The sequence below is a fragment of the Hyperolius riggenbachi genome, chromosome 1, assembly GCF_040937935.1.
Source record: "Hyperolius riggenbachi isolate aHypRig1 chromosome 1, aHypRig1.pri, whole genome shotgun sequence".
NCBI classification, from domain to species: domain Eukaryota; kingdom Metazoa; phylum Chordata; class Amphibia; order Anura; family Hyperoliidae; genus Hyperolius; species Hyperolius riggenbachi.
The window spans coordinates 16,116,466-16,188,554 of record NC_090646.1 but is presented as its reverse complement, the minus strand read 5'-3'; the positions used below and the strand labels follow the sequence as shown (position 1 = coordinate 16,188,554).

The following is a 72,089-nucleotide window of genomic DNA, read 5'->3' as shown; positions in this document are numbered from 1 at the left end:
GCATGGAGCAGCAGCGTGTGTACAGAGCATGGGGCAGCAACGTGTGTACAGAGCATGGAGCAGCGGCGTGTGTACAGAGCATGGAGCAGCGGCGTGTGTACAGAGCATGGAGCAGCGGTGTGTGTACAGAGCATGGAGCAGCGGCGTGTGTACAGAGCATGGAGCAGCGGCGTGTGTACAGAGCATGGAGCAGCAGTGTGTGTACAGAGCATGGAGCAGCAGCGTGTGTACAGAGCATGGAGCAGCAGCGTGTGTACAGAGCATGGAGCAGCAGCGTGTGTACAGAGCATGGAGCAGCAGCGTGTGTACAGAGCATGGAGCAGCAGTGTGTGCAGAGCATGGAGCAGCAGCGTGTGTACAGAGCATGGAGCAGCAGTGTGTAAACAGAGCATAGAGCAGCAGCGTGTGTACAGAGCATGGAGCAGCAGTGTGTGTACAGAGCATGGAGCAGCAGCGTGTGTAGAGAGCGTGGAGCAGCAGCGTGTGTACAGAGCGTGGAGCAGCAGCGTGTGTACAGAGCGTGGAGCAGCAGCGTGTGTACAGAGCATGGAGCAGCAGCGTGTGTACAGAGCATGGAGCAGCAGCGTGTGTACAGAGCATGGAGCAGCAGCGTGTGTACAGAGCATGGAGCAGCAGCGTGTGTACCGAGCATGGAGCAGCAGCGTGTGTACAGAGCATGGAGCAGCAGCGTGTGTACAGAGCATGGAGCAGCAGCATGTGTACAGAGCATGGAGCAGCAGCGTGTGTACAGAGCATGGAGCAGCAGCGTGTGTACAGAGCATGGAGCAGCAGCGTGTGTACAGAGCATGGAGCAGCAGCGTGTGTACAGAGCATGGAGCAGCAGCTGGTGTACAAAGCATGGAGCAGCAGCGTGTGTACAGAGCATGACACAGCAGCGTGTGTACAGAGCATGGCGCACCAGCGTGTGTACAGAGCATGGAGCCGCAGCGTGTGTAAAGAGCATGGTGCAGCAGCGTGTGTACAGAGCATGCAGCAGAAGCGTGTGTACAGAGCATGGCACAGCAGCATGTGTACAGAGCATGGAGTAGCAGCGTGTGTACAGAGCATGGAGCAGCAGCGTGTGTACAGAGCATGGAGCAGCAGCGTGTGTACAGAGCATGGAGCAGCAGTGTGTGTACAGAGTATGGAGCAGCAGCGTGTGTACAGAGCATGGAGCAGCAGCGTGTGTACGGAGCATGGAGCAGCAGCGTGTGTACGGAGCATGGAGCAGCAGCATGTGTACGGAGCATGGAGCAGCAGCGTGTATACGGAGCATGGAGCAGCAGCGTGTGTACGGAGCATGGAGCAGCAGCGTGTGTACGGAGCATGGAGCAGCAGTGTGTGTACGGAGCATGGAGCAGCGGCGTGCTTACAGAACATGGAGAAGCAGCGTGTGTACGGAGCATGGAGCAGCAGCGTGTGTACCGAGCATGGAGCAGCAGCGTGTGTACAGAGCATGGAGCAGCAGCGTGTGTACAGAGCATGGAGCAGCAGCGTGTGTACAGAGCATGGAGCAGCAGCGTGTGTACAGAGCATGAAGCAGCAGTGTGTGTACAGAGCATGGAGCAGCAGCGTGTGTACAGAGCATGGAGCAGCAGCATGTGTACAGAGCATGGAGCAACAGCGTGTGTACAGAGCATGGAGCAGCAGAGTGTGTACAGAGCATGGAGCAACAGCGTGTGTACAGAGCATGGAGCAGCAGCTGGTGTACAAAGCATGGAGCAGCAGTGTGTGTACAGAGCATGGAGCAGCGGCGTGCATACAGAACATGGAGAAGCAGCATGTGTACGGAGCATGGAGCAGCAGTGTGTGTACAGAGCATGGAGCAGCAGTGTGTGTACAGAGCATGGAGCAGTAGCGTGTGCAGTGGCGTACCTAGGGCATTTGGCACCCGGTGCTGGGTATTAAAAGACACCCCCCCCCCCTAAAAATGGGCGTGGCCACAACCTGCGGCGTGCTTCGCAGCAAAACAATGGGCGTGGTCATGATCATATGAGGGCGGTGCTAACTGTATTTTAAAGTATTAGCTAGTATAGTTGCCCCCAGTATAGCTGCCCCCAGTGGAGCTAGTATAGTTGCCCCCAGTATAGCTAGTTTAGTTGCCCCCAGTATAGCTAGTATGTTTGCCCCCAGTGTAGCTAGTATATTTGCCCCCAGTGTAGCTAGTATAGCTGCCCCCAGTATAGCTAGTATAGCTGCCCCCAGTATAGCTAGTATAGCTGCCCCCAGTATAGCTAGTATAGCTGCCCCCAGTATAGCTAGTATAGCTGCCCCCAGTATAGCTAGTATAGCTGCCCCCAGTATAGCTAGTATAGTTGCCCCCAGTATAGCTAGTATAGCTGCCCCAAGTATAGCTAGTTTAGTTGCCCCCAGTATAGCTAGTATAGCTGCCCCAAGTATAGGTAGTTTAGTTGCCCCCAGTATAGCTAGTTTAGCTGCCCCCAGTATAGCTAGTATAGCTGCCCCCAGTATAGCTAGTTTAGTTGCCCCCAGTATAGCTAGTATAGCTGCCCCCAGTATAGCTAGTATAGCTGCCCCCAGTATAGCTAGTATAGCTGCCCCCAGTATAGCTAGTATAGCTGCCCCCAGTATAGCTAGTATAGCTGCCCCCAGTATAGCTAGTATAGCTGCCCCCAGTATAGCTAGTTTAGTTGCCCCCAGTATAGCTAGTATAGCTGCCCCCAGTATAGCTGCCCCCAGTATAGCTAGTATAGCTGCCCCCAGTATAGCTAGTATAGCTGCCCCCAGTATAGCTGCCCCCAGTATAGCTAGTATAGCTGCCCCCAGTATAGCTGCCCCCAGTATAACTAGTATAGCTGCCCCCAGTATAGCTGCCCCCAGTATAGCTAGTTTAGTTGCCCCCAGTATATCTAGCTTAGTTGCCCCCAGTATAGCTGCCCCCCAGTATAGCTAGTATAGCTGCCCCCAGTATAGCTAGTATAGCTGCCCCCAGTATAGCTGGTATAGCTGCCCCCAGTATAGCTGGTATAGTTGCCTCCAGTATAGCTGGTATAGTTGCCCCCAGTATAGCTGGTATAGCTGCCCCCAGTATAGCTGGTATAGCTGCCCCCAGTATAGCTAGTATAGCTGCCCCCAGTATAGCTAGTATAGTTGCCCCCAATATAGCTAGTATAGCTGCCCCCAGTATAGCTAGTATAGCTGCCCCCAGTATAGCTGCCCCCAGTATAGCTAGTATAGTTGCCCCCAGTATAGCTAGTATAGTTGCCCCCAGTATAGCTAGTATAGCTGCCCCAAGTATAGCTAGTTTAGTTGCCCCCAGTATAGCTAGTATAGCTGCCCCCAGTATAGCTAGTATAGCTGCCCCCCAGTATAGCTAGTATAGCTGCCCCCAGTATAGCTAGTATAGCTGCCCCCAGTATAGCTGCCCCCAGTGGAGCTAGTATAGTTGCCCCCAGTATAGCTAGTTTAGTTGCCCCCAGTATAGCTAGTATGTTTGCCCCCAGTGTAGCTAGTTTATTTGCCCCCAGTGTAGCTAGTATAGCTGCCCCCAGTATAGCTAGTATAGCTGCCCCCAGTATAGCTAGTATAGCTGCCCCCAGTATAGCTAGTATAGCTGCCCCCAGTATAGCTAGTATAGCTGCCCCCAGTATAGCTAGTATAGTTGCCCCCAGTATAGCTGCCCCCAGTATAGCTAGTGTAGCTGCCCCAAGTATAGCTAGTTTAGTTGCCCCCAGTATAGCTAGTATAGCTGCCCCAAGTATAGCTAGTTTAGTTGCCCCCAGTATAGCTAGTTTAGCTGCCCCCAGTATAGCTAGTATAGCTGCCCCCAGTATAGCTGCCCCCAGTATAGCTGCCCCCAGTATAGCTAGTTTAGTTGCCCCCAGTATAGCTGCCCCCAGTATAGCTGCCCCCAGTATAGCTAGTATAGCTGCCCCCAGTATAGCTAGTTTAGTTGCCCCCAGTATAGCTAGTATAGCTGCCCCCAGTATAGCTGCCCCCAGTATAGCTAGTATAGCTGCCCCCAGTATAGCTAGTATAGCTGCCCCCAGTATAGCTAGTATAGCTGCCCCCAATATAGCTAGTATAGTATAGCTAGTTTAGTTGCCCCCAGTATAGCTGCCCCCAGTATAGCTGCCCCCAGTATAGCTAGTATAGCTGCCCCCAGTATAGCTAGTTTAGTTGCCCCCAGTATAGCTAGTATAGCTGCCCCCAGTATAGCTGCCCCCAGTATAGCTAGTTTAGTTGCCCCCAGTATAGCTAGTATAGCTGCCCCCAGTATAGCTGCCCCCAGTATAGCTAGTATAGCTGCCCCCAGTATAGCTAGTATAGCTGCCCCCAGTATAGCTAGTATAGCTGCCCCCAATATAGCTAGTATAGCTGCCCCCAGTATAGCTAGTATAGCTGCCCCCAGTATAGCTGCCCCCAGTATAGCTAGTATAGTTGCCCCCAGTATAGCTAGTATAGTTGCCCCCAGTATAGCTAGTATAGCTGCCCCAAGTATAGCTAGTTTAGTTGCCCCCAGTATAGCTAGTATAGCTGCCCCCAGTATAGCTAGTATAGCTGCCCCCAGTATAGCTGCCCCCCAGTATAGCTAGTATAGCTGCCCCCAGTATAGCTAGTATAGCTGCCCCCAGTATAGCTAGTATAGCTGCCCCCAGTATAGCTGCCCCCCAGTATAGCTAGTATAGCTGCCCCCAGTATAGCTAGTATAGCTGCCCCCAGTATAGCTAGTATAGCTGCCCCCAGTATAGCTGCCCCTAGTATAGCTGCCCCCAGTATAGCTGCCCCCAGTATAGCTAGTATAGCTGCCCCCAGTATAGCTGCCCCCAGTATAGCTAGTATAGCTGCCCCCAGTATAGCTAGTATAGCTGCCCCCAGTATAGCTAGTATAGCTGCCCCCAGTATAGCTGCCCCCCAGTATAGCTAGTATAGCTGCCCCCAGTATAGCTGCCCCCAGTATAGCTAGTATAGCTGTCCCCAGTATAGCTGCCCCCAGTATAGCTGCCCCCCAGTATAGCTAGTATAGCTGCCCCCAGTATAGCTAGTATAGCTGCCCCCAGTATAGCTGCCCCCAGTGGAGCTAGTATAGTTGCCCCCAGTATAGCTAGTTTAGTTGCCCCCAGTATAGCTAGTATGTTTGCCCCCAGTGTAGCTAGTATATTTGCCCCCAGTGTAGCTAGTATAGCTGCCCCCAGTATAGCTAGTATAGCTGCCCCCAGTATAGCTAGTATAGCTGCCCCCAGTATAGCTAGTATAGCTGCCCCCAGTATAGCTAGTATAGCTGCCCCCAGTATAGCTAGTATAGCTGCCCCAAGTATAGCTAGTTTAGTTGCCCCCAGTATAGCTAGTATAGCTGCCCCAAGTATAGCTAGTTTAGTTGCCCCCAGTATAGCTAGTTTAGCTGCCCCCAGTATAGCTAGTATAGCTGCCCCCAGTATAGCTGCCCCCAGTATAGCTGCCCCCAGTATAGCTAGTTTAGTTGCCCCCAGTATAGCTAGTATAGCTGCCCCCAGTATAGCTGCCCCCAGTATAGCTAGTATAGCTGCCCCCAGTATAGCTAGTTTAGTTGCCCCCAGTATAGCTAGTATAGCTGCCCCCAGTATAGCTGCCCCCAGTATAGCTAGTATAGCTGCCCCCAGTATAGCTAGTATAGCTGCCCCCAGTATAGCTGCCCCCAATATAGCTAGTATAGCTGCCCCCAGTATAGCTAGTAAAGCTGCCCCCAGTATAGCTGCCCCCAGTATAGCTAGTATAGTTGCCCCCAGTATAGCTAGTATAGTTGCCCCCAGTATAGCTAGTATAGCTGCCCCAAGTATAGCTAGTTTAGTTGCCCCCAGTATAGCTAGTATAGCTGCCCCCAGTATAGCTAGTATAGCTGCCCCCAGTATAGCTGCCCCCCAGTATAGCTAGTATAGCTGCCCCCAGTATAGCTAGTATAGCTGCCCCCAGTATAGCTAGTATAGCTGCCCCCAGTATAGCTAGTTTAGCTGCCCCCAGTATAGCTGCCCCCAGTATAGCTGCCCCCCAATATAGCTAGTATAGCTGCCCCCAGTATAGTTAGTATAGCTGCCCCCAGTATAGCTGCCCCCAGTATAGCTAGTATAGCTGCCCCCAGTATAGCTGCCCCCAGTATAGCTAGTATAGCTGCCCCCAGTATAGCTGCCCCCAGTATAGCTAGTATAGCTGCCCCCAGTATAGCTAGTATAGCTGCCCCCAGTATAGCTAGTATAGCTGCCCCCAGTATAGCTAGTATAGCTGCCCCCAGTATAGCTGCCCCCCAGTATAGCTAGTATAGCTGCCCCCAGTATAGCTAGTATAGCTGCCCCCAGTATAGCTAGTATAGCTGCTCCCAGTATAGCTAGTATAGCTGCCCCCAGTATAGCTGCCCCCAGTATAGCTGCCCCCCAGTATAGCTAGTATAGCTGCCCCCCAGTATAGCTAGTATAGCTGCCCCCAGTATAGCTAGTATAGCTGCCCCCAGTATAGCTAGTATAGCTGCCCCCAGTATAGCTAGTATAGCTGCTCCCAGTATAGCTAGTATAGCTGCCCCCAGTATAGCTGCCCCCAGTATAGCTGCCCCCCAGTATAGCTAGTATAGCTGCCCCCAGTATAGCTAGTATAGCTGCCCCCAGTATAGCTGCCCCCAGTATAGCTAGTATAGCTGCCCCCAGTATAGCTGCCCCCAGTATAGCTAGTATAGCTGCCCCCAGTATAGCTGCCCCCAGTATAGCTAGTATAGCTGCCCCCAGTATAGCTAGTATAGCTGCCCCCAGTATAGCTAGTATAGCTGCCCCCAGTATAGCTAGTTTAGTTGCCCCCAGTATAGCTGCCCCCCAGTATAGCTAGTATAGCTGCCCCCAGTATAGCTGCCCCCCAGTATAGCTAGTATAGCTGCCCCCAGTATAGCTAGTATAGCTGCCCCCAGTATAGCTAGTATAGCTGCCCCCCAGTATAGCTAGTATAGCTGCCCCCAGTATAGCTAGTATAGCTGCCCCCAGTATAGCTGCCCCCAGTATAGCTAGTATAGCTGCCCCCAGTATAGCTGCCCCCAGTATAGCTTAATAGTCGCTTAATGACCGACTGTAGCAGGTTTGAGGCCTCTGCCATTAACAGTGTAAGAATGGCAGCAGTTTCAATATTCCCAATGAAAATCAATAGGTGCATTTTGATTGGCTGTTGTAGCTCCACCTACTTTTCTGAATATTAATTCCAGTCACCCAGTGACCAACTGTGTCAAGTTTGAAAACCCTGCCATTACCAGTGTAAGAATGGCTGCAATTTATATTTTCTCATTCAAAAAGTTAAGTTGTTTTTGGCTCCACCCACTGTTTCTCCTTGACATACAGTCACTCAAAGACCAGTTTTATGAGCTTTGGGGTCTTTGGCATTAATAAGTTGCATTTTTCCATTGAAATTAAACAAATCTGATTGGCTATTTGCAGCCAGCCCCCGTTTCAAAATTTAAATCCCAGCCACCCAGTGACTGACTGTACCAGATTTGAGGCATTTGCCATTAACAGTGCAAGAATGGTAGCAATGTAAATATTCCCCTTGAAAATCAATAGGTGAATATTGATTGGCTGTTGTAGAATCCACCCACTTTCCTGAATATTAATCCCAGTCATGTCAGTGACCAACTGTGTGAAGTTTGAAAACCCTGCTAATAACAGAATGGCTGAAATCAATCTAACACATCTCATTGGCTGTTTGTGGCTCCGCCCCTTTAGTAAATTTAGACCCCAGTCACCCAATGACTGACTTTGAGGCCTCTGCCATTAACAGTGTAAGAATGGTAGCAATGTAAATATTCCCCTTGAAGAAATCAATAGGTGAATTTTGATTGGCTGTTGTAGGCTCCACCCACTTTCTAAATATTAATTATAGTCACACATTGGCCAACTGTGTCAAGTTTGGGAACCCTGCCATTAACAGTGTAAGAATGGTTGCAGTTTATATTTTTCCATGTAAAAAATGTAGTTGTTGGTGCCGCACACTTTTTCTAACCTTGACATACAGTCACTCAATTATCAAGTTTATAAGCTTTGGGGTCCTTGGTATCAATAATTTGTATATTCCCATTAAAATTACACAAATCTGATTGACTGTTTGTGGCTCTGCCCTCTTTCTGAATTTGAACCCCAGTCACCCAGTGATCAACTGTACCAGGTTTGGGGCATCTGCTATTAACAGTGTAAGAATGGCAGCAATTTAAATATTCCCCATGATAATCAACAGGTGAATTCTGATTGGCTGTTGTAGGCTTCACCCATTTTCCTGAATATTAATCCCATACACCCTTTGACCAACTGTACAAAGTTTGAGAAACCTGCCGTTAACAGGGTAAGAATGGCTGCAGTTTATATTTTCCCTGTGAAATTTGGTTTTGGCTCTGCCCACTTTTTGTAACCTTGACACACAGTCACTCAATGACCAAGTTTGTGAGCTTTCAGGATGCTGGCATCAAAAATGTGTGAATGGAAGCAGTTTATCCAGCAAGGAAATCTGATTGGCTGTTTGTGGCCCCGCCTCTTTAGTGAATTTGGACCCCAGTCACCCAATGACCGACTGTAGCAAGTCTGAAGCCTCTGCCATTAACAGTGTAAGAATGGCAGCAGTTTCAATGTTCCCCGTGAAAATCAAGAGGGGAATTTTGATTGGTTGTTGTAGGCTCCACCCACTTTCCTGAATCTTAAAGCGGTTTAACACCCAGCATTACAACTTTGCTTTAAAAGATTGCTTACAGCTTACAAACTATTATGCCAGATTTTTTTTTAAGCAGAAATTCACTGAATGGGTTAAACATGACATTTTAGTGTTGGATTCAACTAGGAATCCGCATCCGTTCTTATCTTTTAGTTACAAATGTATCTTTATTTGTTATACAAATAGACCTTTGAAAAGCCTGCTGGGGAAGCCCTCTTTGTTCTCTCAAAGCAGTGTTTGTTTGTTACATTGTAGATAGATACATTTGTAACTAAACAAGCAAGCACGGAGGAGAATTTCTAGCTAAATGCAGCACTAAAATGTCATGTTTAATCCATTCAGTGAATTTCTGCTAAAAAAAAAATCTGGCATAATAGTTTATAAGCTGTAAGCAATCTTTTAAAGCAAAGTTGAAATGCTGGGTGTTAGACCACTTTAATCTCATTCACCCAGTGACCAATTGTGCCAAGTTTGAAAATCCTGCGATTACCAGTCCAAGAATGGCTGCAGTTTACATTTTCCCATTAAAACTGAATGGCTGAAATTTCATTGGCTGTTTTATGCTCCGCCCACTTTTCCTGGATTTGTAACCTCGGTCACCAAGTGACCAACTGTGCCAAGTGTGGGGACTCTGGCTTGATTACTGTGAGAATGGCAGCCTTTTCCATTTTTTCCATTGACTTGAATGGGTGAAATCTGATTAGCTGTTCATAGCTCCGCCCACGTGTGCAGGGGGGGGGACCCGAGACCCCCAGAACATATCATCCCAGGTAGTAAGGGATCTGTATACCAAGTTTTGTTCAAATCGGTCAAGGCGTTTTCGAGTGATCGCCACACGCACGCGCACGCACACACACGCGATTTTATATATATAGATATCCTCTGTATTCACTCTTTACAGTCTTACATATTGCAGAATGATATTATGTTCTTTTTTTGTAAATAGTAAACAGTCTTTGTGACAATGTTGTGCATGTTTGTGAGAGTACGCTGGCTGATGCTTTCAGTGTAACCGGTAGTCTGGTCTCAGGACTATCTGGAGAAGTTTCGACTTCCGCTGATATCTCTGACCCCCAAGCCAATGTCAATGTCAATATTGACGTGATTTACACGAAATGTATGCATGTTGGATTATTATGGCTCTGTACAAATTAACAAGCTGACACATCATTGCATTCCAGCGGTTCTGGAGGTGTGTTTAGCTTCTAAGGGTACAATGGTTAATTTGCATATATTCAGCAGTGATGCATTGTGGGAGACCTCTCAGAGCTCACTCCAACCTGAATTATCGCAAATTCTTTCTGTTCTAAGAAAGCAAACTTTTGTTTTCCTTTTTATGTAACAAGATGCTTTTACACTCTATTTCCACTTTCACCAATCCATGTCCTCTGTGTGAGCAGGGCATTCTACTGAGTCTACCAGTGTCCTCTGTGTGAGCAGGGCATCCTACTAAGGCTACCAATGTCCTCTGTGTGAGTAGGACATTCTACTGAGGGTACCAACATCCTCTGTGTGAGAAGGATATCCAACTAAGGCTACCAATGTCTTTTGTGTGAGCAGGATATCCTATTGAGTCTACCAGTGTCCTCTGTGTGAGCAGGGCATCCTACTGAGTCTACCAATGTCCTCTGTGCAAACAAGATATCCTACAGAAGCTACCGAAGTCCTCTCTGTGAGCAGGATATCCTACTGAGGCTGCCAACATCCTCTGCGTGAGCAGGATATCCTACAGAGGCTGCCAATGTCCTCTGTATGAGCAGGATATCCTACCGAGTCTACCAATGTCCTCTGTGTGAGCAGGATATCCTACTGAGACTACCAATGTCCTCTGTGTGAGCAGGGCATCCTACTGAGGCTACCGATGTCATCTGTGTGAGCAGGATATCCTACTGGGGCTGCCAACGTCCTCTGTGTGAGCAAGATATCCTACAGAGGCTGCCAATGTCCTCTGTATGAGCAGGATATGCTACTGAGGCTACTGATGTCCTCTGTATGAGCAGGATATCCTACCGAGTCTACCAATGTCCTCTGTGTGAGCAGGCTATCCTACTGAGTCTACCAGTGTCCTCTGTGTGAGCAGGATATCCTACTGAGTCTACCAGTGTCCTCTGTGTGAGCAGGATATCCTACTGAGACTACAGATGTCCTCTGTGTGAGCAGGGCATCCTACAGAAGCTACCAATGTCCTCTGTGTGAGCAGGATATCCTACAGAAGCTACCAATGTCCTCTGTGTGAGCAGGACATCCTACTGAGGCTACCAATCTCCTCTGTGTGAGCAGGGCATCCTACTTAGGCTACCAATGTCATCTGTGTGAGCAGGATATCCTACTGAGGCTACCAATGTCCTCTGTGTGACTAGGATATCCTACTTAGGCTACCAATGTCATCTGTGTGAGCAGGATATCCTACTGAGGCTACCAATGTCCTCTGTGTGAGCAGGACATCCTACTGAGGCTACCAATGTCCTCTGTGTGAGCAGGATATCCTACTGAGGCTACCAATGTCCTCTGTGTGAGCAGGACATCCTACTGAGGCTGCCACTGTATTTTTAGGTAATAATTCTGATACAGTCCATTGACAACACACATTATCAATTGAAGTATACTTTATTACTTGTATAACAGTACTAAATGTAGGTATACATGGTAATGGATAGAAGAGATACAAAGAAGATAGTATATAATATAATCCACTATTCTCTTGTTAACAGAAGATGCAACATAAAAGTCCAATAAATATAGCTATATAAGTTATATATATGTTTTCACTTTGTAAATAAACAGTATAATATGTTTATACATTTGTACTTAACACAAGCATATCCACACAAATGTCTGTATAGGACTTCACAGGCTGGTCACTGTCGATCCAACCGAAGTCAATGAACAACAGACAGACTTAATCTGGTCTGATGACCACAGAGCACCAGGAACTGACTATCACCAGTGTGTGATCCTTTCACAGTCCAAGCTGGAGTAGACATCAGTCTAATAAACACTGACCATCATAATAATGCCGATTAAACATTGTCTCTTCTCACCCACAGAAGTCCTGTTTCTAAGCACAGAGTCTTCTGGGGCATAACAACATGATATACTAATAGGTCATACAGCTATATAGCCGCTTCCAGCCAGTAATACAGTTTCATTCATACAGTATAGTTCATACAGTATATGCACTTCTATCTTTCTATTAAACATTATTCAGACATGGATAATGCTCAAGATTCTTTGTACATACATCTTCGGAGTATCAAAAGAGAAAGGCTTATCCTGCCTGGCAGATCAGATAGACACCATGCAATCTCTCATTTTCTCACACCCTCCAGATCCTCAGCTAAGGACAATAGGTCCGGTTTTTCACAGGTCCACTCTTCAGACTTTATTGTATAATCCAATGATAGCATAAAACGGAATTCCAATATGCTTATGCAATACGACATACAGACATGAGATCATCAACTAATCTGGGCAGACTGGAAATCGGTCATATAAGGGTCGTCTTAAGGTTGCTACACTCATGCTGCTTTGACAAATTCCATCTTTTTGAGCAATAACCAGGGGAAAAAAACACAGTAGTTCCAATTGGGCTCCTATCTTTAGTCTTAATGAGCAATTGATTTAGTTGTAATGAGTTTAAGGAAACTAGAGAACCTACTAGGTGAAAGTGAGGCAACATCTTCTAGAATACTAATAGGTGTTCAGGTGAAGCTATATTTTTCTTTGTATAGATCATGATCGGGATAAGCGAGGACCTTCTCAAAAACCTTTTGATGAACCTCAGTTTCATTTAAATGGGATGAATGAGGAATAGGACAATACGTTGGTGAGTATAAATGGTATCTCCAGGACTGAGCAGAGCGTTACCATCATCTCTTCAGACAACTTTCATAGACTAATTTCTAGCCACACACGCAAATGCACTGTACAAAAGCTTGGCCTCAATTACAGGATATAAATCTCATCATGTCTGTGACCACCAGCAGTGCAGCATATCCTGTCATTACCATCATCTGACAAATCTTCGACTTTTTCCCATTCACGTCATGAACAGAAAGGAAGAGTGTATGAACCACATGCGGTGTGCAAATCACCCGCCTTATTCTAGTATAAATAAGGCCTCATTTACACTGGAGCGATTTATTAGCGATTTCAGAACCTTTTTCACTCTCTGGCAATCGCTTGGGTTTAAAAAAAACGCTACTGCAGTGTAATGTGTATGGCATAGTTCACACTTAGCGATCACCGGCCATTTGCTGAAATCACAAAAGCGCTGTATGCAACATTTTTCCTGTACAGTGAAACACTTCTGGAAAAATCAATTTGCAGAACCCTAGTGATTTTGCTAGCGTTTTGGGATTCCCAGTGTGAAGGAGGCCTAAGACATTTTTCAAAGTGACACAGGCACAAAAGTAACTGGCAAAATCAAAACTTTTTTTTTTTTAAACCCTCACTGCATTCAATGATGGTAACATATCCTTATTGTGAACCTGGATCCAAGTGCTTATCGAATGAGAATCGTCTAGGAGTCATAAATTGTGCTCACCTCTTCCTGCCTAAGTTCCTCCCATTGGCCAAATGTCACCATGTCTAGTCATGTCACATGATATTGGTGACAGGATCAGTGGGCACAGGTCTAGTAATAGTTGGGGAGAGGGGGGATCAATTAACTTATCTGTATGTTTTTGAGATGTTGGAGGGAATCTGAAGAACCAGATCAAACCTACTTAAAGCGGTATAAAACTCTGACATAATATATAATAAAAACATGTTTTCCTACTTTTTATATCACATACGGTTATCATATTTGCTTTTGTGCATTAGTAGTATTATTCATTTAGAAATTACAAGATCCCAAAGTACATATTTTTTGCTCTGAGAGCTGCAATTGTATTTTCTTCATAACTGGTGTATTTCTATTGTAATGTACCCAGGAATGATTTTGGAGTACAAAAATAGGGTTTACCATCGAGCTTTAGCTCAATTGTGCAATCACCTCTGCTTAGTCTTATAGACCAGTGAGTTGGTGCAACCAGTGTATACTGCAAGATTAGAAAATGACATAAATTGGCCATAAACACCATTTCATCCTAGTTCAGTTTTCATATCTTTATTGCACGATCAATTACACATTTCAGGTATGCTCCTTTAGGGAACCAAACCACAGAATGATTTCTGAGTAGCTGTCTGTGTTCTGGAGTGTCTGCACAGTCAGAGAAGTGTTTACTTTCCTCACTTAATACAATTACCGTATATACTCGCAAGCAAGCCGAATTTTTGACCCCCCAAAAGTGGGCCAAAAGTTGGGGGGTCGGCTTGCTTGCGAGTCATGGGTGGGTGGATAGGTGCTGTCCCTCCCCGCTCCCCCCGCGGCCGCCGCCGCTGCTATTACCTTAGGCGGCGCCGCTTCCACTATCCCCGTCCTCCTCCGGTAACTAATTCACAGCAGCGCGCCCCTCGCTGCTGTGATGACGGAGGAAACCATAGAGAGCGGCCGTTACTATGGGAACCGCTCTCTATGGTTTCCTGCGTCATCACAGCAGCGAGGGGCGCGCTGCTGTGAATTAGTTACCAGAGGAGGACGGGGATAGAGGAAGCGGCGCCGCCTAAGGTAATAGCAGCGGTGGCCGCGGGGGGAACGGGGAGGGACAGCACCCACCCACCCATACTGGGGCACTATGCTAGCTATATTGGGCACTATATAAGCTATACTGGGGCACTATACTGACTATACTGGGGCACTATACAAGCTATACTGGGGCACTATACAAGCTATACTGAGCACTATACTGGCTATACTGAGCACTATACTAGCTAAACTGGGGCACTTCACTAGCTATACTGAGCACTATACTAGCTATACTGAGCACTATACTAGCTATACTGAGCACTATACTGAGCACTATACTAGCTATACTGGGGCATTTTACTAGCTATACTGAGCACTACCTACCTATATTGGGCACTATACTAGCTATACTGGGCACTATACTAGCTATACTGAGGCACTACCTACCCATACTGGGCACTATACTAGCTATACTGGGACATACTGGGGGGATCACGCGGCCAGCGTTTCCTACCCCCGGCTTATATGAGGGTCAATCATTTTTTCCTGTTTTTTGGGGTAAAAGTGGGGGGGTCGGCTTACATGCGGGTCGGCTTGCTTGCGAGTATATACGGTAAGTAAACACAAGATAATGTTAAACACAAGATAATCACTCGTTCGGATGCGGGCTGTCCCTGCAGGGAGTAAGTCCTGTGTTTAACTAGTTGAATGCTGTTCTCAGAAAAAAAAACCATGGTAGTATTTAATACGCTGTAAATAATCTTTTAGAGCAAAGAAGAAATGCTGGGTTTCATTCCGCTTTAAACACTGGGAGAATAAACAAACTGTATGCAGATGGTGTCCTTGCCCAAATTTGAACTGTGGACCCTATTGTTGCAAGCCAAGAGTGCTATCCTGCTAAGCCACTTTACTGCTCTCTCAGGAACCCAAGTTGATCCAGAGAAAGATAATTAGACCCTTTACATAATCAACCAATTTGCCTTTAGAAGAAAATTAAAAATCTGTCTTGACCCCTTTTTTGAGAACTACGTTGACTGTATCCATACATATAGCCTGGTTGATGGGATGCATACACTCATAGCATGACCTTAACCATACACCCTCCCTTTCCTGTTAAAGTAGTCCTGCAAAAGACCCATCTTTTTTTGCAGTATCGAGATAGTAACCGGAGGTTCTGAATTATTCCATATGAATATTTAGACCTGAAAAAAACCTATCCTACTTGTCTGTCACCCGTTCGAGACACTCTCCCTGTGAGGGGCCACTGCATCCTCTTTCACGGGCAGTAAGCATTGTCTTTCTGTGTCTGGGATGACCTCAGGCTCTTTATGGTTTGGGGCCTGAGTGGTGGTCAGAGCACTTGTGCATGATGTATTCTCATTCATGAGAGGCTGAAGTTCCTCATTTTGACCAGTCTGGTTCTTTTCTTGCTCTTCTGGGCTTTGCTCAGTAGAATCTACACAGCTGTCTTCATTTTTTGGCGCCTCTTTACCAACATTTGGAACTTCTGAATGACGTTCCGTCGAGAGAGAATTCATGCTAATTATTGGCTGTTTTACGTCATTATTGTTGACGACACCTGTTTGTCTTGCTTCTCCTCGATTCTTCTCATACAGGTGTATACCTGTAAGAAGATGCAATGGGTTAATACGTGTCACCAGCTTTGCACCCAACCTACAATAGAACTCCAGATGGAAAATGGTCCTGCATGCAAAGAGAATGGTAAGGATAACAACCTCAGTCCAGCTTTAACTGCTGCTGGTGTCACCTTGAGATTTCCTCCATCTCATGTCACCATCATACCGTGAGAATGAGAGGATATCCAGCAATAATTCCCGTAAAATAGCTTCTTATTCCTTCTAACACCAAATTAAAAAAAAGAATAGTATTTCATGGAGAAGGGGTTTAAACAAGGGCTAGTCTCATTGTCCCCATCCTTGCTGAAAAAAAATCTTATACTAAAGCCCTGTACATATGCTAGATGAAACTTGGCCAAGGCAGGCGATAATGACCACCTCTGCTGAGAATCCAGCATGTCTACAGCAGCCCTCAAACCCCCTCAGCTGCTTGGCCTGTGATCCGCCTAGAGAACTGATTTGGCTGAGCACTGGCTGAGGGCATTGTTCTCTCCACCCACCATGCCCACCAAGTGTTGGCACTTCCATGCCACTCCGTCAGCCCTCCTCTCGCCCACCTAACAGAACACATTGCTAGACTGCAGACTAGTGACGTTACTGTACAGCCTCAGCCCTTCAATGTCGCCCGAGGGATCGAGTCCCGATCCCTGCTGGGCGATATGCTTTATTTGTAAATACACCACTGATATAAGTTTGGGAAAATAATGCAACATCTAGTTTTGTATTTGATGGGTGTTTGTTAATGGTTTAAGAATAATAAGACTAAGTTTAAATATCCCACACGAGTAGGAGCGTGGGAGTGGGTCAAGTTGACAGAGTAGAAAAGGGTACACACAGGAAGGACAGGGGCCAGATATATTCCCGTCCCGCTGTGGGTACACGAGTCTTCAGCAGGATGGTCACTCTCTGTAGAAAAAAGTGGGAGACCAGAGGCATCTCGTCCCTCCAAAGGAGGGTAACACTGGTACAACGATTAGGTAGGAGGGCCCAAAAATGGATAAAATGTTTAAAAGCATATAAAAAGAAGGTAAGACATTGCTTACCTATAAATGTATATCTTAACTGATCATCAGGAAAAAAAACTTTATTTCACACACAACGCATTTCGTGGGTTTTCAATAATCACTTCCTCAGGCCAATAACCTGCCTGTAGCGCAGTCTTAAAGCGGTATTGTCACCATAAAAATCAAATTTCAACAGCAACTGGTCTGAGTGTATTAAGTGATAAAGTCAAGATGCTAATCCTGCATTCAAAACTTTTTCTGCTGTTATGGTTTGGAGTTATCACATACTTTAGGAGCACTGGCCCTAGTGCCAAAAAGTTGAATGCTGGGAGTTCTTTTGAATGCTGGGAGTTCTTTGTATCTATAATATATTCCTCCTCTTCCATGACACCAGTAAATAAACTACTTACCTATACAAGGAATGATCCACAGGAGAACGAAGGTCGCCGCCATAGAGAAGAGGACAAGAATGAGATCCACCACACCATCCGCTTCACAGGAAAAGTCATCTGCCAGGTACAGACACAGCATTACATCAATATGTTTCCAATAATACAGACTATTATGTGCAGGACATGCATGAGAATAAGCATTAGTGACAATTAAATCCAAAAAGAAGTTCAAGTGATAACAGCGTGGATATCACAAAATGACGGCTCAACCAATCAAAGCTCGGTTACAAGAATTTATTTTTATTTAGTAGTGTGGACTGGAGCGACTAAACGATTGAGGTTTTTTTTTTTTTTTAAATTTCTACCTGCATCCCCCTCAGGGGTAGATTTAGCTTTACTTCCTGTTCCTGGGACCTCTGCAATGTCGGATAGAGCCTCCACATCATCCAGTCATGTACATTATCATGCGCAGAGTGATCGGTGAGATCACATTTTTGTCAGCTTGTGCGTCTTAGTTCCCTTTCAATGGGAGCATACATTTTGGAATCTTTGGAAATGGGGGAAGGGGGGCATATTTACAGTGTCACTGAAGCCCCCCCCCCCCTCCCCTCCCATGGGCCCGGGAACATGGGGAAGGTAAAGCAAACCTAAACCAAGGCAAAACTTCCTAGGGTAAGCACAGAGGTGTGTTCATGCTGGATCTACATACCTCTGTGGGTTGTCCATTCCTATCCTTGACCCCACCCACCCGTCTTCATTCCCAATAATCACTCCTTGAAAAATGTGACCTTTGTCTGTCAAATTTTCAGACAGGAAGAGGCGGGCTTGCTTTGACATTCCCCCCTATCACCCTCCCATTCACCCCTCTTAGGGGGAGTGAATGGGGTGAGGAAGAGGAGGGAATGGGACAGTGATAGGAGGGAACATTGCAGCAAGCACGCCTCCTTCTGTCCAAAAACCTGAGTAGTTAAAAAAAAAATAACATTTTTCCAGGAGTGATTACTGGAACTAGGAGAAGCGAGGAGAGGGATGGACAACGCACAGAGGTATGTGGATCCAGCATCAACTCACCTCTGTGCTTAGCTTAGGTAGCTTTGCCTTGGGTCAGGGGTGATTTAAGCATTGTGGCAACATTTGGTGCTCCTTTGACTGCCTGGGGCCCCTCCAGGACTCCTAGAATGCCCTCCCCCTACACCGAGCAACCCCACTGCACTAGGTACAGTATGATGAATAATCCTCAGTATAAAATAGCCCATTTCTCACAATTCGACGTCCATGCCCAGATTTTTGGCCACGATTATCTGAGCTGTCCAGGGTTCTGAAGGACAAATTGACAACAATGTCCTCTCTGGTGCAGCTGTTCATCAGCTATTTCGGGATCAGAGTGCCCCTGCAGGTCGAAGCAGGTTACTTTGACGCACGGCACTCAGCGCCGAAGCTGGGCGCCGTCATAGCCGCAATGCCCTGCACAAAAATATTTGGGGATCCAGCGATCCACAGACCTCGAATTACATCTCCCTCCAAGTTGCTATGACTCAGAGGGGGAATAGTATTCAATGCAACCAGAAAGTTTAGCAGCAGTAGGGAGAGCAGTCAATCTTCTCTCTCTGTGCCCAACTCACCGCCGGCCGTACAATACGTACACCTGCAGGTGACCTCATTGACCATTCTGTACATGATAACATGCAGCACAGATAAGGAGGGTCTACACAACTGCACCTCCTCTCCCCTTCATGGAGCTTTGTGGTTTTAGTGTTAACCTGCTAGTCGTGAGAACAGGAAACGAGGAACCACAATACAATTCAGTACAGAGATGGGACACCTTTTCAGGAGACTCAACAATCTTCATATGTCATGTGACCAGACACCATGGCTGCTGTGGTCACAGATAGCTGAGTTATGAGATATTGTGATCATTTTATGTGTTGTGAATTTTGGCACTCATGATAAGCGACCAGACCACCCATAGCGTAGCCAAAGCATTGAGGGTCATCTTCTGATGTCATGTGACCAGATAGCATGGAACACACTGCTGTGCTAATGTCTTCACAAATAGCTGAGTGACTGGGGTAGCCCCATTGTACTTACAGCGTGTCATGTAGACCACGATCACATATATGCAGAATGCAGGAACGCCGGCCATGTTAGAGCAATGCATGGGCACTGTGCAGAATCTTTTCAATGCTTTAGGGATGGTCGCACCTGAAGAGTAAAACAAGAAACAAACACAGAGATTTGTTTAAGCAAAATGAATTGTAATAAAGGGATGAAATTCAGGGTTCAGAATCTACAAAAACGCTGCCACAGCACGGATAACTGCCATATAAAAAATAACTTTTATTGTTCATACATATAAAACACACCTACAAACCCCCATAATAAAATGCCCTCTAATAGGGTACTACCAGTGAGAGTCCCACAGTGCACACTGTAATACTGAAAAAAAGCGAACATAATCGCCTTAAAGGAATACTATCGATTCACATATTTTTTTCAATTGACACAGGAATTGTTTGGGAAGTGCTGCTAAGTACTGGTGTATACATTTTAGTAGCAACTTCTTTGTTTACTGTTAGCAAAATACATTCAAACTTTACTGACGCCAAAACTGACTGACTGAGCCATGAGGAGAGGGGAAATTCCCCTCACACTTGATCAGTTAACTCTATGTGTAGCTCTGTGTGTGACAGAGAAGAGAGCTCCCAACAGCTGCAGCTCCTGTGTCCTGTGTTTCTGACTGAAGTGTCTGAAGGCAGCAGAGGAAATGTAACTAATTGTCACAGCTTTTCATACTGTTTTTGCTTTCAGAGTTTGATATGTTTGATATTTGCTTTCTGTAGTGTGATATGCAACTCTGGCTGTGCATTGAAGCAGACACCCCTTCTGCAATTGATTTGGCCCAATATAGCTAAATCCCACCCTCAATAAATTACAGCTTTTGCCTCTGATATTTAACATGAAAAGTAGGAAAATGTTTACACAGCTACTTAGACATTATTTGTACACTGTCAGTTTAGAACACTTGGGTATCGATAGTATTCCTGGTCGGAGGCCTCTGATGAAAAACATCCATGCAGATATGTCCAGAAGTATATAGATATATATCAGTATGATATTGGTTGAATATCAACAAAAAATGATGATCCAGAACTTGCAAAAGTCCATGTACTATGTGCCTATTCTGCTCTAATGCACAAGTCACCATATAAACGGCCTTAGCTGGTGTAAGATTCATGAATTATTGTCCATATGCTGCCAACTGTGCCTTTTTGTGTAAAGCCATCAGTAGAACAGAGCCAAAAAAAACAATTAGAACGGTCTCACCATATTTACCACCCTTTTGCAGTGGAATTGCTGGATGCTTCCAGTAAATTATAAACAGACCTTGCTTCACCGCTCTGGTGACGTCTCGCCTTGCGGTTATCAGAGCTCCATGTCGTACTCTCGACTGCCAAGGTAGATGGCAGTCCCAGTCGGCGTAAAAATCACCACGGTCCCACTGTTCAGGCACTGTAGCAGCACATCCCAAGCACGTAGTGTGGGGCTGTCACACGTGTCGACCGGTTTCACCGGACACGCTGGTTTTCTCGCCGGTGTTTGACGATTCCCACCACTTATAGCTGATGTATACTTCAGAATTACTTCGCATAGAAAACTGAACAATGCACAATTCTCACTGCCCTTCAGCTGGAAAGCTCCTGATGGCTAGAGACTCAACTAGTCTAACTATGACCAAGATGGGAGTATTTCTATTGATGTTCTTCACCGTGTTCCACTAGACCCCTATGCTGCTCCAATCTATATATATAAAATCGGATGTATGTATGTATGTATGTGTGTATGTGTGTGTGTATGTGCCGCGATCACGCGAAAACGGCTAGGCCGATTTGAACGAAACTTGGTACACAGATCCCTTACTACCTGGGATGATATGTTCTGGGGGTCTCGCGGCCCCCCTGCACACCTGGGCGGAGCTACAAACAGCTAATCAGATTTCACCCATTCATGTCAATGGAAAAAATGTAAAAGGCTGCCATTCTCACAGTGATCAAGCCAGAGTCCCTACACTTGGCACAGTTGGTCACTTGGTGACCGGGGTTACGAATCCAGGAAAAGTGGGAGGAGCATAACACAGCCAATCAAATTTCAGCCGTTCATTTTAAATGGAAAAATGTAAACCGCAGCCATTCTTAGACTGTTAATCGCAGGGTTCTCAAACTTGCCACACTTGGTTACAGGGTGAATGCGATTAAGATTCAAGAAAGTGGGTGGAGCCTACAACAGCCAATCAAAATTCACCTATTGATTTTCAAGGGGAATATGTCATTCTTACACTGTTAGTGGCAGAGGCTTCAAACCTGGTACAGTTGGTCATTGGGTGACTGGGGTCCAAATTCATTAAAGGGGCGGGGCCACAAACAGCCAATCAGATTTCCTTGCTGGATAAACTGCTTCCATTCACACATTTTTGATGCCAGGAACCTGAAAGCTCACAAACTTGGTCATTGAGTGACTGTGTGTCAAGGTTACAAAAAGTGGGCGGAGCCAATAATAAAGTTCACTAGGAAAATATAAACTGCAGCCATTCTTACACTGTTTCTGGCAGGGTTCTCAAACTTTGCACAGTTGGTCACTGGGTGAATGGGATGAATATTCAAGAGAGTGGGTGGAGCCTACAACAGCCAATTAAAATTCACCTGTTGATTTTCAAAGGGAATATTTACATTGCTGCCATTCTTACACTGTTAATAGCAGATGCTTCAAACCTGGTACTGTTAGTCACTGGGTGACTGGGGTTCAAATTCGGAAAGGGGGCGGAGCCACAAACAGCCAATCAGATTTGTTTAATTTCAATGGGAATGTACAAATTATTGATACCAAAAGCCCAAAGCTCATAAACTTGGTCATTGAGTGACTGTATGTTAAGGTTAGAAAAAGTGGGCGGGCCAATAACTACATTTTATTCCAGGGGAAAATATAAACTGCAGTCATTCTTACACTGTTAATGGCGGGGTTCCCAAACTTGACACAGTGGGCCACTGGGTGACTGGGATTAATAATCAGAAATGTGGGTGGAGCCTACAACAGCCAATCAAATGTCACCTATTGATTTTCAAGGGGAATATTTACATTGCTACCATTCTTACACTGTTAATGGCAGAGGCCTCTTAGCTGATAGGTGACTGGGGTCCAAATTCACTAAAGGGGGCGGAGCCACAAACAGCTAATCAGATTTGTTAGATTGATTTCAGCCATTCTGTTATTCGCAGGGTTCTCAAACGTGACACAGCTGGTCAATGTATGAATGGTATTAATATTCAGGAAAGTGGGTGGAACCTACAACAGCTAATCAAAATTCACCTATTGATTTTTAAGGGAAATATTGAAACTGCTGCCACTCTTACACTAATAATGGCAGAAGCCTCAAACCAGCTACAGTCGGTCATGAAGTGGCTGGGGTTCAAATCCAGTAAAGTGGTGGAGCCACAAACAGCCAATCAGATTACTTTACTGGATAAACTGCTTCCATTCACACAATTTTGATGGCAGAAACCCAAAAGCTTAAAACTTGGTCACTGGGATTTTCTGGGATTAATATTCAAATAAGTGGGTGGAGCCTAAAAAGAAAATCAAAATTCACCTGTTGATTTTCAAGGGGAATATTTAAATTGCTGCCATTCTTGCACTGTTAATGGCACAAGCCTCAAACCTGGTACAGTTGGTCATTGGGTCACTGGGGTTCAAATTTAGAAAATGGGTGGAGCTACAAACAGCCAATCAGATTTGTTTCATCTCACTGGTAAATTACAAATTATTGATGCCAAGGACCCCAGAGCTCACAAACTTGGTCATTGAGTGACTGTTTGTCAAGGTTACAAAAATTGGGCGGAGCCAAAAACAAATTTCACTAGGAAAATATAAACTGCAGCCATTCTTACCCTGTTAATGGCAAAGGTTCTCAAACTTTGCCCAGATGGTCACTGGGTGACTGAGATTAATATTATGGGAAGTGGGTGGAGCCTATAATAGCCAATCAAAATTCACCTGTTGATTTTCAAGGGGAATATTTAAATTGCTTCCATTTTTGCTCTATTAATAGCAGATGCCTCAAACCTGCTACAGTTGGTCATTGGGTGACTGGGGTTCAAATCCCAGAGAGATGCAGAGCCACAAACAGTCAATCTGATTTGCTTAATTTCTATGGGAATATACAAATTATTGATGACAAAGACCCCAAAGCTCACAAACTTGGTCATTGACTATTTGTGTGTTAGGGTTAGAAAAAGTGGCCAGAGCTAACACCAGCCAAATACATACCCGGGTAACGCCAATTCATCAGCTATTATTCATAAAAGTGGATGGAGCCTACAAAAGCCAATCAAAATTAATCTATTGATTTTCAAGGGAAGTATTTCATTACTGCCATTCTTGCACTTTTAATGGCACAAGCCCCAAACTGGGTACAGTTATTTATTGGGTGACTGGGGTTCAAATGCAGAAAAGGGTGGAGACACAAACAGCCCATCAGATTTGTTTCATTTCAATGCAAATTATTGATGCCAAAGACTGCAAAGCTCACAAGCTTAAAACCTGGTACAGTTGGTCATTGGGTGACTGGGGTTCAAAATCAGAAAAGAGGGTGGAGCCACAGCCAATCAGATTTGTTTCATTTCAATGCAAATTATTGATGCCAAACAATGCAAAGCTCACAAACTAGGTCATTGAGTCATTGTGTGTTAGGGTTAGGGTTAGAAAAGTGGGCGGACCAACAACAACCAAATACATACTCGGGCAACGCCGGGCAATCAGCTAGTGCTTCTATATAAAGCTTTACCCTCATCTAGGTTCCACTTATGATCCTGCTGTATCTGTAATATTTCCACGGAAATGGCAGCTATATCTGTTCCCTGTCCATCGTCCTAACTGAAATAAATGAGGCAGTGAGTTTGAAGACAAGGACTTAGCGAGAAGAGAGTTAGCAGACTTGCCAAAGGTGCTCAACAGCAAGCAGTGTCATTTTAATTTGGTCTGCCAACACATTTGACAGCAGTCTGGCAGTTACTTCAGTATTGGCAGAGCAGACAATGCCACAAACATTGGAGATTTCTGCCTGTCAATCCTGTGACATGCACTGGGGCAGTGTCAGTGTGTAGTCCACTGAACAGTTAATATGGCTTCAATTGGTGTATCCATAGACAAGCCAAGTTGACCTGATGCTCTTGTGAATATGATGTCCCAGCAAGCTAAGTATTTAGCAAAATCAATAGTTTGCCAGTTTGCTATTTACTATTGTTATCAGACTGTTGTAGTTTTGTATTTATCACCCCAAAAGCCTCTTCAGATGACACAGATAACACAATGTGACCTCCTGCATGCATTGTGAGGCCAGGAAATCTCCACAGTTGGTCACCATAACCTGGAACGCATTGAGGAGGTGGAGTGGCGAAGAGAGCATACATCGTTCACACTTGAAATAGTCCAGTCCTGTTTTTGGAGATACTGTAGCACATTTGTGAGGCGTCCATTTACCCTTTCTCACAGTACTAAATACAAGCAATTAAATTTTTTTTCTAAAAATTGTTAAAAACTGTGGAAGGGGAGGAGCTTGTATCCCGCAACTTCCTGATACATTCTATGGATGATTATGTTTATTCCCGAGTTTCATGTACCTCTTACATCTTCACAATTGGGTGGGTGAAGGTGCTGTAAACGTAGGACTGAGGAAGAAGTGGACAGGTGAATCTGGGCGTCATGTAAGCTAATGAGTGGTATCGTAAGCTGAAGGAGGATATGGATTTGTCACAGGAGGAGGTGTTGGGTGTGGAGAACTTGAGTCCAAGGACTGAACCTTGGGGAAAATCAGCAGAGAAAGTCAAGAAGAAGAAGAGTCATCATTAAAGGAGATCTGGAATGATCAGTGTCAGTAAGATAGATGTCCTGACCATAAGACACACCTAGGTTTAGAGGACATAAACCAGGGGAAAACAATATATACTAACCCTAGTGTATCCATGGTAATGGGGAATCTTGTGGATTATGCCACCCTTGTACTTTATGCCCACTTGTACCTCTTGTGTCTCCCTTTGTCCTCCTCTGTCCTCCTGTGCCCCCCATGTGTCTCCCTTGTGTCTTCCTCTATGCCCCTTTGTGTCCCCCGTTTGTCCCCCTGTGTCCTCCTCTGCATGGGCACAGTACAGGGAGTCCCCGACACTGTGGCAGGTTGGAGGTTCGTATTGGCAGGCATTCACAAGTCAGGAACTCCCTGCATTTGGACTAAAAGACGCAGTGACTTTTTCCCCAACTTTTGTGGGAGTAAAAGTGAGTCTTATAGTCCAAAAATACAGTAAATTAAGAGGAGGCAGAGTCACCAATACTGAAGAGTATGGAGTCTGGATTCGGGGAGGGTCAGAAGCAGAGGAAAGATACAAAGTAAGAAGTGACAAGGTGCCCGATGACACTGACGCTTTTGTGAGAACAGTGGTAGTTTAGTCTGTGGGTTTGTGAGACACAATGACGAGGAAGAAGTCAGGAGCAATAGCTGCAGCTGAGAAATGTTAGGTAATTTGAAGGCAAATGGGACGGCAGCTAGAGGGAAGTAAAGGGAAGGAAGTGGGGAGGAGCTCTTCTGGAATGGAAGTGTGAAGTGACCTAAAATGACCTCTGAGTCTGACCTACAGAGAAGAAAGGCTCTGGCTCTCATAGAGCCCTCCCAGTCCTCTTTCGTGTCCTCCTTCCCCGACTGTCTGCCATTCAAATTTGCCCCCTAAATCAAATCAAATTGTGTCTTCGAATGCTTCCGAAGATGGGTGACTCCATATGTGCAGTACGGAGCCGCCGGTCATTCAGAAGCACTCGGGGGCACAAGTGTTGCTGAAGCTGTCGGAGGATCCCAAAAAACGTATTTGACAAGAATAACTGCAATGCATGGGCCGAGGGCATGGAGAGAGGATCTATGGGGTCCAGAGCCCTCCCTCTACATAGGGTTTTTCTTTAGCTGGCTTCAGTATCACTTTGGTACTGTGACTGAAGGCTGAGGGGAAAAAAGCATGACAGAGGAGAGGGGCAATGTAGGGCACACAATAAATCCACTCTATCCTCTTCCGTTTAGGTGGTGGCATGGTGGAATAGCAGATCGCACCCTCACCTTGCCCAATACGGTCTCAGGGTGGAAACATGGCCAGGACACTTTCTGCATGAGGTTTGAATTTTCTCTTCAGGGTATTTGGTGCATGTTGTGTTCTCTGGTTTCCCCCCTACACACACACACACCAAAAACTTACGGCTAAATAAACTGGTTTCCTCCCACACTACATTAGGGGCATGAGACTGTGCTAGGGATCACACTGTAGACTGTGCTAGGGATCGGACTGTAGAATGCGCATGGGATCACACTGTAGACTGTGCTAGGGATCACACTGTAGACTGTGCTAGGGATCAGACTGTAGACTGTGCATGGGATCAGACCGTAGACCATGCTAGGGATCAGACCGTAGACCGTGCTAGGGATCAGACCGTAGACTGTGCTAGGGATCAGACTGTACACTGTGCTAGGGATCAGACTGTAGACTGTGCTAGGGATCAGACTGTGCTAGGGATCACACTGTAGACTGTGCTAGGGATCGGACTGTAGAATGCGCATGGGATCACACTGTAGACTGTGCTAGGGATCACACTGTAGACTGTGCTAGGGATCAGACTGTAGACTGTGCATGGGATCAGACCGTAGACCATGCTAGGGATCAGACCGTAGACCGTGCTAGGGATCAGACCGTAGACTGTGCTAGGGATCAGACTGTACACTGTGCTAGGGATCAGACTGTACACTGTGCTAGGGATCAGACTGTGCTAGGGATCAGACCGTAGACTGTGCTAGGGATCAGACCGTAGACTGTGCTAGGGATCAGACCGTAGACTGTGCTAGGGATCAGACTGTAGACTGTGCATGGGATCAGACTGTACACTGTGCATGGGATCAGACTGTAGACTGTGCATGGGATCAGACTGTAGACTGTGCATGGGATCAGACTGTAGACTGTGCCTGAGATCAGACTGTAGACTGTGCTAGGGATCAGACCGTAGACTGTGCTAGGGATCAGACCGTAGACTGTGCATGGGATCAGACTGTAGACTGTGCATGGGATCAGACCGTAGACTGTGCTAGGGATCAGACCGTAGACTGTGCATGGGATCAGACCGTAGACTGTGCTAGGGATCAGACTGTAGACTGTGCATGGGATCAGACCGTAGACTGTGCTAGGGATCAGACTGTAGACTGTGCATGGGATCAGACTGTAGACTGTGCCTGGGATCAGACTGTAGACTGTGCTAGGGATCAGACCGTAGACTGTGCATGGGATCAGACCGTAGACTGTGCTAGGGATCAGACCGTAGACTGTGCATGGGATCAGACTGTAGACTGTGCATGGGATCAGACCGTAGACTGTGCTAGGGATCAGACCGTAGACTGTGCATGGGATCAGACCGTAGACTGTGCTAGGGATCAGACTGTAGACTGTGCATGGGATCAGACCGTAGACTGTGCTAGGGATCAGACTGTAGACTGTGCTAGGGATCAGACTGTAGACTGTGCATGGGATCAGACTGTAGACTGTGCATGGGATCAGACCGTAGACTGTGCTAGGGATCACACTGTAGACTGTGCTAGGGATAAGACTGTAGACAGCGCTAGGGATCAGACTGTAGACTGTGCATGGGATCAGACTGTAGACTGTGCTAGGGATCAGACCGTAGGCTGTGCATGGGATCAGACCGTAGACCGTGCTAGGGATCAGACCGTAGACCGTGCTAGGGATCAGACCGTAGACCGTGCTAGGGATCAGACCGTAGACCGTGCTAGGGATCAGACCGTAGACCGTGCTAGGGATCAGACCGTAGACCGTGCTAGGGATCAGACCGTAGACCGTGCTAGGGATCAGACCGTAGACCGTGCTAGGGATCAGACCGTAGACTGTGCTAGGGATCAGACCGTAGACTGTGCTAGGGATCAGACCGTAGACTGTGCTAGGGATCAGACCATAGACTGTGCTAGGGATCAGACTGTAGACTGTGCTAGGGATCAGACTGTAGACTGTGCATGGGATCAGACTGTAGACTGTGCTAGGGATCAGACTGTAGACTGTGCTAGGGATCAGACTGTAGGCTGTGCTAGGGATCAAACTGCAGACTGCGCATGGGATCAGACTGTAGACTGCGCATGGGATCAGACTGTACACTGTGCTAGGGATCAGACTGTAGACTGTGCTAGGGATCAGACCGTAGACTGTGCTAGGGATCAGACCGCAGACTGTGCTAGGGATCAGACCGTAGACTGTGCTAGGGATCAGACCGTAGACTGTGCTAGGGATCAGACCGTAGACTGTGCTAGGGATCAGACCGTAGACCGTGCTAGGGATCAGACCGTAGACCGTGCTAGGGATCAGACCGTAGACCGTGCTAGGGATCAGACCGTAGACCGTGCTAGGGATCAGACCGTGGACCGTGCTAGGGATCAGACCGTAGACCGTGCTAGGGATCAGACCGTAGCCTGTGCTAGGGATCAGACCGTAGACTGTGCTAGGGATCGGACTGTAGATTGTGCATGGGATCAGACTGTAGACTGTGCTAGGGATCAGACTGTAGACTGTGCTAGGGATCAGACTGTAGACTGTGCTAGGGATCAGACTGTAGACTGTGCTAGGGATCAGACTGTAGACTGTGCATGGGATCAGACTGTAGACTGTGCTAGGGATCAGAGTGTAGACTGTGCTAGAGATCAGACTGTAGACTGTGCTAGAGATCAGACTGTAGACTGTGCTAGAGATCTGACTGTAGACCGTGCTAGAGATCAGACTGTAGACTGTGCTAGAGATCAGACTGTAGACTGTGCTAGAGATCAGACTGTAGACTGTGCATGGGATCAGACTGTAGACTGTGCATGGGATCAGACTGTAGACTGTGCTAGGGATCAGACCGTAGACTGTGCATGGCATTAGACTGTGCTAGGGATCAGACTGTAGACTGTGCTAGGGATCAGACTGTAGACTGTGCTAGGGATCAGACTGTAGACTGTGCTAGGGATCAGACTGTAGACTGTGCATGGGATCAGACTGTAGACTGTGCTAGGGATCAGACTGTAGACTGTGCTAGGGATCAGAGTGTAGACTGTGCTAGGGATCAGACTGTAGACTGTGCTAGGGATCAGACTGTAGACTGTGCATGGGATCAGACTGTAGACTGTGCTTGGGATCAGACTGTAGACTGTGCTAGGGATCAGAGTGTAGACTGTGCTAGAGATCAGACTGTAGACTGTGCTAGAGATCTGACTGTAGACCGTGCTAGAGATCAGACTGTAGACTGTGCTAGAGATCAGACTGTAGACTGTGCTAGAGATCAGACTGTAGACTGTGCATGGGATCAGACTGTAGACTGTGCATGGGATCAGACTGTAGACTGTGCTAGGGATCAGACCGTAGACTGTGCATGGCATTAGACTGTGCTAGGGATCAGACTGTAGACTGTGCTAGGGATCAGACTGTAGACTGTGCTAGGGATCAGACTGTAGACTGTGCTAGGGATCAGACTGTAGACTGTGCTAGAGATCAGACTGTAGACTGTGCTAGAGATCAGACTGTAGACTGTGCATGGGATCAGACTGTAGACTGTGCATGGGATCAGACTGTAGACTGTGCTAGGGATCAGACCGTAGACTGTGCATGGGATCAGACCGTAGACTGTGCTAGGGATCAGACCGTAGACTGTGCATGGGATCAGACCGTAGACTGTGCTAGGGATCAGACCGTAGACTGTGCATGGCATTAGACTGTGCTAGGGATCAGACTGTAGACTGTGCTAGGGATCAGACTGTAGACTGTGCATGGGATCAGACCGTAGACTGTGCTAGGGATCAGACCGTAGACTGTGCATGGCATTAGACTGTGCTAGGGATCAGACTGTAGACTGTGCTAGGGATCAGACTGTAGACTGTGCTAGGGATCAGACTGTAGACTGTGCATGGGATCAAGCTGTAGACTGTGCTAGGGATCAGACCGTAGACTGTGCATGGGATCAGACCGTAGACTGTGCTAGGGATCAGACCGTAGACTGTGCTAGGGATCAGACCGTAGACTGTGCTAGGGATCAGACCGTAGACTGTGCTAGGGATCAGAGTGTAGACTGTGCTAGGGATCAGACTGTAGACTGTGCATGGGATCAGACTGTAGACTGTGCTAGGGATCAGACCGTAGACTGTGCTAGGGATCAGACCGTAGACTGTGCTAGGGATCAGACCGTAGACTGTGCTAGGGATCACACTGTAGACTGTGCTAGGGATCAGACTGTAGACTGTGCTAGGGATCAGACTGTAGACTGTGCATGGGATCAAGCTGTAGACTGTGCATGGGATCAGACAGTTAGCGGCAGATGAATAGCTACACACGCTCTGCACAGCTCTGTAGAAAATGTACATAATGTATAAAGCCACAATAAGGTGAAATACAAACTGATAACACTTACCGGTACATGAGCTTATACTTTGGCATACAGAGAAGATTATCCTGAAGAGGAGTAAAAACGCTGGAAAAATACTCCACCATGCTTGTAAAAAGACACCTGCCAAGAGAGCTGTGCATAAATATAAGACATATGATATAGGATGCATACACATATCCTATTATGATTGGATGGTGATTGGCAATTTTACCACCTCCAGGTAGTATGAGGGTCAGCAGACTTTCAATACTATGATCAAATTATGTAGGTAAGCTCTCTCACCACAGTGAATTGGTAAAATTGGTCAGTTATTGGCCAATTAAAATGCATGTATGCAGCCTTAAGGCTGGAACCCACTGGAGCACTTTTTTGAGCGTTTAGGGATCGCTTTAAGCCTGGGAGTTCTAATCGATGGGGATTTAAGCTTCCGAACTCACATCTCTGCTGTGGTGAAATCATCCTACTTTCACCTTAAGAACATTGCAAAAATCAAGCACCTCATCCCCCCAGAAGATCTGCCAACCTTAGTCCACGCCTTCATCACATCCCGACTGGACTACTGCAATGCTCTCTACACTGGCCTTCCAAAAAAGGACTTGTGCCGCCTACAGCTGATACAGAATACTGCTGCCAGACTGCTAACCAACCCCGTCACTGCCACATAACGCCAGTCCTGCACTCCCTTCACTGGATACCTATAGAATGGAGGGTCCTATTCAAGATCTGCCTACTGACATTTAAATCCCTGAATAATCTAGGCCCTGGATATATGAAAGATATGTTGCAGCTGCGTAGCAATCCCCGCATTCTCAGATCCACAGGTTCTAATAATCTAGTCATAGCCAGAGTCCACCTAAAAGATTTTGGTCCCAGAGCCTTCTGTCATGCTGCTCCTACATTATGGAACTCCTTACCTCAGCAGATCAGGACAGCTCCATCCCTGGACGTGTTTAAATCCAGACTGAAAACTCATCTGTTCTGTTTGGCATTTGTAAAAATATAATGTCATTGTGTGAATACTTCATCCTACTACCAATTACTGAATCTGAGAGAGACTAAGCGCTTTGAGTCCTATGGGAGAAAAGCACTATAAAAATGTTATAGTTAGATGACAGTTTGCAGTTTCAGGGGTTGCTGAACATGCAGGGAGAGGAGGCTTCTGGGACCCTCTTGTGAGAGATACACCTTCCTGTTGATAGAGGAGTCACCACAAGGCTGCGATAGAGGAGTCACCACAAGGCTGCGATGTGAAGTAGTCCTTACCTTGCACACAGATGTAGATCACAGCAATCTCCTTCAGGCCCCCAAAGAGGATGTCCGCGCATGTGAACGATCTGCGGAGAATGTGTGACGTCTCAGACCTTCTCCTGTTCTCTTCTGTAACAGATACGGATCACATCAGCCCACAAGCTAAGAGAATGCTGATACTGGCCTGCAAAGAGCAACCAACTTAACCACTTGAGGACCACAGTGTTAAACCCCCCTAAAGACCAGGCCTTTTTTCTTTAAAAGGGCCACTGCAGCTTTAAGGCCAAGCTGCAGGGCCGCACAATACAGCACACAAGTGATTCCCCCCCCCCCCCTCCCACCCTTTCTCTGTTGGTGGGGACTGATTGCCTCACCCCCCCCCCCCCCCCCCCCCCCATTGTTTTTTTTTAATACATATTTATGTTTTGGTTTTTTTTGTAAAATAAATTTCCCTATTTATTTATTTTTTCCTAACTCCCTCCCTCCCCCCAGCCAGCCAATCACGGCTATCAGCTGTCATAAGCTTCAGCCTATGAGAGCCGATCGCTCTCCTGTGTCCCAGGGGGGCAGCCGTGTCACGCGGCTGTCCCCATAGATCGCAGTGCTGTACTATACTAATAGACAGCGGTTACACGTCTAACAGTCTGCGAGCAGCGATCACCGCTGGGAGACTGAAGGCGGAGCCCCACTCCGCCTACCGCCGCGGTCACGCCCATTGGTGTAACGCGGTTAAAGTGAACCAGAGACGAAGCACCCTCATGTATTTTACCATAGAAATCAGTGGGAACATTAGAGAAAACATTTACCCTGCTCTCTGTTTCATCCTCACTGCTAAAAGTGTCTGTTATCAGCTGTGATAAGAATCCCGGACTGGGCATTCAGTCTGGCTTTGCTATAATGACTCAGCTATAATGATTCCTGAGCAGAGCCAGCAGGGGGCAGGCTTGGACTTGAAAAGACACCAAAGAACACAGTGTCAGCTATAATCATTCTGTAGCAAAGCTAGACTGAGTGCTCAGAGGTGATAACAGGCAAATTAAACAGAGAACAATGAAACAAAGAGCAGATTAGGTGTTTACTGTCATGTTCCCATTTTGTTCCCACTGATTTATAAGGTAAAATACATGAGGGTGCTTCATCTCTGGTTCTCTTTGGTCTACCGCCAAGCGTTCGGGACCCATCGGCTAAACGCTCCCATTCAAGTGAATGGGAGCGTTTAGCATTGCGCGGTTACCGTCGAGTACTGTCGATAGCATAAGCGCGGCGTTCCAATCCCGATTTAACGCGTCGTTTCGGCCGTCCCTAGAAGCCGCATGCGACGTCCAGGGACGGCTAGCCGACGCGGCTTCATGTCCCCCTGCGGGGAGGAGAAACGCCGAACGCGACGATCTCAGTACTGCCGCCAGCGAACAGGACGTCACAGGACGATACGACTTCCTGGCCGCCCCAACGCCGCCTGCCGTCCGTGTGAACCGGCCCTAAAGGAGTTCTTTCGCGAAAAAAGTAGGCAGTTAAAAAATGTGACAGATGACAGGTTTTGGGCCTGTCCATCTTTTTAAGGGGGATTCTCAGGGCTTTCTTTGTTTTCAACAGCATTTCCTGAACAACAGTTGCAAAATCTAACTGACATAATAGTGTGCAAGTGATTAGGGAGGCCGGCTGGTATCTTGCTATTTTGGCAGTTAAACTGTTGTTCAGGAAATGCTGTTGAAAACAAAGAAAGCCCTGAGAATCCCCCTTAAAAAGATGGACTGGCCCAAAACCTGTCATCTGTCACATTTTTTAACTGCCTACTTTTTTCGCGAAAGAACCCCTTTAAGTAGTTAATGAAAAAAGAAACTGATCATATCACACCCAGCATTATAAATAAAAAATACAACAAATGCAGAAACTTACTAGATAGTGGAAAGTTGGCACTGAGCTAAATGTTTGTTCTAAACACCTTTTAGCTGCCCGTGACACAGGAATACGGGAAGCAAAAATGGCTATAGACATCCGTGGCAGTCTAAAGTTGGCCATACATCTCTCTAGCGACCATCCTATTCCATAATCATTAATGAATCGGATGAAAATCGTTGCCACCAAGATTGCACGCCCAATCAAAAATGCAAACAATTCCAGCCTGAAATTGGTTACATGAATCGATCAGACATGCTGCAAGATGTCGGGTCGTTGTGGTCCTTGGTGTATAGTTTATAAGTGTGCACCCCTCCCCCCCAGTGTGTGCATTTATACATCACCGGTCCAATATCACCCTCCAAGCTGGGCCCATCTGTCTTTCTGCTTCTTCCTCTTCCATGTGCTAAACGCCGGCACCGTGTGCAGCACAAATGGAGGAGCGGGAAGCAGAAGGCAGATGGGGACAGTGCGGTGGGTGACACAGGACAGGTATAAAAGCAGACACAGGGGCACATATTATACACTAGGGGGCAGTGGCGAGGCGGTGGATGCAGGCCATTCTCGAACGATTTCCTGCTGGAGTCGATCCAGAATCGTCCTGCAATGTATGGGCAACCGACAGATCTCTCTCTAATCAGATTCCGTCAGAGAGAGAACAGTCTCTTGGTCGAACTGCCCATACAGCAGACAGCCTTAAAGAGAAACTCCGACCAAGAATTGAACTTTATCCCAGCTGATACCCCCTTTTACATGAGAAATCTATTCCTTTTCACAAACAGACCATCAGGGGACGCCGTATGGCTGATATTTTGGTGAAACCCCTCCCACAAGAAACAAGAAAAGTACGTACTCCTGGCAGTTTCCCCGTCTGTGAACCTTGTTGCATTGTGGGAAATAGCTGTTTACAGTTGTTTCCAACTGCCAAAAAGCATGCAGCAGCCACATCACCTGCCAGCAGTAAAAATGTCACCATGTTATAAATGTCAGAATGTAAATCAGGGATTTAAAAGATTTTACAATGGGCAAACACTGACTAAATCATTTATGCATAGTTATTGTAAAAATGAAGCACTTTTTTAATATATTATTTTCACTGGAGTTCCTCCTTAAAGGACCACTATTACGAAAATAGTAAAATTTTAAATATATATATATATAAACATATACAAAGACAAAGTACCGTACATTTCTTCCAGAGTAAAATGAGCTGTAAATTACTTTTCTCCTATGTTCCTGTCACTCACAGTAGATAGTAGAAATCTGACATTACCGACAGGTTTTGGACTAGCCCATCTCCTCATAGGCGATTCTTGTGGTTTTGTTTATCTTCAAAAGCACTTAGGGCTGGTGCACACCAGAGCGGTTCTGCAGCGTTTTTTAAAACGCTTGCAGGGGGAAAGCCACTTGCCTAATGAAAGTGAATGGGCCGGTGCACACCAGAGCGGTTCTGCAGCGTTTTTTAAACCGCTTGCAGGGGGAAAGCCACTTGCCTAATGAAAGTAAATGGGCCGGTGCACACCAGAGCGGCTCGTTTTTTCCAGAAACACAAACTCCCCGGCTGCAGCATTTTTTTGGATTTCTGAGGCGTTTCTGCCTCAATGTAAAGTATAGGAAAAAACGCAAACCGCTCTGAAAAAAACGCTAGATCAGAGCGGTTTGCCAGGCGTTTTTGTTACAGAAGCTGTTCAGTAACAGCTTTTACTGTAACAATATTTGTAATCTGCTACACAAAAATGCTCCCAAAACCACTAGGCATGTTTAGAAAACGTCTCTAAATATGCCTAGAATCGCTCTGAAATCCACTCCAAAAACCGCCAGCGTTTTGTGGATCTGCTAGTGGTTTTGGTGTGCACTGGGCCTTAGTGAATGTCAGTTGCTCTGTCCAACTGCCAAAAAACAGTGTGCAGCGAGCAGGGAAGCTGCCCAGCATCATTGTTTTTCAGGGAATGTCTTTATAAAACACAAAATCCTTGCTGAGAATCCCCCATGAAGAGCTGGACTAGTCCAAAACCTGTCGGTAATGTCCGTTTTCTATTAATTACTGTGACAGCAACACAGGAGAATATGATATAATAAAAATATGATATAATAATTTTCATGTGTAGTACAGCTAAGTAATAAAACATTAGGAGCTGAGACATAAGTCTAATATTGTTTCCACTACAGGAAGAGTGAAGAAACTCCATTTATTATGTATGCAAAAGAGCCATTGAGCTCCACGACTTTCAAAGTCGCAGAGAGCTCTGTCTTCTGAAGCTTTTTGTCTCAAGTGTCTGTCACTGTATCTTCTTTTTCTCTCCAGAGGACAGTTCATAAGTTCACTGGCCTGCTCTGTAAAATCATTTAGCATGCTGAGTAGTGTGTAAACTGCAAATATTAGAGAATGATGCAATGTTATAAAAAAAACACTATAAAACTGAAAATAAAAATATGAGAATATTTCCTTTGTTACTAATGTTCTAGTAATTATCCGTACTACACAACCAAATCATTATATCATATTTTTTTTTGCTTCAGTGTCTGTTTAAGGGTTAATCAGGTTGCAGAGGAGTGGAGAGCCTGTGTGATCAGCAAATGTGGCCCTAATTCCATTAAAATGTGTCTGCTGTGCTGTATAAAAACGTGCACGCCTCCTGTGTTATATCAGACCATAGTGGGATCTCTAAAAGCTCCTCCTCCTTTTGTGTCCTACCTGATCATGCACCTCCATCACTGTAAACCCATGCTATGCATCTGAGTGAACCTAACTTGCCTAATCTCCATGCTCCATCCAGTGACTAAGCATTACCTTGTACTCATACTGTGCTGTGTGATCTCCATGCTCCATCCAGTGACTAAGCATTACCTTGTCCTCATACTGTGCTGCGTGATCTCCATGCTCCTCTCCAGTGACTAAGCATTACCTTGTGCTCATACTGTGCTGTGTGATCTCCATGCTCCATCCAGTGACTAAGCATTACCTTGTACTCATACTGTGCTGTGTGATCTCCATGCTCCTCTCCAGTGACTAAGCATTACCTTGTGCTCATACTGTGCTGTGTGATCTCCATGCTCCATCCAGTGACTAAGCATTACCTTGTACTCATACTGTGCTGTGTGATCTCCACGCTCCATCCAGTGACTAAGCATTACCTTGTACTCATACTGTGCTGTGTGATCTCCATGCTCCCCTCCAGTGACTAAGCATTACCTTGTACTCATACTGTGCTGTGTGATCTCCATGCTCCCCTCCAGTGACTAAGCATTACCTTGTACTCATACTGTGCTGTGTGATCTCCACGCTCCCATCCAGTGACTAAGCATTACCTTGTACTCATACTGTGCTGTGTGACCTCCATGCTCCCCTCCAGTGACTAAGCATTACCTTGTACTCATACTGTGCTGTGTGATCTCCACGCTCCCATCCAGTGACTAAGCATTACCTTGTACTCATACTGTGCTGTGTGATCTCCATGCTCCCCTCCAGTGACTAAGCATTACCTTCTACTCATACTGTGCTGTGTGATCTCCACGCTCCCATCCAGTGACTAAGCATTACCTTGTACTTATACTGTGCTGTGTGATCTCCATGCTCCCATCCAGTGACTAAGCATTACCTTGTATTCATACTGTGCTGTGTGATCTCCACGCTCCCATCCAGTGACTAAGCATCACCTTGTACTCATACTGTGCTGTGTGATCTCCATGCTCCATCCAGTGACTAAGCATTACCTGGTACTCATACTGTGCTGTGTGATCTCCATGCTCCCATCCAGTGACTAAGCATTACCTTGTATTCATATTGTGCTGTCTGATCTCCACGCTCCATCCAGTGACTAAGCATTACCTTGTACTCATACTGTGCTGTGTGATCTCCATGCTCCCCTCCAGTGACTAAGCATTACCTTGTACTCATACTGTGCTGTGTGATCTCCATGCTCCATCCAGTGACTAAGCATTACCTTGTACTCATACTGTGCTGTGTGATCTCCATGCTCCTATCCAGTGACTAAGCATTACCTTGTACTCATACTGTGCTGTGTGATCTCCATGCTCCATCCAGTGACTAAGCATCACCTTGTACTCATACTGTGCTGTGTGATCTCCATGCTCCATCCAGTGACTAAGCATTACCTGGTACTCATACTGTGCTGTGTGATCTCCATGCTCCCATCCAGTGACTAAGCATTACCTTGTACTCATACTGTGCTGTGTGATCTCCATGCTCCCCTCCAGTGACTAAGCATTACCTTGTACTCATACTGTGCTGTGTGATCTCCATGCACCATCCAGTGACTAAGCATTACCTTGTACTCATACTGTGCTGTGTGATCTCCATGCTCCATCCAGTGACTAAGCATTACCTTGTACTCATACTGTGCTGTGTGATCTCCATGCTCAATCCAGTGACTAAGCATTACCCTGTACTCATACTGTGCTGTGTGATCTCCATGCTCCATCCAGTGACTAAGCATTACCTTGTACTCATACTGTGCTGTGTGATCTCCATGCTCCATCCAGTGACTAAGCATTACCTTGTACTCATACTGTGCTGTGTGATCTCCATGCTCCCCTCCAGTGACTAAGCATTACCTTGTACTCATACTGTGCTGTGTGATCTCCATGCTCCATCCAGTGACTAAGCATTACCTTGTACTCATACTGTGCTGCATGATCTGGTCTTTCTTGTATTCCTGTATTGTCGTATTGCCTTATGTCACCCCTAAATATTGTCTGTAACCTAAACTAATGTCCAGCGCTGCGTAATATGTTGGCGCTTTATAAATACAATAAATAAATATTATTAGTGAGTGTGTATTTCTGTCTCCTGCAGCAACTGCAATGCAACGTTTTATATCCAAGTAATTTATATACAAAGAATTTGTTGCAAAAAGCTGTGCATGCAGGTTCATTCGTGGATTGAATACCACAATTGCAGCCCCTCCTTGTCACTCACCTTTTACAGATCCTCACTATAATCTGATATGACCCAGGCTACGGAGGCGGCTGTTTTCCACCCAGTCTTGATGTGTGAACTGTTTTCATGAGAGACACAATGCAAACGCCTCCAATCGGAGTGCCTTATAAGTCAAATATTGTATAAGTATCTATATAAATACATAAACTCCACATCCCTGAATGATACAACAATCTGGATAAGCAAGAAGGGTTTAGGATGCGGAACATTAACAGCGAACAACAATATGGAGCTTCTTGCAGCCCCCGAGAGTCCTCCTGTGCCCATGCCATTCTTCCGAGACCCTCCGGCTAGCAGCGGTGACCGCTCAACGCCGGCCGGCCATACGCCTCCTCACCACGACCTGAGCGTGGCAGCCTTCTGCGCATGCAGTACGGGAAAATCGCTGATGCACATGTGTAGAGTGCTCCCGGAGACAGGCACGTGATCAGTGTGCCCCCAGCTTGGGGCCACGCATGCGCAGTAGCCTCTGACTGGCAGCAACCGGCCAGCTTTGAGGGGGTCACCGCTGCTGGCTGGAGGATCTCAGGAGGACGTCGCAGGCACAGGATGACCCCAGGGGTCTGCAAGAAGCTCCAGGAAAGTTAAACTTCTTTTTTTTTTTTGCTTAAATAACCCTTTAACTCTCAACAACTTTTTTATTTGTTATGTTTTGTTAAAACTTAAAGAGAATAGATGACATTAAATAAAATAAAATGATACTTACCTCAGTAGAAGGGAACCTCCGGATCCTAATGAATCTTCCCCCGTCCTCCTCAGCAGAGAGGATCCAGCTCTGGGGCCACCAAACAATCGTAACAGTAATATTTACATCGGCCTGCCAGTGCACTGGTGTCTCCCCGCTCAGGCTCTGTCAGAAATAGCTGAGCACGGTCGCATCGCCTCTGCTGCGCAGGTGCAGATGGCTCACTCACCAGTAGAGCGGACCTGATCGGGCTCAGCAATTTCAACTGGAACCCGAGTGGAGAGCCACTACTGTACGTGTGAGCAGCACCTACAAGCCCCGACCAGTGGACTATCGGGGTCTGCCACCGCTGGACCGCCTCTGCTGAGGAGTGTGGGGGAGCCTGTTTAGGATCCTGAGGCTTTCCCCTCCCGAGGTAAGTACCCCCCTCAAGGGCACTTTTTTGTGCTACAGGATCACTTTAAAGGCACCTGAGCACCTATATATAAAAATATACAAAATAACCCCCCCCCCCCCCCTCATTTTGGGTTCTGTTCACCTAAGGGTTAAGATCTGAGTTAAGGTGGCCACACACCATACAATTTTTTTAAATATCTGTTCAATTTAAGAATTGCTAGGGTGTCTATATTAATAAATTGACAATCCAACGCACGCCACACAATATTTAGCAAAATTGAAGAATAATATCCGGCATTCAAGAACAATAAGAATGGGAAATCCAATAGGCTTTTTCAGTCGAATGAAAAAAAAAAAAAAGCTTTAGATTTTTTCGGGAGATCTGATCCTATTTGTCGAATTGCCGTAAAATTGGATCATTTTATTGTATCTTGTGTGGCCACCTTTAGCAGCAGGCTGCAGCCACTGTAACAACACACGCACACCTCTCCCAACTTTTTGAGATTCGAAAGAGGGACACTTAAGCCACACCCCTGATCACGCCCCCATCACACCCCTAGTCACGCGTACCATAAAGTTTTCATACGAAAAATATGTTGTTTTAGAATTAAAACCACACTGGTCCCTTCTATCCTGGTTCATTTTCCTTCATATTAACATTTTAAAATCAGTAATATATCAAATAAAAAAATGGGAATAAAGTTTAGAGGCAATTAAAGACATTTTTCAGTAGGGAAATGCATATATTTACATAGAAAGTCATGAAAGAGGGACAAATAAGGAGGAAAGAGGGTCAGGGCTCCCAAAGAGGGACAGTCCCTCTGAAAGAGGGACAGTTGGGACACACACACACACACACACACTGTACACACACACACACACACACACACACACACACACACACACACACACACACACACACACACACACACTGTACACACACACACACACACACACACACTGTACACACAGACATACACACACACACACACACAGACATACACACACACACACACACACACACACACACACACACACACACACACTGTACACACACACACACACACACACACACACTGTACACACAGACATACACACACACACACACACAGACATACACACACACACACACACACACACACTGTACACACACACACACACACACACACAAACATACACACACACACACACACACACACACACACACACTGTACACACACACACACACACACACACACTGTACACACACACACACACACACACACACACACACACACACTGTACACACACACACACACACACTGTACACACACACACACACACACACACACACACACTGTACACACACACACACACACTGTACACACACACACACACACACACACCCACCTACCTACCTTACCAACAGGGGGCTGGTCCCATGCTGGAGTAAGCGTCTGGGGCCAGGAACATTCTGTGCATGCCACGTAAAATTCTTTTGCAAACTACACATTTATAGTCTATCGTCTATAGCGCAACCCAGATGGGGGACCTCGGCACAATGGAGGGGACCCTAAAAATAAAGACTACAGGGGGCTGGAAGAAGCCCCAGGTAAGTCAACTTCTTTGGACCCGGTTCAGGTGTGCTTTAAAGACAACCACAGAATAAGAACATATCACGTTGGTGTCCATATAACACTAGTACCATCGTATGACAACAGGTAATACAATATGTAATACCCAATGCCATCGTGCCATACGGGGACAGAGTGCTGGAGGTCACTTTGATCTTGGCTGTCTCCTCCTGGCCATTCCCAGTAGTGACGTTAATTACATCAGTGTTTCCCTATAACTTACTGCCTGGGCATGACGCACTGACGTATGCAGGTGCGGTCCCGCCCACACACTTCCTCCACCATGCTCCTGTGTGCATGCGCCGGAGGGGGTTACACATGAGCAGTAAAGTAGCTGTGACCCAGATGGCTTGGAGATTTTTCTGAGGGGTGCAGTGGCACAACAGGGGGGACCCCAAAACCCTGACGGACCTCAAAGACTACGGGGGGGGGGGGGGGGACTGGGGGGCTAGGAGTCTCAGGTTAGTAAAAGTCCACTTTTTTTTACCCAGTTCAGTTGTGCTTTAAAGTGGAGCTGAACTGTTGCACAGAACAGAAGGAAAACTTAGAGAAATACACCCTGTATGCATTTAGAGAGTTTAGCCTGTCTAATTTCCCCTCACCTGTGACTAATCACAAGTTGTAATTTGATCCCTCAGCTGTGTCGACTGGCTGCCTCGGCAGATAGGCTCATTTGAAAGAACAGGATGTTATCCCTATGTATGCTTTCATGAAAGCAGGATTTAGACACACTGCAGATTTATTGCAGAAGTTGTATCAGCTGCAACAAAAGAAATGTTTTTCTTTAAAAGTTATTATGCTGTTGCTTATCTTAGAGCAGAGAGGACATTCTTAATTCAGGTCCTCTTTAAAGACAAAGATATTGAACAAAACGCATCGGTGTCCACATGACCAATACAATCCTACGATGACAATCAATACAATATGCAGTGCCGTCATGTACGGCTAAATTGCCACACATTCAATGCAAATTGTCTGCATGTTGCAACTAGGTCAGTCAACAAGTGTAGGAAATACTTGTCTGGCCCAGTTCCAGCCTGCATGCAATCTGCATTACATCTATCTATCTATCTATATATAATAGAGTAAGTGCCTCAACCTACAAGCAAGAAGAAGAAGTAGCGCCCTGCCCCCAGGGCCGGTCCAAGCAAGAAGAAGGGGCTGGCCCAAGCAAGAAGAAGAAGTAGCACCCTGCCCCCAGGGCCGGTCCAAGCAAGAAGAAGGGGCTGGTCCAAGCAAGAAGAAGAAGTAGCACCCTGCCCCCAGGGCCGGTCCAAGCAAGAAGAAGGGGCTGGCCCAAGCAAGAAGAAGAAGTAGTGTCATATCAAACCAAGGGCAAAGAGGGATAATTTGCATATTCAGTAGCAGTGCATTGTGGGTAACCACAAATGTTCACTTAGGCCTAGTGCACACCAGAGCGTTTCGGCTGCGGTTTGCGATCCGCTTGCGGGTGCAGATCCGCTTGGGTAATGTATTGCAATGGGCTGGTGCACACCAGAGCGGGAGGCGTTTTGCAGAAACGCATACTCCCGGGGTGCGGCAGATTTTGGATTGCGGATGCGTTTCTGCCTTAATGTTAAGTATAGGAAAACCGCAAACCGCTCTGAAAAACGGCACTTCAGAGCGGTTTGCCAGGCGGTTTTTGTTACAGTAGCTGTTCAGTAACAGCTTTACTGTAACAATACATGGAATCTACTACACCAAAACCGCTACACAAAACCGCAAAACGCTAGCTGAAACGCTGCAGAAAAAGAAGAAAAAGTGTTTCAAAATCTGCTAGCATTTTGCGGATCTGCTAGCGCTTTTTGGTGTGCACCAGGCCTTATAGCTGAATTATTGCAGATTTGCTTCTGTTTTAGGAAGGAAAATTACACCAAGCTTTGCTTTTTTTTTTTAGTAGGAGGGCTTTTTGGTCCCTTTTATCCCCCTATACATTCCGAGTGGTTTGGCTCACCCTGAGCTGCTTGGTTACTCTGTTGTACTGGTCCAAGCCCTATCTCATACAGCTTTATCATTCCCTGCCATGTACTGATGAGGACCACATGTCTGAAACAGGCTGTCACATGTGGGTTTGATATGACTGTGTAAAACTTAAAGCGATAGGCTTGCTTGACTTACCAAGGGTGAAAAGGAATAAATTGCATATTTAGTAGCAGTGTGTTGTGGGTAATCACAATTTTTCACTTATAGCTGAATTATTGCAGATTTTCTTCTGTTTTAGGAAGGCAAATTACACCAAGCTTTGCTTTTTTTAGTAGGAGGTCTTTCTGGTCCCTTTTATCCCCCTATACATTCCAAGTGGTTTGGGTCACCCTGAGCTGCTTGGTTACTCTGTTTTACTGGTCCAAGCCCTATCTCATACAGCCATATCAATCCCTGCCATGTACTGATGAGGACCAAAAGTCTGAAACAGGCTGTCTACATGTGGGTTTGATATGACTGTGTAAAATTTAAAGCTATATGCTTGCTATACACCAGTGGCTCTGGATGCTTGTTTGGCTTACCAAGGGAGAAAAGGGGTAATTTGCATATTTAGTAGCAGTGCATTGTGGGTAACCACAAATGTTCACTTATAGCTGAATTATTGCAGATTTCCTTCTGTTTTAAAAAGGCAAATTACACCAATACAATGTGCGGCATTGCAGGAAGTGACGACAGTGGAACGCATGATGGAACGTGGAAGAGGTGAGTCATCCCTGTCCGCTGCCTCTTACTAATAGTGGCGGCTGCTGCTGAGCTTAAGCAGGAGGGGGAGTGCACACGGGTCGGCTAGTTTGCAATAAAGCTAGTATTATAAGCATCTCCCTGACCCTCTATAGTGACCGGCCAGAGATGGCGGCAGACCTGCAAATGTACTGAAGGCAGCGCACTGTCTGGTGATGACACTTCTGATGCGTTTGTATGCACAAAGTCTAAAGAACTTACAGAAAAGAAGGAAAACATAATGTGGAGGGGTTGGGAGGGGGATCTTATGCTGAACTACACTTACCAGCATCATCGTTATCCCGGTTCTGAGTCTTTCTCCTCGCTATACAGCTGATGATCACCACAGACAGGATGGACACGCCCCAGTGCACCAGCAAGCCAATCGCAACGTCCGCCATGATCCTCCGCTCCCGGGTCACTGAGGAAGAACACAACACACATATATATATATATCAGAGGTGGGAAAGTGGGGCCAGTTGTCAGTACAGCACTCTGTACCGTGCACGACATGGCAAAGGAAAAGGGTGAGGCATTAAAGGGACTCTGAGCACTCGGTAAAAATGAAATAGTGACTTACCTGGGGCTTCCTCCAGCCCACCGTAGGCAGCAAGGTCCCTTGGCGTCCTCCTGGCTCCTCTCCCGGTGGCTCTGTTATCAGACGACTTCGGCCCGAAGTCAACAGGCCTGCTTCCGGTTTCCTCAATTTGCGTCATTACGCCAGCCGCGTGAGAGTCCTGCATGCGCAGTTCTCTTATATTGAATGACGTGTAGCCGGCCAGCGTGAGTCCTGCGCATGCGCGGTTCTCTAATATTGAATGATGCGTAGCTGGCCAGCGTGAGAGTCCAGCGCATGTGTGGTTCTCTAATATTGAATGATGTGTAGCCGGCCGGAGTGAGAGTCCTGCACATGCGCGCTTCTCTTATATTGAATGACGCGTAGCCAGCCGCTGTGAGAGTCCTGCACATGCGCAGTTCTCTAATATTGAATGATGCGTAGCCGGCCAGCGTGATAGTCCTGCGCATGCACGGTTATCTTATATTGAATGACGCGTATCCAGCCGGCGTGAGAGTCCTGCGCATGTGTGGTTCTCTAATATTGAATGACGTGTAGCCGGGCAATGTGAGATCCTTGCGCATGCGCAGTTCTCTTATATTGAATGTCGCGTAGCCGACCGGTGTGAGAGTCCTGCACATGCGCGGTTCTCTAATATTGAATGACGCGTAGCCGGCCAGCGTGAGAGTCCTGCGCATGTGTGGTTCTCTAATACTGAATGACGTGTAGCCAGCCAATGTGAGATCCTTGCGCATGCGCGGTTCTCTTATGTTGAATGACGCGTAACCGGCCGGTGTGAGAGTCCTGCGCATGCGTGGTTCTCTTATATTGAATGACGCGTATCCAGCCGGCGTGAGAGTCCTGCGCATGTGCTGTTCTCTAATATTGAATGACGTGTAGCCAGCCAATGTGAGATCCTTGCGCATGCGTGGTTCTCTTATACTGAATGACGCGTAGCCGGCCGGAGTGAGAGTACTGCGCATGTGCAGTTCTCTAATATTGAATGACACGTAGCCGGCCGGCGTGAGAGTCCTGCGCATGCGCGGTTCTCTTATATTGAATGATGCATACCCAGCCAGCGTGAGAGTCCTGCGCAGTGTGAATGCGTGGTTCTCTTATACTGAATGAAGCGTAGCCGGCCGGTGTGAGAGTCCTGCGCATGCGTGGTTCTCTTATATTGAATGACGCGTAGCCGGCCGGTGTGAGAGTACTGCGCATGCGCGGTTCTCTTATATTGAATGATGCATACCCAGCCAGCGTGAGAGTCCTGCGCAGTGTGAATGCGTGGTTCTCTTATACTGAATGAAGCGTAGCCGGCCGGTGTGAGAGTCCTGCGCATGCGCGGTTCTCTTATATTGAATGACGCGTAGCCGGCCGGTGTGAGAGTACTGCGCATGCGCGGTTCTCTTATATTGAATGATGCATACCCAGCCAGCGTGAGAGTCCTGCGCAGTGTGAATGCGTGGTTCTCTTATACTGAATGAAGCGTAGCCGGCCGGTGTGAGAGTCCTGCGCATGCGTGGTTCTCTTATATTGAATGACGCGTAGCCGGCCGGTGTGAGAGTACTGCGCATGCGCAGTTCTCTAATATTGAATGTCGCGTAGCCGGCCAGCGTGAGAGTCCTGCGCATGCGCGGTTCTGTAATATTGAATGACGCGTAGCCGGCCGGCATGAGAGTCCTGCGCATGCGCGGTTCTGTAATATTGAATGTCGCGTAGCCGGCCAGCGTGAGAGTCCTGCGCATGCGCGGTTCTGTAATATTGAATGACGCGTAGCCGGCCGGCATGAGAGTCCTGCGCATGCGCGGTTCTGTAATATTGAATGACGCGTAGCCGGCCGGCATGAGAGTCCTGCGCATGCGCGGTTCTGTAATATTGAATGACGCGTAGCCGGCCGGCATGAGAGTCCTGCGCATGCGCGGTTCTGTAATATTGAATGACGCGTAGCCGGCCGGCGTGAGAGTCCTGCGCATGCGCGGTTCTGTAATATTGAATGACGCGTAGCCGGCCGGCGTGAGAGTCCTGCGCATGCGTGGTTCTCTTACATTGAATGACACGTAGCCGTACGGCGTGATAGTCCTGCGCATGCGTGGTTCTGTAATATTGAATGACGCATAGCCGGCCGGCATGAGAGTCCTGCGCATGCGCGGTTCTGTAATATTGAATGACGCATAGCCGGCCGGCATGAGAGTCCTGCGCATGCGCGGTTCTGTAATATTGAATGTCGCGTAGCCGGCCAGCGTGAGAGTCCTGCGCATGCGCGGTTCTGTAATATTGAATGACGCGTAGCCGGCCGGCATGAGAGTCCTGCGCATGCGCGGTTCTGTAATATTGAATGACGCGTAGCCGGCCGGCATGAGAGTCCTGCGCATGCGCGGTTCTGTAATATTGAATGACGCGTAGCCGGCCGGCATGAGAGTCCTGCGCATGCGCGGTTCTGTAATATTGAATGACGCGTAGCCGGCCGGCGTGAGAGTCCTGCGCATGCGCGGTTCTGTAATATTGAATGACGCGTAGCCGGCCGGCGTGAGAGTCCTGCGCATGCGTGGTTCTCTTACATTGAATGACACGTAGCCGTACGGCGTGATAGTCCTGCGCATGCGTGGTTCTGTAATATTGAATGACGCATAGCCGGCCGGCATGAGAGTCCTGCGCATGCGCGGTTCTGTAATATTGAATGACACGTAGCCGGCCGGCGTGAGAGTCCTGCGCATGCGCGGTTCTGTAATATTGAATGACGCATAGCCGGCCGGCATGAGAGTCCTGTGCATGCGCGGTTCTGTAATATTGAATGACGCGTAGCCGGCCGGCGTGAGAGTCCTGCGCATGCGCGGTTCTGTAATATTGAATGACGCGTAGCCGGCCGGTGTGAGAGTCCTGCGCATGCGCGGTTCTGTAATATTGAATGACGCATAGCCGGCCGGCATGAGAGTCCTGTGCATGCGCGGTTCTGTAATATTGAATGACACGTAGCCGGCCGGTGTGAGAGTCCTGCGCATGCGCGGTTCTGTAATATTGAATGACGCGTAGCCGGCCGGCGTGAGAGTCCTGCGCATGCGCGGTTCTGTAATATTGAATGACGCGTAGCTGGCCGGTGTGAGAGTCCTGTGCATGCGCGGTTCTGTAATATTGAATGATGCGTAGCCGGCCGGCGTGAGAGTCCTGCGCATGCGCGGTTCTGTAATATTGAATGACACGTAGCCGGCCGGTGTGAGAGTCCTGCGCATGCGCGGTTCTGTAATATTGAATGACACGTAGCCGGCCGGTGTGAGAGTACTGCGCATGCGCGGTTCTCTAATATTGAATGATGCATGCGCAGACTGAGGAAGAGGGAAGCAGGCTTGATGACTTTGGTCCAAAGTCATCTGATAACCGAGACATCAGCCGGGACCAGGAGAGGAGCCAGGAGGACGGAGGGGGACCTTGTGGCCTACGGTGGGCTGGAGGAAGCCCCAGGTAAATCAATATTTCATTTTTAACGAGTGCTCAGGGTCCCTTTAAAGCAAACTGAGCACCATTTTTATCACCCAGGGCATCTCAATAGCACAATAAATATGCATGCCAACAATGTGGCTCATTATTAGAAAAAAACAATTTTACCTCTTCTTTTTAAGTTTAAAAGCTTAGCAGAGGGTTTTATTAGCCTTTTTCCGAGGCCTGTCGGACAGCAGAAATTTCAGGCAGATTAGGACTAAAGTCATTATTTTATTGCACATATTAGCAGAGAGAAAAGAAAAGCTTTCATCAGCAGGGGGGTGAGGACATAGGGCACTGTGCTTCAAAGAGTTTACAGAAGTCACAGATGCTATCTTCACACCTTCCCTCTGGATAAATAATGGGCAGCTAGAAGGGGAGGGGGGAACATTGCAGCTTCTATAGTCTATTAGAAACCAGGAAAACAAAAGTGGTGCTTGGTTCCCTTAAATAATATAGTAAAAAATGAGAATGTTTAGGCTGCAGCCTGATGGTCCCCCATAAGCAATCATAAGCAGTTGTATAACTCTCTGTTACCTGGAGGAAGTAGTTCCACAGCCATGGAATTCTGGGAACTGACTCGGTTTGCCACGATACACGAATAGATGCCGGCAGACTTCGGGTCCCGGCCGTTCAGAGACAGGGTGGTGGAGTTGTCCTCTCTAGTGATGTTCATGGCTATCTCCTCCTGGCCAATCCTGATGGTGATGTTTAAATGTCCGTCCCCTGAACCCTGGCACGTCAGCATGATCAGACATCGGCCATCGTCTTCTCTCGGTGGCCATATCGTCAAATCAGGTTCAGACACGGGATCTGCAGAAATGACAATATCAGATAAAATATTACCCAACAATAATCAGTGACTGTGAAAGTGAAGTTGCAGCAGCTGCAGCTAGAGGGCAGTCTGAGCCACATCAGGTTACAGTGGAGGTAGTAAGGAAGGTCCGCAACGATGTCTCTTAAAATGCTCAATCTTTATTCAGGACATATCCTCAACAGTTAAAAAGCACAGCTGACATGTTTCGGGCCAGACATGCCCTTAATCATAGCTAAAAAACATGGCTGATCTCCTTTGCTTTTATAGGTAGTGACAACCCAGGGCGGAGCACAGACCACTCCTGCAAGGGAGGGGTCGAAAGCAAGTGTCATGCTCCACACATGGGAGTCACACCATATACAGACATATGTTAATACTTTAAAAGCTATACAAATAAAGCATAAAAACAAAAATGAAGCAAATCAGAAAAAGGAACGACAAAATTATGGAGTAACACAAATGATGTAAAGGCACAACGGACTGTTCACTAAAATTAATGAAGCTCATCATTAAATATGAGGAGAATAAACTTGTGGACATTAGACTGAAAATATCTGAACTAACACAAAATTTGTCGAAATTTAACACATTACAGCAATATGATGAGCTGCATGAAAGGTTACAGGAGAACATTTCTAAATTGGAAGCTGCTATTACTGAAACAAAGAGGTTGAAATACATTAGAGACACAAATGATTATGATCAGGATCTGGTATACCAGTGGGGCAAGTGGGAGGCTCCCCCCAAATCCCCAGCCAACACTACACGCAGGTCCAGGTCTAGGAATAGAAGGAGGGTTAATTTTTCAAGTGACCACAACTCACATAGAGAACCCTCAGGTAGTCCTCCCATGTGTAGGGGTGGTACTCTGAATGCCAATGCCATAGGCGAATCCATAGGAGCACGATCCATCAACAAGGTTCAAACCTCCTTGCCAAAAAACTCACAGAACAGGCCCCCCTCTTTCAAGCGACACAAGAGATCTTACAACAAGGACAGGAGAGGAGGAGAACCAGAAGGGCGGGAATAAAACATACTAAAGGTAAATCTAGGGGTCACCCTTTTGGTGTGCCGACCAATGTTGTCAATCTTTCAGATCACACTTTTACGGAAGCAGAACTGTCAGTGCTATCCAAAGGTTTGTCCTTTTCACCTACACATCATTTTGATGTTTTTAATACCCTACTAGATGTGAATAGATTCATCAGAAATATTCTCCTTAGGAAACATTTCAAAACTGATAGGGAGAGCACGCAGGAAGGTGGCCGTTCTGGGGTTGAGATATCCGACATTGGAAATTACCAGGATACGTGTGCTAAATGGACCCTAGATTCTTTGGTGTCCGAAAGCACAGGCCTGATTTCAGTGTCTGATGTACAACCCGTCAGGATCAGAAATCCTGACTTTTATCCATTAACGGCCAGAACACCTCCTGTGGAAATTTTTCAGGATATGGTGGAATCAGAGCTAATTAAACTGGCTGCCACACCATCTACACTATCTAAATCTAACCTTACTAGAGCTGAGCACCAGGCTATTAAGAATCTGCAAAACAACCAAAGTGTCGTTATACGTAATGCAGACAAAGGGGGGGCGGTGGTTATCCTCAATAGGTCTGACTATAGGGCTGAAGCCCTGAGACAGGTGGAGGATCCCACCACATACACCCGCTTAAGAGGAAATCCTACACAGGAATTCCAAAAACAATTATGTAGCCTCCTTAGGTATGGAGAGAGTCTGGGGGTCTTAGATCACAAATTAGTGGAATATCTGGGTGTCACACACCCTATTACCCCCATTTTTCATCATCTCCCCAAGATACATAAACCAGGCGCTCCTCCCGAGGGTAGACCCATTGTTGCGGGCATAGGATCCTTGGGGGAGCGCCTGAGTGATTGGGTGGACTCCATGCTGCAGCCTCTAGTCAGAAGACTTCCAGGGTATTTAAAGGATTCCAGACATCTGTTGGCAAGCCTGGAGGGAGTTGGGTGGGATGATGGTAGGAGTTGGCTCACCATAGATGTTAAGGCCCTGTATTCCTGTATTCCACACCATCTGGCTCTGACGGCAATCCAATATCATCTAGAAAAGTACTCAGAATACTCCTCTGATCTTCGGGTGTTTATTTGTGCTGCTACAGATTTCCTCCTGACCCGCAATTTCTTTATGTTCGATGGCGTCTTCTACCTCCAGAGGTGTGGGGCCTCCATGGGGGCCAAGTTCTCCCCATCCCTGGCTAATCTTTACATGGGATGGTGGGAGGAGTTCCACGTTTTTGGGGGTGGGGGACGCCTTTGGGACAGAGTTGCGTGGTATGGGAGGTTCATAGATGATATTTTGGTCATTTGGAAAGGAGACCGGTCCTCGGTTGACACCTTCATGATGTCCTTAAATGATAACCAGTGTAACTTGAGTTTCACATACACCTGGCAGCAACAGTCTATTGATTACTTGGATCTTACACTTGTGGGTGACACTGTTTCTAATAAGATTCACACTAAGACCTTTAGAAAGACATGCGCAGGAAACTCTACATTGCAGGCCAAAAGTTGCCATCCGGGCCATACCATCCGAGCGATTCCGGTGGGAGAATTTATTCGGGCCCGCCGGAATTGCTCGGATGAAGGGACTCTGTCGCGGGAGCTCCACATAGTGGAGGACCGCCTACGCGACAGAGGTTACCCTAAGTGGATGATCGATAGGGGCAGACGGCGAGCCCTGTCGATCCCCAGGAGACAACTGGTGCGGGGGAGTGCCCATCGTGCCAAACTTCCTGAGAGACCTGTATTTGTTACTAATTATAGCACAGAATTCTGCAACGTTAAGCGCATCATAGAGAAATATGTACCCATTTTGGAGGGTGATGGTGATATACGGCCCTATCTACAAAAAGGCATCAGCTTTGCCAGCAGACGTGCACCCACCCTTGGTAGTGTTTTGTCTCCTAGCCTTTTTGGTTCCGATGTGACTACCACCACATGGCTCTCGACCAAGGGGTCATACAAATGTGCACTTCCCACGTGTCATTATTGTGTAGTTCACAACAACACCCAGACAGTTAGGTCACTCACAAATGGTTATGGGGCCCCCATCAAACAATTCATTAATTGCAACACCAAAAATGTTATATATTTGGTAACATGCACTCTATGCTCCACACAATATGTGGGTTGTACTACTAGACCCTTAAAGGCTAGGATAGCTGAACACTATTTGGGGGCCTCTTGGTCCACTAGAAACATTTCTAATGTTGCGAAACACTTTCGGGAATTACATGGGGGTAACATGTCTGGTTTTATATTTCAGGGCATAGAGAGGGTCTCTCTACCCATAAGAGGAGGGGATTTACTGTCTTTAATCCGTAAAAGAGAGGCCCTATGGATCTTCCGCCTTGGAACCAGAGCCCCAATGGGACTAAATGCAAGGTGGGATCTGGCTCTAGTGACAGCTTAAAACACACACTTTTTCAATTGTGAACATTCTCTAGGATACTATAGCGTGTATCTGGCTTTCTGTTGTGCCTTTACATCATTTGTGTGACTCCATAATTTTGTCGTTCCTTTTTCTGATTTGCTTCATTTTTGTTTTTATGCTTTATTTGTATAGCTTTTAAAGTATTAACATATGTCTGTATATGGTGTGACTCCCATGTGTGGAGCATGACACTTGCTTTCGACCCCTCCCTTGCAGGAGTGGTCTGTGCTCCGCCCTGGGTTGTCACTACCTATAAAAGCAAAGGAGATCAGCCATGTTTTTTAGCTATGATTAAGGGCATGTCTGGCCCGAAACATGTCAGCTGTGCTTTTTAACTGTTGAGGATATGTCCTGAATAAAGATTGAGCATTTTAAGAGACATCGTTGCGGACCTTCCTTACTACCTTGTACTTGGATTGGATTGAGCAGCTAAGGGTCCAGCACTGTCTCTGGCAGCTCACAGTGCAGCGGTGAACCTTTCCTTTATTACAGTGGAGGTGCTGTGAATTACTGGCTGTGTGATTGCAGTGTCAGCATTTGCAGCTAGAGGGCAGCCTGAGTGAGATCAGGTCAAAAGCAGAGACATTGAATGATGTGTATATTAGTGGTTGTTTGACTGTGGTTGCTTTGGGTACCTGAACAAGGCCTTTTTTACACTTTTACACCCAATCCACCATGTTTTGGAGGGCTACAAACTTCTACTAGCAGGCAATCATTTATAAAATTCCATCCCACATCACGTCACATGGTAATATCAATCAATCACTTCAGTTTTTTGACAACTCCACAAAAATGCTTTTCAGTTTAGCCGTAGCTATTAGTTGCTGAGATCATGTGACACGGCTCTACAGCAGGACGTCCCGTAGAGACACCAGCTCGTTGGCTGAATTTAATATTCCTAGTTGTTTTGGCTGATAATTTTCCTAAGCCGATTCCAGTCCTAAATTACCAAGCAAAACTTATTGGGGAGTCACACCAATGTCACACAGAAACTTTGATATGGTATCTGTTCCCAGCGCCAATCAACACAGAAGTCTTATCTCCATTATTCAGAGATAAAAGAACTGTTTTCCTGGAAAGCTCACCGAAGTCTCAGCAAAACAGCTAAGCTTCCTCTAGAAAATAAACTACATCTATTAGTCCTTTAAAGCATAAAAAAAGAAAAGTGAGAGAAATCATAGAATGGATGATTGGCGCAGAAGGGAAGTGCAACTGCAGTTCCTCTTTAAAGGACACCTGAAGAGAGAGGTATATGGAGGCTGCTGTTTGTTTCCTTTTAATTAATACCAGTTGCCTGGCAGCCCTGCTGATTTTGCATCAGTAGTGACTAAATCAGACACCCGAAACAAACATATGGCTAATGCAGTCAGATTTATATAAAAAACATCTAATCTGATTACTGGTTCCGTACCTATGGCTATACGTATATAGAGGCAGAGGATCAGCAGGCTAGTCAGGCAATCTGCATTGTTTAAAAGGAAATATGTCAGCCTTCCTATCCTTCTCACTTCAGGTTCCATTTAAAGCGGATCCGAGATGAAAAAGTAACTATAACAAGTAACTTGTCGATATATCTCATCTAAAGTTTAATAGTTTACACAGCAAATCTGGCTGTATACAGCTTCAACAGTATATGATTATTTATTCCTGTGATACAATGACAGCAGCCATGTTCTGTTTGTGATCATTACACAGGCAAGCTGCTCTGCATCTCCACCCCTCAGCCTTTAGAAAACTCCCCTCCCCTCTCCTCCTCTCTGCCTCTGAAATCTATGGCTAGTAACACCTCCTCCTCCTCCTGCCCAGACTGAGCTCCCATGAGCCCTTGCTACATGGGACTGAGAGTGCCAAGGCTCTCTGAAAAGCTGTGGGCGAGGCTTGTTTAGCTTATATGGAATTAGGGTATTAAAACCATAAAAAAGTATTTGGCTTGAGGAATGCCCTATAAACTATATGAAAGGAACACAATTATGCAATGAGTAAAAGTTTATCTTGGATCCACATTAAATGACCTTATTCTGAGCTGTGTGACTTGGCTGCAGTACTCACCAATCACCAGCAGGTTGATCTTGGCGGTGCGAGTCATATTGACCTCTTGCACGTAGGTGCCGCTGTCTCTCTTCGTCAGATTCGTCAGCAGAAACGTGCCATTATGCGGGTAGAATTTACTACGCCTGGTATACGGCTCACGTATACTGTGCGTACCATGACAGGATACAATCAGCGTTCCGTCAGATCGTTTCAAGTCAAAAACCGTCTCTCTGTCTATGTGTGCCGCGGGGAAGACCACGGAAGAACCGCTTCTCCCGTACACATGGTAGGTCCTCACTTCTCCGGTTCCTGCAGAGATACAGAGCGAGAGAGAGAAGAGGGGGGTTTACCCAAACCCATATCCAGCAGAGGTTCAACAAGAGTACAGCTACATTAATAAAAACCCAGTTACAAGAGCAACTGCCACAAGGAAGCTCTGAAGGAACATTTAGTCATGACACATCTTCTGCCCCCAGGACCTCTGGGGTTCACATTAAAACCACAGTGGACCATGCAGGTCCCAGGAACAGGAAGTGAGGTCATGCCTGCCCAATGGAGATACAAACACAGGCACAATCTGGCAGAATTAAAAATTACTTAAATGATTACAAACCAGTCCCTTTTTATGTTAGTACTGGATATTGAGGCACAGTTAGGGGGTTTGGAACTATTTTTGGATTTTTATGACTGTTCGAGGATCTCCAAACTTTCCTGCCCAAACGGGAATTAAATTGGACCTGATCACAGAACTTCCTCTCTGCTCTAATAGATATGCAACAGCATAATAAGCTTTAAACAAAAAACAATTCTTTATTACGGCTGATACAAATCCTACAATAAATCTGCAGTGTGTCTACTTCCTGCTTTTATGGAAGCAGACATATTGTTAACACCCTGCGCTTTCAAATGAGCTTATCTGCGGTGGCAGTCAGGTGACAAAGGTGAGTGATCACATTACAACTTGTGATTAGACACAGATAAGTGGGAATTAAACAGGCTAAACTGTCTAAATGCATACAGGGTGTATTTCTCTATGTTTTTCTTCTGTCCTGTGCAAGAGTTCAGCTCCACTTTAAGTAAATCTCTTCGAAGGTGACACAAATGGTCACAAATAAACTGACAACTGAAGAGTCCCATTACTTGTTGTCACGTCACTTCCAGGAAGTAGAGCCACTCCCCCTTGTGATGTCATCACTTGGCTCCTGCACCACTGCAGAAGACAGATCAGTCATTCTGGGAGGAGGGGGATTGACTATGACTACTGACCACTTTACCACCCACGAATCCTAGGGAACTATGGCAGGGGGCACAACTAAACTAGCTAGGTTAGTACAAGTTTTTTTTTTTTGTTTATTAAAGGGATGAAAGAATAAAAAGTTGGAATATGTCCTTAATATTAAACAAGCCGTCTCCTTTCCTGTTCACCTGTTGTTTTCTATATCTGATCAATAGGTTTCACAGAAACAGGCGAGAGATTTAAAGTGTCCCCAGCAAGACGGACGAGCTCACCAGGGTTGTCAAATCATCCCTTTAAATACTGCCACATGTAAGTTATGCAGATTCTGGGCTGTTTGCACATAATCAGAGCCTAAACTGCATCTAACTAACCACAAGACCTATATAATTCAAAAGGGATGAGTTGCAGAATTGGAGCTCGACCTCTGACATTCCATCATACCTCCCAACTTTTTGAGATGAGAAAGAGGGACACTTAAGACACTCCCTTGTCACAACCCTAGTCATGCATACCATAAAGATTTCATAAGAAAAATATGTTGTTTTATAATTCAAACCACATTGGTCCTTTCTATCCTGGTTCATATTAACATTTTAAACTTAGTAATAGATCAATTTAAAGAATGGGAATAAAGTTTAGAGTGAAACACATTTTTTTGTAGATAAATATATATATTTACATAGAAAGAGGGACAAAGTCCTGACAGAGGGACAAATGAGTAGGAAAGAGGGACAGGGGGACAGGGCTCCCAAAGAGGGACTGTCCCTCCAAAAGAGGGACAGTTGGGATCTATGATTCCATGTCCACGGGAAAATACAAAGATGGGCCCGACAACTGTCTTTCTACAGAATGCCTCCCTAGTACTGCTGCTTTGTGAAGTCAGTAGAAATAAAAAAAATAAAAATCATCATAATGCAAATATAGACCATACCCCCAGACCCCCCCCCCCCCCCCCCCCCGCTCCCCCACATGCACAAACACACTTATGTGTATCATTCAAGAATGACTCATCATCACACTGCTCTGGGTGTTGTCATTTTCCTGAGAGAAATGAAACCTACTATCACTTTACATTACAATCTAGTATCAGTCCTTGACTGAGAGAGCAGAGACACAAGACAGACGGTCTGCATAAAAGTCCCAGAGACAAAGATCTCAGAGACAGAGGACCAGAGAGATAAGACTGCTGTGGATGAGATTCTCAGAGACAGAGGACCAGAGACATGAAGACTGCTATGGATGAGATTCCTGTCTCCCAGAGACAGAGTACCAGAGACATGAAGGCTGCTATGGATGAGACTCTCAGAGACAGAGGACCAGAGACATGAAGGCTGCTATGGATGAGATTCTCAGAGACAGAGGACCAGGGACATAAGACTGCTATGGATGAGACTCTCAGAGACAGAGGACCAGGGACATGAAGGCTGCTATGGATGAGATTCCCGTCTCCCAGAGACAGAGTACCAGAGACATGAAGGCTGCTATGGATGAGACTCTCAGAGACAGAGGACCAGAGACATGAAGGCTGCTATGGATGAGATTCTCAGAGACAGAGGACCAGGGACATAAGACTGCTATGGATGAGACTCTCAGAGACAGAGGACCAGAAGCATGAAGTCTGCTATGGATGACATTCCCAGAGACAGAGGACCAGAGACATGAAGGCTGCTATGGATGAGATTCCCAGACATATGAAGGCTGCTATGAAGGCTGCTATTGATGAGATTCTCAGAGACAGAGGACCAGAGATATGAAGGCTGCTATGGATGAGATTCCCAGACATATGAAGGCTGCTATGAAGGCTGCTATTGATGATATTCTCAGAGACAGAGGACCAGAGACATGAAGGCTGCTATGGATGAGATTCCCAGACATATGAAGGCTGCTATGAAGGCTGCTATTGATGAGATTCTCAGAGACAGAGGACCAGAGATATGAAGGCTGCTATGGATGAGATTCCCAGACATATGAAGGCTGCTATGAAGGCTGCTATTGATGACATTCCCAGAGACAGAGGACCAGAGAGATAAGACTGCTATGGATGAGACTCTCAGAGACAGAGGACCAGAGACATGGTAGCTGCTATGGATGAGATTCCCAGACATATGAAGGCTGCTATGGATGAGATTCCCAGACATATGAAGGCTGCTATGAAGGCTGCTATTGATGAGATTCTCAGAGACAGAGGACCAGAGATATGAAGGCTGCTATGGATGATGGCAACAATTCTGGATTTATAAGTATTGCTGTACAGCTGGTCAGTGGCAACAGAAACCATTATGTTCAGAAGGAGGTGATTTTAACAGTGTGGTAATTTAGCATCCAAACCAATCCAAATTTGGGGCTAAAGGTTATGGTCAACGTATGTTCTGGACAACCTTTCAGAGGGTGTTATAGGTTAGACTTTTAGATTTGGGTAAAGGGAAAAGGTCAGGACAGGTTAGGATACGATAATTGTTTGGGAAATAAATCAGAGTGAAGCATAGGTGAAGGTACAGGACTAACCTAAAAGGAACCTGAGGTGAGAGACATATGGAGGCTGCCATATTTAAACAATATCAGTTGCCTGGCAGCCCTGCTGATCTCTTTGGCGGCAGTAGTGTCTGAATCACACCAGAAGCAAGCATGCGGCTAATCTTGTCAGAATTGTCTCAGAAACGTCTGATCTGTTCAGGGCCTATGACTAAAGTATTAGAGGAAGAGGATGGGAAGGCTACTGGTATTGTTTAAAAGGAATAAATATGTCAGCCTCCATGTGTCTCTGACCTCAGATTCCCTTTCAGCCTTGGCACATAGCAGGGAAATGATTGAGGCTGCAAAGATTAATGGTAACCATAAGAAAGGTTAAAAGCCTGGGCTATGGTTGGTGTTCGGAAAAGGGGAACTGGTTATGGGTTTGTTACAGCTTAGCAGGTGAGGTGAGGCTTAGATGACAAAAAGGGAGTTGGGATACTTAAAGAGACACTGAAGCAAAAAAAAAAAAAAAAATGAAATAATGATTTGTATGTGTAGTACAGCTAAGAAATAAAACATTAGGAGCAGAGACATGAGTCTATTACTGTTTACAGTACAGGAAGAGTTAAGAAACTCCAGTTGTTATCTATGCAAATAAGCCATTGAGCACCACAACTTTCAAAGTCACAGAGAGCTCTGTCTTCTGAAGCTTGTTATCTCAACTGGCAGTCACTATATTGTTTTTTCTTCTGCACAGGACAGGTCAAAAGTTCACAGCCTGCTCTGTAAAAATCATTTAGAATGCTGAGTAGTGTGTAAATTGCTAATATTAGAGAATGATGCAATGTTATAAAAAACACTATATAACTAAAGATAAAAATATGTGAATATTTTCTTTGCTTCTAATATTCTTGTAATTACCCATACTACACAACCAATTCATTATATCATAATTTTTTTTTCGCTTCAGTGTCTCTTTAACCACTTAAGCCCAACTGGACGAGATTTCTCGTCCAGTTGGGCTGCGCGCACTCCCGCGGGTCGCGCGCCCCCGCGGGCCCCCCCGTGCGCGCCCTCGCTGCTGGCCGCTAGCCCACCGATCAGTGAAAGGGATTATAAATCCCTTTCGCTGATCGGACCCCCCCCCGGAGAAAAGCCGACAGCGTCTCTTCAGACGCTGCGGCTTTTCTGAGCTCTGGTCTCCTTTCTTCTGCCTGGGAGCGAGATCGATTGCTCCCAGGACTTTTTGATTCTGGCCATCTTGTGGCCAAATAGCAAATTACACCTAAAAAAAAAAGTTTTACAGATAAACATATAAATATATTAAAAAAAAACCCTGTTTACCTCCCACACCAAAAAATACCCACATACAAGTTTAAATTGAAAAAAAAAAAAATTACAATAATAAAAAAAAAAAAAACATAAATAGTTACCTAAGGGTCTGAACTTTTTAAATATGCATGTCAAAGGAGTATATCAATATGATTTAATAAATTATGGGCTTCTAAACAGTGATGGACGCAAAACGGAAAAAATGCACCTTTATTTCCAAATAAAATATTGTCGCCATACATTGTGATAGGGACATAATTTTAACGGTGAAATACCCGGGGCATATGGGCAAATACAATACGTGAGTTTTAATTATGGAGGCATGTATTATTTTAAAACTATAATGGCTGAAAACTGAGAAATAATGAATTTTTTCCATTTTTTTCTTATTCTTCCTGTTAAAATGCATTTACAGTAAAGTGGCTCCTAGCAAAATATACCACCCACAGAAAGCCTAATTGGTGGCGGAAAAAACAAGATATAGATCAATTAATTGTGATGAGTAGTGATGAAGTTATTGGCAAATGAATGGGGGGTGAAAGTTGCTCGGATGTAAAAAAATTTCAACCCTTCGGGCTTAAGTGGTTAAGGATCAAACAGGCAACCCTGAAATTTCAGTTTTGGTGAAGTTCTTTATTCCAAATATTTGTTATCCAGGCCTCAACATTTTTGGTGCTAGAAAGCAACATGTTTTCTGGAAGGTGCACCATCAGCTTCTACTCCACTGGTTGAATCTGAAGACCAATCAGGAACAAGGGGGATATAGACCAAATAAATCAGTGCTGCTTTATTATCAGAAGGTTGAGGGTGAGTATGTGCATCCTATGGGAAGAAACACAGAGACAACGGGAGCCCAGATGGTGCAGTATGTCACAGAGTTGAAATAATACTCACAAAGGCGGGTTGCAGAAGGGGAACCGACCACTGCAGGCAGGTGGAGATGCACAATCCCGACTCCACTCGGGGAACCAGGAGACCTGGCAAAGGTCGCTCTCTTGAAAAAACTCTTACACACTGGCAAACTAGGTAGTGTCAGAGACCACCAGTGGTCAGGTGTAGGAGCACCCCACGGATAGGGTGAGACACAGTAAAAAAAAGGGATAAAGAGGCGCCCAAGGTGGCTTTATTAACAGCTCCATTGCCAAGAGATGCCTAGTGCATGTGCCTCCTCTGATCTGCTTCTGGTGACCCTGTCCATTAACCACCCTGGCGTTCTGATTATATCGCCAGGGTGGCTGCGGGAGGGTTTTTTTTGAATAAAAAAAAAACTATTTCATGCAGCCAACTGAAAGTTGGCTGCATGAAAGCCCACTAGAGGGCGCTCCGGAGGCGATCTTCCGATCGCCTCCGGCGCCCAGAATAAACAAGGAAGGCCGCAATAAGCGGCCTTCCTTGTTTTGCTTATATCGTCGCCATAGCGACGAGCGGAGTGACGTCATCGACGTCAGCCGATGTCCTGACGTCAGCCGCCTCCGATCCAGCCCTTAGCGCTGGCCGGAACTTTTTGTTCCGGCTACGCTGGGCTCAGGCGGCTGGGGGGACCCTCTTTCGCCGCTGCTCGCGGCGAATCGCCGCAGAGCGGCGGCGATCAGGCAGCACACGCGGCTGGCAAAGTGCCGGCTGCGTGTGCTGCTTTTTATTTGATTAAAATCGGCCCAGCAGGGCCTGAGCGGCGACCTCCGGCGGTGTTGGACGAGCTCAGCTCGTCCAGACCGCTCAGGTGGTTAAAGAGAGACTGTCCACGCCATCAGACTAGGACATCAAAACTGGATGTTTTCCAGAACACCTAATATTCTGAACGTGGAGATTTTATTCAATTGCTAAGATTCTTTATGGGCCATATTTTTGTGTTCCTCAAGTTTTCCCCATTTGTTGTTTGCTGTTAGGCCTAGTGCACACCAGAGCGGTTCGGCTGCGTTTTGCGATCCGCTTGCGGGTGCGGATCCGATAGGGTAATGTATCTCAATGGGCTGGTGCACACCAGAGCGGGAGGCGTTTTGCAGAAACGCATACTCCCGGGCTGCTGCAGATTTTGGATTGCGGAGGCGTTTCTGCCTCAATGTAAAGTATAGGAAAAACGCAAACCGCTCTGAAAAACGGCACTTCAGAGCAGTTTTGCAGGCGTTTTTGTTACAGTAGCTGTTCAGTAACAGCTTTATTGTAACAATATATTAAATCTACTACACCAAAAACGCTTCACAAAACCGCAAAATGCTAGGTGAAACGCTACAGAAAAATAAGAAAAAAGCGTTTCAAAATCTGCTAGCATTTTGCGGATCTGCTAGCGGGTTTTGGTGTGCTCCAGGCCTTAGTGTCCCTCATAAGGATTATATGATCATCAAACACCAAAAATCCAACCCAAGAAGAGGGTGTTATACTGGAAGACAGGACAGTGCTATTACTCATCTAAGTGATCCCTCCCTGGGAGCTCCTGGCCTTGTCTTTATCAGAATGGAATTAGGAAGAGGGTTTGAACCGTGTGGGCCTTGCAGTCTGTCGGAAACACCAGCAGGCATTCAGCCTCAGACTCTCTCATGCTGGATTTTACACAGCATCTCTGGGTTATTTTGTTGTTTCTCTTGTTGACCGTGACATCTATCTAGAGAGGAGCACCAACGACAGAGCTATGAGGGTAAGTGACAAAATGACTAATTCTATGCATGGAGATTGGTGTCCATTAGGAGTTTAACTGACTTGAACATCAGGTGAGGTTGCTCTTTAGTTTTCTATCAAGGTAACTCATTTGAAAGGATAGTTCCTGATCATTTTTAGCCAAGAATATACAAAAGTTTGCTTTCTTAAAACAGAAAGAATTTGCGATAATTCAGGTTGGCGTGAGCTCGAGATGTCTCCCAGAGCACCACTGCTGAATATATGCAAATTAACCATTGTACCCTTAGAAGCTAAACACACCTCCAGAACCGCTGGAATGCAATGATGTGTCAGCTTGTTAATTTGTACAGAGCCAGAATAATCCAACATGCATCCAGACTGTTTCGGATTGTTTTATCCTCATCAGTGCATGGCATGGATTAATTTGGCTCTATGCAGCAGGGCTTGTAACACTGAGAGGTACAGACTAACCAGCCAGCTCATGGTGACCCAGAACTCATTGGAGTGTGTAAGGGACTACAATGGTCCTAAAAGCCCCCTTACTAAAATGCTAAGAAAAACAAAAGTTTGCTTTCTTAAAACAGAAAGAATTTGTGATAATTCAGGTTGGAGTGAGCTGGAGATGTCTCCCAGTGCATCACTGCTGAATATATGCAAATTAACCATTGTTACCCTTAGAAGCTAAACACACCTCCAGAACCGCTGGAATGCAATGATGTGTCATCTTGTTAATTTGTACAGAGCCAGAATAATCCAACATGCATACACACTCCAATGAGTTCTGGTTCACCATGAGCTTTCTGGTTAGTCTGTACCTCTCGGTGTTACAAGCCCTACTGCATAGAGCCAAATTAATCCATGCCGTGCACTGATGAGGATCAAACAATCCGAAACAGTCTGTATGCATGTTGGATTATTCTGGCTCTGTACAAATGAACAAGCTGACACATCATTGCATTCCAGCAGTTCTGGAGGTGTGTTTAGCTTCTAAGGGTACAATGGTTAATTTGCATATATTCAGCAGTGATGCACTGGGAGACATCTCAAGCTCACTCCAGAGACTTCCTGTGTCCTCCCTACCCTAATCGCCTCTCACCGGGACACTCTGGAAGATCGGGGCAGCGCTCCTCTTTACGCAGTAGCAGCTCAGATTTACTGCACAGGTGTGGCCGAACTCTCGCAGGCCCATTATGGCCGCGCTTGTGTATGAAGAGGAGTTCTTGGCAGATTTCTTTGGGGGGACCACGAACAGCAACGGAGATCGAGAGTATAACAGGAAAGCCTCTACAGAGTCCAGAGGCTTCCCTCTTCTAAGGTAAGTATCTGATCGTTGACAAGAGGTTCGCCTCGGGAACACTTTACTTTGAGCTGTGTTAAAAATGTGTGAGGACCTCAGCACTTTAAAGCGGTATCGTCACCATAAAAATCAAATTTCAACAGCAACTGGTGTATTAAGTGATGAAGATGCTAATCCTGCATTCAAAACTTTCAAAACTTTTTCTGCTGTTATGATTTGGAGTTATCATATACCTTAGGAGCACTGGCTCTTTAGTAGTCGTGCCAAAGAATTGCATGCTGGGGGTTCTTTATCTATAATCTATTCCTCCTCTTCCCTTTATTTCCCTGCCAGCTGCTTATCTGAAACCTAATCCCCTACTCACTTGTGTTTACAAGCAAGGCTGAGGTGACTCAGCGATTGGAGGAGACAAGAAAAAAAGTAAAGGGCAGAAATGACATCACGAGTTAGCCTTAACTGTGCCCCACCAGGAACAGAATTCTCGTCATTTACTATATAACATTCACTGAAATCAAAATGTGGACAGTATAATACATGTGTTATGTAAGTAGATCAAGTATTTATCTACTTATATATGTGTTTTTTTCCCTGGCATAGTATGGCTGATCCTACTGCTTTAAAGACTGGAGATCGACATCCCTTTAGGGGGTGTAACAATAGACCCTGCAAGAGATGCAGCCACAGGGTGCCCAGTCCTGAGCAACTGACAACTAAAGGCAAGGAGAGGAAAAGCTTTCTGCTCTATGCACAATTGTTCTAATGACTGGATCTGCTCAGCTACTGATAAGGAATCATACAAAGTTTTGCAGACAAAGATTTGTAGACAATCCCTATTCAGTGTTCAGCAGGGTCTTGTGTACAGCGCTGTTCTACTTCCAGCCTCCTTACCCCCCCCCCCCCCCCGGCCTAAGTGCTGTGTCCTGTAGTGATGCTGGAGGAGTCTGCAGAGCCCCGCCCCCAGCCTCTCTACCCCTGCCCAAGTGCTGTGTACTGTAGTGATGCTGGAGGAGTCTGCAGAGCCCCGCCCCCAGCCTCATCACCCCTCCCCAAGTGCTGTGTCCTGTAGTGATGCTGGAGGAGTCTGCAGAGCCCCGCCCCCAGCCTCTCTACCCCTGCCCAAGTGCTGTGTACTGTAGTGATGCTGGAGGAGTCTGCAGAGCCCCGCCCCCAGCCTCTCCACCCCTCCCCAAGTGCTGTGTACTGTAGTGATGCTGGAGGAGTCTGCAGAGCCCCGCCCCCTCCTCTCTACCCCTCCCCAAGTGCTCTGTACTGTAGTGATGCTGGAGGAGTCTGCAGAGCCCCGCCCCCAGCCTCTCTACCCCTGCCCAAGTGCTGTGTACTGTAGTGGTGCTGGAGAAGTCTGCAGAGCCCCACCCCCAGCCTCTCCACCCCTCCCCAAGTGCTGTGTACTGTAGTGATGCTGGAGGAGTCTGCAGAGCCCCGCCCCCAGCCTCTCTACCCCTCCCCAAGTGCTGTGTACTGTGGTGATGCTGGAGGAGTCTGCAGAGCCCCGCCCCCAGCCTCTCTACCCCTCCCCAAGTGCTGTGTACTGTGGTGATGCTGGAGAAGTCTGCAGAGCCCCACCCCCAGCCTCTCCACCCCTCCCCAAGTGCTGTGTACTGTAGTGATGCCTGAGGAGTCTGCAGAGACCCGCCCCCAGCCTCTCTACCCCTCCCCAAGTGCTGTGTCCTGTAGTGATGCTTGAGGAGTCTGCAGAGACCCGCCCCACCTCTCTACCCCTCCCCAAGTGCTGTGTACTGTAGTGATGCTGGAGGAGTCTGCAGAGCCCCGCCCCCAGCCTCTCTACCCCTCCCCAAGTGCTGTGTCCTGTAGTGATGCTTGAGGAGTCTGGGCACGGAGAGAAAACGTTTTCTATTCTCTGCAGGTTTGAGGTTTGGTGGGAGGAGGTCCCATCCAAAGTTTTGCAGGGCAGCCCAGTGATTTCTAGTTACGCCCTTGCATCCCTCGACAATGGCTATCATTCATAAAGCATTTCCGCATGCGGAAATGCTTAAAACAGCTGACTTTACCGACCACTTAGCAAGTTCGGCATTCATAAAGCCTCTTTCCGCATGAAAAACTGACACTACCAAGCAGAGCGATAAATCACCGCCTTGTGCGGTGATTATTGTAAAAAATGTAACAAAATGTTAATTCATAAAGAATTACACAAGCGGTATGAGGTCGGGAAGTACCGCTCCCTCTGATGTGGCGATAACAATGTTAAGTGAATGGAGACACACAGACCTCCCAGGCAGCTGCAGCAGAGCGGAACACGGAGAAATGTATCAACTCGGCTGCTTCCTGTGTCTCCGCAAGCCTACCGCCTGCCTACCGCCAGCCTAGTTCGGGGAATCTCCGCACTGCTACCGCACCTGAATACTTTTTCATGAATCAGCAGCCAGAAGTCTAAAACACCGCCAGCTGTGTTTTCCCGCACTGATTCTCCATACCGACAGCACTTTCATGAATAATAGCCAATGTGTAAAAACACATTGTATGTTTATAACCTGGAGCACCTGGAGGAAACCCACACAAACATGGGAGAAGATCACCATATAGTCCTTGGCAAGGATTGCATCCAGAACCTCAGAGCTGTAAGGCCAGATAGCTAAGCCATTCCTGAGCCATGCTTCCTTGTGCTTGTGGAGGCCCTGACTCAGAGCAGATCTTGGCTGACCCCTCAGTGACACCACAGGTAATTATTACAGCGTCACTGAGAATTGCTGTATTGTTGTATGACTGTAGTGTCTTACCACACCCACCACATGACTCCACCCCCACATGACTCCGCCCCCACCACAACACAACTCCATCCCGAATGAGAAACAGAAAGTGACTGCGTCACATGACAGCACATACACAATAATAACTGAAAGAGACTCAACACCCCGATGGCCCAGATCTGCCCACAGGGGGAACTGGTGTGTGGTTACTCACCGTGTTATTACACTAGAAAGCTATGCAGGAAACGTTACACCAATTATTGGCTGACTCAGGAATAAAATATATACAAAACCCATCCGGATTATGCAACATAAAGGGGGGTTTAAAGAGTTGCTTTTTCATTACACAATACTACTATTAACAATACTATTCATAGTAATAATAATAGCATGCTGGGCCTTGTAGTGCACCTTCATGTACCCCCCCCCCCCTCCCCCAGCTGCTGTCAGGTGTAGAGATCCTCAGTAATAATAATAGCATGCTGGGCTTTGTAGTGCCCCCTGCATGTACCCCAGGCCCCCCCCCCCCCCAGCTGCTGTCAGTAGAGATCCTCAGTAATAATGGGGGTCTCATCTGTAGGAGCTGCTGTGAGCAGCAATAGCAGCAGGATGAGGGGTCCCATGCTGGTCAGAGTTGGGGGATGTGAGGACAGGAGAGGTCACCCCTTGGCCAGGCAGCTGAGTAATGAAAATCATGTATATGGAAGGGTGGGGGAGGGAGGGGTGATCATGCGACGTTGCTGGGAATACCCACATTGTGCAATATATACACAGTGCCCAGTACAGCCAGCCAGTGACATATACAATATATTCTTTATATTATCCCACATACTTCCATCACACCGCCAGACCCTCACTGCATATATATTGGGTGGGAAAATGTTAATCGTATTATTGCTATTATTAAATAACTGTGTTTACTATCCTGGACTTCTCAGGAGCCCCTCCCCCTGCTGGATGCAGCACGAGGTACAGGAGGGGACTTCCAGGGTAGAGGGGATTTCCAGTCCTGGAATTCCCCTTCCTCGTGCTGCTCCATCCAGCAGGAATGCAATCCAGTGAGGTGACGTCAGCAGACACAGCTCCAGGGCCAGATTGGTTCACAGATCAAAGAACCCCTCCCCCTCATGTGACGCTATGTGGGGCATGATGTAAGGATAAGGACCCTCTCAGCATGTATGTATTATGCAAAAAAGCAGCTTTCTCTGCACTACTGCAATGCTCAGCATGGCATGTCTGGTGCTGCTGGGTCCCCAGCGGAGGTGATCTATTATTAGTCTGTATAGTGGTGACATGCTGATACATTGTTGCAGAATCAGTCCGGATACATTGTTCTATTTACTAAACAAGTCATTTCCTCTCTGCGGAGCTCAGCAGCAGCAGCAGCAGCATTCCTCTACAGGGGAGACACAGCCTAGCCCTAGGATCTCCCTGCAGGGCACAGAGATCACACTGCCCCTCCATAGTGCACATAGGGGTAGACAGACACACACACACACATCCCCCTCCCACCACCACTCACTCTCCCATAGAGATCACACTGCCCCTCTATACAGTACAGGGGGCACATAGAGATCACACTGCCTCTCCATAGTGCACATAGGGGTAGCCTGAGACACACACCCCCCCCCCCTCCCCACCACTCACTCTCCCATAGAGATCACAGGCTGCAGGGGGCACATACAGAGCATCTCTCACCTGTGGCTGTACAGCTGATGCCCACCAGCAGTAGGAGGAGGATAGAGTTGGGGGTCTCCATAGTGCAGGATGGGGGTCGCAGCACAGAGCCTGGCACAGGAGCTGCTGATACAATGCTATCCTATGGATAACTGCCCAGAATCAGGTGATTGGGGAGGTGATTGTGGGGTGAGATGTGGGATGTTCTATTTACTCTCGTGATTTCCTCATCATTTCCTGGCAATGTTTATGCATCTGCATATCGCTATAGTAACACCTCATATTTATATATTTATTTATGTAGTATTGCGTCTCCACCTATCCCTCCCCTCCAAGCTCCAGAAACCCTCCTCTGGACCCTGAACACCCCCCACACATCTCCAGCTGCAGACAGTACAGGAGACACCCCCCCCCCCAGCTGCGTGCAGGTCCATCCACCCTCTTTACACTCACACTCTACCTCTTACCCTCACCACACGCAGACATTTACTTCCAACCTGGCATGCTGGTACTTGTAGTGCACGTGTAAAGTATTCAGACAAGGGTGCTCTACCCTCCAATGGATGTGCATTACAAACCAATGTCGCTCACAGGGGCTTGTTGTGCACACTATGGGCTTGATTCACAAAGCGGTGCAAAGTGTTTGCACGCCTGTGAAAAGCCCTTTATCACGCCTAAACTCAGTTTAGGCGTGATAAGAAGAAACTCGCGTGATCTCCCGCGCGCAGCGCACCGCGCTGCGCGCGCAGTGTACCGTGCTTCGCGCGCAGCGCCCATTGAGCCCTATGGGACTTTGCGCGCGTGCGTGCGCGTTTGCGCGCGGGAGCTTCGCGCGAAGAGCAGCACAAATCGGTGATAACTCAGTGGTGCACAGGTTATCACGCCTAAAGTCTTTTAGGCGTGATAACTGAGTTATCACCGCTTTGTGAATCAAGCCCAATGTGTGTTTCCTTACTGATATTTTTTATCTACTGTGCAAAAAATGCATTTAAAATGCAGACAAATTGACATTGTGTCCGAAGAATTGCATGCAAGAAAACACGAAAAATAAAAAGACAAGTGTGAATGTGTAGGTGAGACGGGCTGGATAGAAAAAAAAATCTACATACCTGGGGCTTTCTCCAGCCCCCACCTGACTGATCGCTCCCTCGCCGTCCTCCCAGACCACCACCATCCTACGCTTCAGTCGGGGACATTCAGAGCATTCATAGTCTGCGCACTCCACCCTCCCCCCCCCATCACTTTCCTATCACTGGGAGCGATCTGTGCCAATGCTCCTGGCGATGGGTGCACGACAGAGTCCTGCGCATGCACAGTATACCCCTGACTAGAAGGATTACCAGGCCGAAAAGAGGATGATCCAGGCAGTGCAGGTGGACAGCGAGGGAGCGATTAGTCTGAAGGGGGCCCGAGAAAGCCCCAGGTAAGTTCACTTCAGGAATTTCAGACTTTAAAGTCTAAAAACCACTGCGTCTGCATTGTCGTGTCCTCACTCCCACTGAAGTCACCAGGAGTGTATAGCATAAGCCCAGTATGGTCTGTGCCTGCACAGTACGCTCCTGGTGACATCAGCGGGAGCGAGGACACGGCAACGCAGGCGCAGTGGTTTTCTGACTTTAAAGTCTGAAATTCCACAAGTGAACTGGAGGCGGGGCCGGAGCATCGGTGAGTGGCTGCACGGGCACAGGATGTCTGCGGGGGACCATTAGAAGTCCCGGGTAAGTTCAACTCATTTTCCCCCAACCCCCCTACAGTCGTCCTTTGAATCATACTCACCCCCTAGATGGTTCCTCGTAGCAACTGAGAGAGCACACATGTGGGCAATTGCCCCTCCCCATCTTTATTCCTGTAGTCTAAAGGTGGCCATACATCTAGAGATTGTGGCAGCCGATCGACCAAGTGACAGATCTCTCTCTGATAAAATCTGATCGGAGAGAGATCTGTTGGCAGCATGAAACCTAGTGATGCTGCCTCATCGCCATGTCGCCCCTGGCCCTGCCGGGCCCCTCCCCCCCCAAATGGACTACATTTATGGCCCCTGACCTAACCAATCCAAATCCCCCCCCCGGTGACGTTGGCTCAGTCACCCTCCAGTTCCTGTTCCGTTTGCTGCAGTTTCAGCCTCAGACCCTGAGGAAATCCTGAAGGCAGTCAGCACTGTGGGCAGAGTAACCTTTTAGACTGGTTGGTGAGTCCACACACAGTACAATTTTGATTGTATGTACAATCGATACAATCTGCGATTTCATATAGAGACCAGGTCACTGCCACCAATTCGCAAATCTAACTCTAGTTAAATCCTGTAAAAAAGGGTTAAGTCAACATCCTTTCTAGAGATAGCAAAATATAACAATATTAATAACCGTTATGGTAACATTCTCTCAGGAAATGCAAACTCTTTGCAGAGCATCCAGAACAAGCACTTAGAGTCTTAGACAAATTATTTTTTAATTGTTAATTTTATAATAAAATAATGCAGAAACTAAATAGAGTAATTGAAACAAATTGATGCAATAAAAAAATAAGGATTAAAAGTGAAAAATGATAACTAGTCTAGTTACTAGTCTGAGCAAGGTGTCAAGTTACCATGTCCTTTGGAATTGTAGGTCCAAAACAGAAGACATAGTAGCCATGGGTCCATGAATAACAGCCAAATCCTTGATGTTTTATGGATAGCTGGCTGGGAGGGACTCTGCTTCCAGCCTGTGTCCAGCAGTATTGTAACTCTGTCTCCACTGGAGGGTGGAGATTGTAATGGGAGATGGGCGGTTCTGCTACATGCCTCCAGCTCCACCCTCTGTCATGTCAGGCAGGAAAGAATGTGAAATATCTGAAATGGTCATATCATGGTGTCAGTTGATCAGAACCTGCAGAGAATGATACAGGCTTATTCCTGGCATTCTCTGCTTTAATTGGGACCTCAACACGGCTATGTGAAGTTGGCCCCCCTACAATCAGCACAAATAAAAGTTCTAGCATGTTTGGTTAGTGCTACGTTTGTGCCCGTTTGTGCCGCAAAAATAAACATTTGTGCTGCTTTTGTTTTAAAGATAATAGCAATTATCTTTTTCCAAACGATGACATCACCCAGCCCCCCTACAAAGGCGCACAGACACAAAAGTGGTGACGTTGGTTAGTGCTGGGTTTGTGCACATTTGTGCTGCAAAAATCACTGTTCTATCTGTTATCGTTTTTGAGATATTAAAGGTTTTTTATATAGGTCAAAAGTTCACCCAGCCCCCCTACAACAGCGTACAGACACGAAAGTGATGTCGTTGGTTAGTGCTGGGTTTGTGCTCATTTGTGCTGCAAAAATCACCGTTCTATCTGTTATCGTTTTTGAGATATTAAAGGTTTTTTATATAGGTCAAAAGTTCATCTAGCTTCATTCACTTCACTATTGAGATGTTTCTGGTTTATTTAATGTACAGATAATGCCCGGTTAACAAGATAGGGACTGTAGGTTCATTCTTCTAGCATCATCGTCACGTGACGCTGCTCTCCGCCTTCTCCACCGCCCACTGTGCTTCCTGATTAGCGGAAGCGCAGTGAGTGACAGAGAAGTCGGAGACCAGCGTCACGTGAGGATGATGTGCGCGCCATCGCCTGGAACGCAGGAAGCAGGTGAGTAAGTCCTCTCCGCCCGCTCCTGCCCTCATATCTAAAGCTGCTGCTAATTAGGAGGGGGGAAGTGCCAGAAGCTTCCCCCATACTGGGGGCAACTATACTACTGGGGAAACTATACTGGGGAGTGGGGGCAACTATACTAGCTATAATGGGGGCAACTATACCAGCTATACTGGGGGCAACTAAACTAGCTATACTGGGGGCAACTAAACTAGCTATTCTGGGGGCAACTATACTAGCTATTCTGGGGGCAACTATACTAGCTATTCTGGGGGCAACTATACTAGCTATACTGGGGGCAACTATACTAGCTATACTGGGGGCAACTATACCAGCTATACTGGGGGCAACTATACTAGCTAGCTATACTGGGGGCAACTAAACTAGCTAGCTATACTGGGGGCAACTATACTAGCTATACTGGGGGCAACTATACTAGCTATACTGGGGGCAACTAAACTAGCTAGCTATACTGGGGGCAACTATACTAGCTATACTGGGGGCAACTATACTAACTTC

General features: G+C 46.6%; 1 protein-coding gene across 1 annotated transcript; it reads right to left on the bottom strand.

Moving 5' to 3' along the window:
• Positions 1-14,342: 14,342 nt before the first annotated feature.
• On the bottom strand, positions 14,343-68,096 carry LOC137545014 (uncharacterized). The gene is made up of 9 exons (XM_068266127.1): positions 67,965-68,096; positions 54,626-54,916; positions 48,823-49,098; positions 44,542-44,676; positions 32,018-32,131; positions 30,779-30,874; positions 19,355-19,468; positions 17,285-17,383; positions 14,343-15,857 (listed from the first exon to the last, which is right to left on the bottom strand). Exons 1-9 carry the CDS (start codon positions 68,023-68,025, stop codon positions 15,463-15,465), a joined length of 1,581 nt encoding a protein of 526 aa, XP_068122228.1. The 5' UTR covers positions 68,026-68,096; the 3' UTR covers positions 14,343-15,462.
• Positions 68,097-72,089: the final 3,993 nt, after the last annotated feature.

What these genes read in the sequence shown, in the direction of transcription:
- LOC137545014 (XM_068266127.1), bottom strand. Translation starts at nt 68,025, where the DNA reads ATGGAGACCCCCAACTCTATCCTCCTCCTACTGCTGGTGGGCATCAGC. An exon ending in TGTGGAACTACTTCCTCCAG is followed by an intron (nt 44,677 to 48,822) that starts GTAACAGAGAGT and finishes GTTCTTCCTCAG; the next exon opens with TGACCCGGGAGCGGAGGATC. An exon ending in CGTGGTCTACATGACACGCT is followed by an intron (nt 17,384 to 19,354) that starts GTAAGTACAATG and finishes TGTACCTGGCAG; the next exon opens with ATGACTTTTCCTGTGAAGCG.